This window comes from Peromyscus californicus, unplaced genomic scaffold (genome assembly GCF_007827085.1).
Source record: "Peromyscus californicus insignis strain IS unplaced genomic scaffold, ASM782708v3 Scaffold_6__1_contigs__length_162567912, whole genome shotgun sequence".
Lineage (NCBI taxonomy): Eukaryota > Metazoa > Chordata > Mammalia > Rodentia > Cricetidae > Peromyscus > Peromyscus californicus.
In genome coordinates, this window is record NW_026294584.1 from 84,106,071 (window position 1) to 84,178,159 (window position 72,089).

The 72,089-nt window shown below is 38.9% G+C and overlaps 3 gene segments (V, D, J or C); 2 read left to right on the plus strand and 1 right to left on the minus strand.

Annotated features, from left to right (window-relative positions):
- Positions 1 to 10,788: 10,788 nt before the first annotated feature.
- Positions 10,789 to 11,272, plus strand: LOC128099925 (immunoglobulin kappa variable 1-12-like). The segment is given in 2 exon segments: positions 10,789 to 10,837; positions 10,950 to 11,272. Coding segments are annotated over 2 exon segments (372 nt in total).
- Positions 11,273 to 20,844: 9,572 nt separating this feature from the next.
- Positions 20,845 to 21,342, plus strand: LOC128099939 (immunoglobulin kappa variable 1-12-like). The segment is given in 2 exon segments: positions 20,845 to 20,898; positions 21,020 to 21,342. Coding segments are annotated over 2 exon segments (372 nt in total).
- A 16,239-nt stretch (positions 21,343 to 37,581) lies between these two features.
- On the minus strand, positions 37,582 to 44,425 carry LOC128099609 (immunoglobulin kappa variable 1-5-like). The segment is given in 3 exon segments: positions 37,582 to 37,741; positions 43,979 to 44,255; positions 44,377 to 44,425. Coding segments are annotated over 3 exon segments (486 nt in total).
- Positions 44,426 to 72,089: the final 27,664 nt, after the last annotated feature.

The following is a 72,089-nucleotide window of genomic DNA, read 5'->3' on the forward strand; positions in this document are numbered from 1 at the left end:
TTAATTATTTAGGATATAAAATAGAGCTACAAAAATTTAGACCCCAAAAGGTGCAAATTAGGAGAGATCGACTACAGACTCTTAATGACTTTCAAAGATTATTTGGAGACATTTCTCATCTAAGAACTATTGTTGGGGTAAAAAATGATGAACTGAATAATTTGTTCAAAACCTTAGAAGGTGACAAGGACTTAAATAGTCCAAGGGAATTATCACCTGAAGCTGAGAAAGAATTGGCCTTGGTAGAAAAGAAAGTACATGAAGGACACATGGATCATATTGATCCAAAGCTAGATTGCATTTTGGTTATTTTACCTTCTAGGCATTCTCCTACAGGAATATTAATGCAGAGGGAAGATATTATATTGGAATGGATATTTTTACCAAATAAACAAATAAAATATTAAAAACTTATGTGGAAAAAAATCTCTGACTTGATTTGGAAAGGAAAATTGAGACTTTGTCTATTAGCAGGAATAGACCCAGCAGAAATTGTCATACCTTTAAATAAGAGGACATTGAAAAATTATGGACAGAAAGTGAACCTTGGCAAAGAGCTTGTAGTAATTTTTTGGGAGAAATTAACAGCAAATATCCCAAAAGCGATAGAATTGATCTTATAAAGAGAGCTAATTGGATCTTGCCTCGAATTGGATGGGAAAAACCCATATCTGGAGTTCGTACATTTTGTACAGATGCCAACAAACAAGGAAAGGCAGGTTACAAATCAGAAAATTTAAGTAAAGTGGTTCAAAGTCCTTATAATTCAGTTCAAAAATCAGAATTGTATGCTATTCTGTTGGTATTAATGGATTTTTCAGTACCTCTCAACATAGTGACTGACTCTCATTATGCTGAAAGAGTGGTATTACATATTGAGGTTGCAAATTTTATCCCTGATGCTTCAGAATTAGCTTCACTATTTGTTCAATTACAAGATACAATCAGGAAAAGGAGTCATCCTTTATATATAACTCTCCTCAGATCCCATAATGGTCTGCCAGGCCCTCTAGCACAAAACAATGATGAGATTGATAAATTATTGATAGGAAATGTGCTAGAGGCCTCAGAATTTCATAAAAAAAAACATCATGTCAATGGTAAAGTTTTTAAAAAAAGATTTTTCCATAACCTGGCAACAAGCCAAAGAAATAGTAAAGAAATGTCCTACTTGTTCCTTCTATAATCAAATGGCATTATCAGCAGGATGTAACCCAAAGGGTACTCAGAGAAATGAAATCTGGCAAATGGACGTGTTTCACTTTGCAGAATTTGGAAAATTGAAATATGTACACCATAACATCAATACTTATTCAGGATTTTAATGGGCAACTGCTCTGAGTTCTGAAAAAGCTGATTCTGTAATCACTCATTTGCTGGAAGTTATGGCCATCATGGGTATACCTGCACAAATCAAAACTAACAATGCTCCATCATATGTCTCTGTTTAAATGAAACAGTTTTTTGCTTATTACAATATAAAGCATATTACAGGTATGCCACATAATCCTACAGGTCAAGCAGTTATAGAAAGATCAAACAGAACTCTAAAGGATATGCTAAATAAACAGAAAGGGGTAACAAAACCCCAGAAACAGACTGCATAATGCTCTATTAACTTTGAATTTTCTCAATGCCAATGAGAAAGAAACAACAGCTGCAGGGAGACACTGGATAATAGAAAAAACTACAGAATTAAATCAGCCTATATACTTTAAGGATGTGCTAACCTCAGAATGGAAACCAGGATGTGTGTTATGTTGGGGATGAGGTTTTGTTTTTGTTTCTGCAAGAGAAGATAAGCTGTGGATACCATCAAAATTGATAAAGGTTCAATTTGAACAAGAGAGACCTCTTAATTAGAGGAGGTGATAGTTCATCAACCAGCATAAACATCCAATTTAAACTAACTTATACCATTAACACATGCCTTTTCATTTAATCAGATAATAACTTGCTGAAAGAGAACCTCCCCAAAATTAGTCTTGGGGAAAGGTTTTTGTTTTTGTCTTTTAGGAGAATGAAGGCTAAGGAATCTGGAGAACACTGGACAAATGAGACAACTGAAGAAAAAGGACAAATCATCTGTCCCAGGAAACAGAGTAAAATTGCCTATTGGTATATCATCTACAAAATTTCATAAGTCTTCCTAAATGTTTGTTTCTGCTCTTCTCTAAAGACATTTAACACTATTGGTCTTCTTGTTGTCCCAGTTCAATTAAAATTTAAAGCTGACTTTGGAGTTGGAGAATGGCTCTCTCCTTCTTTAAACTCAAGCATGTTGTAAAAAGGAAAATGCAAACTTCCTGTATCATGCCAGAAGAAAAGAGCCATCTTCTACTATGGGACAGGAGAAAAACCAAATTAATTAGGGGACTATTCTATTACTAATCTCAGCTCTTTGATTCTATTCTGATTCTTTAAACTTTTCTTGAAGTATGAATTTTATAGCAAAATTTACAAGATTAATATGTATAGATATATATACAGTTTAAACTTTGTTAAGATATGAATGGTCATATAGAGTACTATCTAATTCTAGAAAAAATCTTCAATTAGCTGCATAATATGTCTTTGTGTTCGAGTCTCTAATCAGTTTTCTGCAGGAAATCATGGCCAGGCCTAATATCAACTGAAGTTTCCAGAAAGAAGATGGGGCCCCACAACAGCAACAATTTCACGTGGACAATAATAATATCACTAAGCTGACAAACATCATCTACAGATCAGCTTTGAACTACAAAGTACTCAGAGCAATTTTGAGTGGGCTAGCTGAGATGATCCAGTCTCAAAAACCACTTGAATAAGGACTTGAGATAAACCCTAAACTTTGGCATTATACACAGACAGAATAACAAAGGATATAGTTAACTTTCCTAGAATTTGACAATTAACCTAATTTTTTTTTCTTTTCAGGATAAAGATACCTTCTCCCATATCCAGCAGGAAGCAATTTTAAGAATACAACACCTACATTCCCAAAGAGGTGGTGTGGGTTGGGTGGGTTTTTTTTGTCTTTTAATGGGTTTTGGGTCTGCGATAATTTTTATTGTTTGGGGGGGTTGGTTACAAGTTGTTGTCAAGGGTTAGGAAAAGGGCTAAGCAAAGGAGATTAGATTGAAAGTTCTTGTTTTAAAAAAAAAAGAAAAGAAAAAGACAATTACTAATTTTAAATACTTTACAATGGATTGGACTGTTTTATATTATATACAAATTATATATATTGAAATTGTTATTGTTAGAAAATGCTATATGTATATTTCTAATTGTACTTATATTGTTCATTTAACAATGTAATGCAGTTTTCTGATTCTTCAATGCTTTATTACCAACTATTAGGATATAAAGAAATGAAAGTTAGTAGTTAAACATTATAATAGAACTTGTAGTCATATTAGGTATGTTTTCAAGATTGAGCAGATATATTTTAGATAGACAGGTCATCTTCAAACCCTTCAGAGATATACAGAATATGGCATTTAAAATGTTTTAATAACTTAGAAAATTTTTCTTTTTGTTATGACTATGAGCCATGTCGGCTCCTGGCAGTACCAATCTACTTCAGAGAGAATATGGGCATTGAAGAAACTACATATGGAGTTAACTTTCATTGTGGCAAAAGTTAGCCACTGGACAACAAAGTATCCTTGAATCAACTGCTGACAACAGGACAAAATGAACAGACAGGACATGAAACAAAGAACTACTGATTCTTTCCAAAACAAATGTGGTTGTGGCTTTATCAAAAGGCATCTTCTGAGGCCAGGACAATATGGCACCATCCCTGAAGTGGCCTTTGCAATCCTGAAAAGGTACAGTGTCCTTTTCTTTGAAGGCAACTGAACAGGCAGGGGACTGATGGCTGCTGAGGTGCAGTGGAACAGCAGCTGAAGTAGTTATACTTGAAGGGTAACTAAACTCACACCTCTCAATAGTAGACTGGCATTTAATAGAAGGATATGGAGAAGAACAGGATGCTGAGATGAAGCCACACACACACATAGCCAAGAAGAATGGGTAGCTGAATTTAAAAAAAAATCAACAATTTCCAGAATTTAAAATCCTGAATCACACCTGGCGGTTGTGGCACACGCCTTTAATCCCAGCACTCGGGAGGCAGAGGCAGGCGGATCTTTGTGAGTTCGAGGCCAGCCTGGTCTACAGAGCGAAATCCAGGAAAGGCGCAAAGCTACACAGAGAAACCCTGTCTCGAAAAACAAAACAAACAAACAAACAAAAAACAACAATAAAATCCTGAATCACTACATGACACTAGTGGAATTCAGGTGTTTCTGGTACATGGACTGCTCTCACCCAATGTGAGGTTGAACTATTGTCCTTGTGTATATCTTACTTCACAAATGATTCTGTCAGATATCCTACTTCACAAATGAGTCTGTCAAATACGCTAAGCCTATAGGCTGAAGATGATGCCCCAACACTGCGGAGAAACCTCAGTTGACTCTCCAGGCAGCTGGATGTTTCTGTCAACTCACATTTTTTTTGAAGCTGCTTGTATGCACTTCCTGTTTTTATTTTTTATTAGGTAATATTATTTCCTTCTTGGGTCTCTGAGGGAGTTGAAGATTAGTTAGTTAGAGTTGAAGATTAGTTAGGATAGAAAGTGAATTAGGTACATTTTGGACTTTCCAAAATAGGATAGATAATGGAATTATTTTCTCTGAATTTGTCAAATACAAATGGACTAGACATTGTTTAGGTATTTATTACTTGTATATATGGTATATAGTTATTGTACTTTTGTATATAGTTTTTCTTATGTTAGTTATAACTTTTTTCCTTTTCTCTTTTTATTAAAATAGAAAAGGGGAAATATGGTGATATTTTATTTGTACTGAAATGTGATTTTATTTGTATGTTAATAAATAAAGTTGCCTTGGGGTCAGAGCTATAGCAAGCCATAGCAGAAATTGGGTGGTGGTGGTGCACACCTTTAATCCCAGCTCTTGGGAGGCAGAGCTAGGCAGATCTCTGTGTGTTCAAGGATACAGCCAGCATGGAGACACATTCCTTTAATCTCAATACCAACCATAGAAGACCTGGAGGTCTGTACAGACAGGCAGTGATGAGGCGGTCATGTGGTTGGGTTTACAACCAATTGGAAGGCAGAACAGAAAGTCTATATAATGACAAACACACAGGAAGTAGGTCTCTTGGCTGAAGAGGATAGCTGCAGTAGTGAAGGGTAAGGCTCTTAGCTCTGACCTCTTGGGCTTTCATCTCTGCACTGGCTCTGTGTTTCTTATTTAATAAGATGGTTACTTCTACACCAACTCATGGCTTTATAGAATCCTAGAGCATGACAAAAAATACCCAGGAAGATATAATGGAGCGGGAGTAGTCAAACTATCCTGTCTACAACTGACTTTGTGTTGCAAAAACATATTCTTAAAATAACATTTTATGAAAAATGTCATATTACTATCTTGTGCCTGTACATGATCTACCATTCATACAATTATAATTAGATATATCACAAAAAAGGATATGTGCATTGAAATACAGAAAATAATACACATTAGACCTATCGGCAACCACCTTCCCCTATGGATGACAAAGAGAAGCTCCTAGAATTATCTGTTGAGAAATTTCATGCAAGGAATGATACTCTATTACAATGTATCTGTTCTTTAATTCACTTTGGTTATGAATAAAATCCCTTCCTGATTTACTATATGCTTGCTTCTTCAATTCTTTGAATAGGAACCTCAAACCTCAGAAGACAGAAGTACAGACAGGTAGCTGGCAAATGATTGAGTGTGATGTAAAAAATGAACAAAGTTCAGGGCACAAGTTATTTAATGCTGCTTTAAATATGAAACAACTAAACAAACAAAAATTCTCTTCTACCTGAGGAGGATACAAAATGGTGACATTTTATCAAAGAAATTATACAAATAGATTGAGCCAGTGTGGTACACAGAAGAGAAAGAATGGAACTATAAATTTTGCCTTTTCAATCTATATATGTATTTTCACCATGTTTATGAACTGTTGAGATTTTCTTTGGAATAAGTGTGTCTATATGGATACAGTTCTGTATTTACATCATTTCCACCCCTTTATCTCCCCAGTTCAATTACCTCGATATCTTTCTACCATATCGTCTTAAATTACTAGGATTTACACTGGTAATCAGCCTCAAAGTTTTTCCTCTAGGCTCTGCCTTGGCCAATTACCCCTATCTCCAGAAGAGGGCAATATTGACACATGTTTACCTAGATAAGGACACCAGCCTTGGTACTGAAAACCAATGTAATAATACAAATTACAGGAATAAGTTCCTAGCCCTTGACCCATACACAGCCAAAATAAGCCTGGCTATGAGGAAACATGTGAGGAATACTCTGGACAAGGAGCAGGTGATGCTGTAGAGAAGAAAAAAATAAGAGATTTGGGACTTAACTGAATCAAATATTACAAGTAAGTGAAATGACTCGTGTGTTTTTGAGACAAGAACATCCTAGCCTGCATTCAGCTGTTTGCAAATTTCCTGCTTGGAAGCCATGGATAGTTACTACTGGCTTTTAAAAGATGAACTTAGAAAGAAGAAGTTTGTAATCAGAGACAGCCACCAGACAATTAGATGGGTCTGCTTGTACAAACTGTCAACATGCTGCTACTCACTCAGTCCTGCATGAGAAAGAGGGGAGGCTCCAACTCAACCCAGGATTGTTTTCCTCATGGAAGTTTTATTTTAAAAGCAGCATCTTTTGATTCTTCCGTCTTTCTTCCCTTGCTTTCTTCCTTTCCTCCTCTACTTCTATATCATCATCTTTTTATTCTTTGCATAGTATGTGTAGTATGAAAATATAATGGAAACTTGTTTTTTATCGGTTTCTATCTCTTTTCATCTTTTTCTCCAAGTTTAATTGGGGAAATTGTTCTTACTCAGTACCCAGAATCCCTGGCTTCTCAAGAAAAGAGGATCGTTATCACTCACTTATGGGGCCACATCAAGTGGCATAACTGATTACTTCCAAACTGAGAGCAAATCCTAAGCTCCTGATTTATGGTACATCCAAGCTGACTGCTTTAGTCACAGCTCAGTCAGTTTCAAGGAATCTTGGGCTTCCTACTCTTTCATAATAAGCAGCATACAGGCTAAAGATGCTGGAATTCACTACTGCCTACAGAAGAACAGTATTTCATTCATATGGTTCTACAAACTAGAAAAAAAAACCTTTCAGATTCTGAGGACTCTGCTAGTTTATTCTCTAAAGATGCAGTATGGTCAAGATTATGATACGGGACAGAATCTCCCAATATTTCTGCAACAGAATCAAGACTGAGTTTCATTTAAGTACCTTCAGCTAGCCTACCCTGCAAAGAATAAAATGGAAAATACAGATGGAAAGAATTGGATAAGACAATCAGTGGCCCCAACTTGTGGGATCGTGAGCAGAAAAATGTTTGAGAGCTGTGATTTAAATTTCCTTACTTGGGCACTGATCCTGACAAAGAAGTCATTGGGCTTCAGAGAACACACACAATACTTTATGAATTCATATTTTATAAAAGTTTCCAATTGGGGAGGGACAGAGTAGTCCTTTGTCAGAGACTGTCTGTGCCTCCGGGGGTAGAAACTAAACAATGAAATCACAATTCTCTATCAACACTTGTTTGGAGTGGCAAGTTTTGATGATTTTGTCTTACTGCAATTTTGCAAAATGTGCAGCATTGTGGAAATGGGTGGCCTAACAACCACTAATATATGAAAGGTGGGAATCTTTCACATTATGACAAACAGACTTCATTCCACTACATAAAAATGTAGTTTTAGAACGTTGTATAATCTAGTCTTTAAAGTCTAGAATTTGGAGTTACAAACATAGCTATATATACTCACATACAGAAGTCCCCTGCTATATTTTTACATGCAGTGATTCAACTGAATAATTAAAAAATATATTCTAATGGATTTCATGTTCAAAACAATCCTTCTCTCAGATTTTAAATATTTACTTCTTCCTGTGTTGTTGTTGCAGGATTTTGATTATACTGTGTAAAAATGTGTCTATTTTAACTCTCCCAATTAAGACACAATCTGATTGGCTTAATAAAGAATTGAATGGCCAATATCTAGGCAGGAGAGAATTGGAAGGACTTCCCAGTAGAGAGAGGAATTTGGTGAAGAATCTTAGAGGTTGGGGATTTAGGCAGGAAGATGTAGAGGAAGTTCAGATGTACAATATGTCGGAGAGTTGACAAGCTTCATGGCAGAATGTAAAATAATATAAATGGGTTAATGAAATTGTAAGGGCTAGTTCAGAACAAGCCTAAGCTAAGCCTAGGTTTTCATACTTAATAAGAAGTCTCCATGTCATTATTTGGGAGCTGGTGATCCAAAATAATTCCAATTACACATTGTGGCTTGTGGTGCCAGTGTTTTTGCATGACTCTGAGATGCTGCTGCTGCTGCAGCAGAAACAACCAGGTATCCAGGTGACCTCTGAGAAAACACCAATATTCCACAATGAATTATGTTAACTAAGTTACCTCCTGAAATTTGTTGTCCAAGTATAGAATAGCTTCAAATTGATTGGCTTTGCCACAATATTGCCAAATATAACTTCTAGTTATATATATATGCTTAGGGTGTTCCAAAGATTAGGTATATTAGCTGTATTCTTGACTAATACTTTTTCCAATTTGCGTAGTTTTATCTGCTATAACTCAAATGTGTATTGAACATGTGTGTTGGAAGTAATAAATTCTCTACTACATTAATTTATGAAACTATGTTTAATATATTGTCCTCAGGATTTTCTAAGTGTTTTCAAACTTAGATCTTTTTTTCCTGATAAAATTCTGGTCTCATGTAGATCTTACTGGAATTCCTGCTTCCTACTCCCAAGAGCTGGGACCAAAAGAGTGCACCACTGAATGAATACTGGGCTCTACGCCTGGATTCATTTTTCACAGTGGACAACAAGTCTATGATTAAGCAGTTTCCCAGCCCAATATTTTCCTACTTTTGGGTAGCCAGAATTGGATTGCATATGTATGTATTCTGCACATATTTATGTGTGATAGCCTATGTAGAATTCTTCCCAATGCTGATGATGATCATTCACAGAAATAAATAGTCTCAAATCTGGTTCATTAGTTTTGATGAGAAAATTACAACTTGCCATGAATTATTGTCTGCTTTTTCCTGGGCTCCACTTGTACAAAGAACCAACCATGTCCTCATTTTAACAATCATCCAGCAAGGGCAGTCAAAAATACATGTCTATTCAATCAAGATTACCAAACTTTGAATCATCCATATTTGTAACACTAGGGACAAGAGAAGTTTCTAGTTTCTGATAAACTTGGTTTTCAGCATTTTCTTATAGTCCATTCCCACTTCTGTGAATGTGGTTCTGGCAAAGTTCTTACCCACAGTTAGTCATTGGAGAACACAGAATCCTGACCATTCCTTGTGTTACAGATGGAGAAAATCCCGACTGCAGGGTTCTGACCCTAAACACTGATCTTCTTGGATAGGAGGATCCGTGTCACATCTGTATCCTTTTCCATTGTCACTCACTGTAGTCCAGTACAGAGCAGATGCAGTTACTGAACTGAATAACCTCATACCATGAATGGAAAGTGCTGCTTAGCACCTTACAGTATTTCCAAATTTGAGAAAATAAAGGCCATAGGAAAAATTATGTCAGTAAGTTTGAGGAAAATCATTTAAACTAATGCAGTTAATATCAAAATCTCCAGTTTGGATCATTATAGAATGTGAAAATGTGGCAAGGTTTGACATTTCATTGGCATTAGAGAAATCTTTTTTGTCCATTTCTTTGATCTTAAATATTGATAATGGTATGGATCTATGGAAATGAACCTTCTCTTTCTCTCTTTTTCTCTTTCTGTGAGTGTGTGTGTGTGTGTGTGTGTGTGTGTGTGTGTGTGTGTGTGTGTGTGCATGCGTTTCCTGTTTGAGAGAATATTCACAGCCTGTTAGTACTGAGACACTAAGCCATACCAGCCCAATATTTGGTGCTATGAAATAATTGGCTATAAACTAATGTGAGTGTGAACTTCATATCTGCAAAGCCTCTTATCACTGTTGTGTGAAGGATCGGGAAAGAGCATACAACTCGTTGTCCTTTGTGAAATGGTCAGCCCTGAGAACATATATTTAAGTAACATTTTATGCTCTCAATAGATTTTATTAGCAATATATATATATACACACAAATACACATATGCATGAAATAACAAATCATTTAAAAATGGACCATGAATTTAAAAGAGACTGGGGAGAGTTCTATGGCAGGATTTAGAGAGAGAAAAAGAGAGTGAAAAATGTAATGATTAAAATTCAGTTATTAAAAAAAATAGGGAAGAAAAATCCAAGAGCTCCATGGCTTTAATATCCTCTCAAGCTCCCTGGAAAAGACTCTTTAATGATGTATGTACTTTCTAAAATTGTACCATATCAGACATTCCCTGCCATGGAGGGAAAAATAACAAGGAACTTCTACATTGAACATAACAAAACAAAATAAAGTGCAACACATAGACTGGTGCTGTTCTTTCTTGTCCAAAGGGGAGCATATTCCTTACAAATAAATCTGTGCTGCCTCTCTGTTTTGAGACAAGAGAGACCACAAGCCTTTAATGAGTCACTTGGCCAGTCCTATGGCTGTGTTCAGGCTTTGCTGATTTGCATGTGCCCAGAGCACAGCCCACTGACTGCCCTGAGGACTTCTTCATAGTCAGGTGACACCCTGTGCTAGAGTTAGGCTCAGACAAGTCCCAGCAGACATGAGGGTCCCCACTCAGCTCTTCGGGTTGCTGTTGCTCTGGCTTACAGGTAAGAAAGATAGCATTGGAAATTTATTCATCTTACTGTGGTCAGTGCTGCCTGTTTTCTGAGAAATTCCTCTTCTAACAGAATTTATTTGCTTTCAATTTTCCAATCTCAGGTGGCAGATGTGACATCCAGATGACCCAGTCTCCAGTCTCCCTGTCAGTATCTCTGGGGGACAGTGTGACCATGACTTGCCTGGCAAGTCAGAGTGTTGGTGCTTGGTTAGCATGGTATCAGCAGAAGCCTGGGAATCCTCCTAGGCTCCTGATCTATGGTGCAAGCAGCTTGGCAGATGGGGTCCCATCGAGGTTCAGTGGCAGTGGATATGGCACACAGTTTTCTCTCAAGATCAATGGCCTGCAGCCTGAAGATGTGGCAACTTATTACTGTCAGCAGGCTAGCAGTTACCCTCCCACAGTGATTCAAGCCATGACATAAACCACCCAGGGAAGCAGAAGTGAGAGCCTGGACTGCCCTGATTGCTTGTTCTGATGTCTCCAGTTGCTGACAGTCTTTCTCTTTGCCTGGATTTAAAGGCCAATGTGATGTTTTTATATATGAATCAGAGGAACTGTTCTATATCATGAATGTATGTACTCTTCCCGAGCTATAGCATTAAAAACAAGGGAGTACTTTGTATGACTTCCATGAAAAAATTAAATTTTTCCAGTGTAACAATACAGCAAGAACTGAGATTCATACAAGAGGATTGTCAAGGCCCCCATCCCCAATGCACACATATACCAAAGTGGAGTTACCATGGAAAGAAAACTTTTATCTAATTATATATAGGATTAAAGTCCTGAGGAAGCAGCTTGGTGAGATAGCTTAGTGATTAAGAACACTAGCTGGTCTGCTACAGGACCTAGGTTTGATTCCCAGCACACATACCACTGCTAGCAACTCTTTATAACTCCAGGCCCAAGGTATGTTAGACCTTCCCTTCTTCTAGCCTCTGAGACATTGCACATATATGATTTATCACCAAATATGCAGCCAAAACACCATTACACATAAAATAAAATTAAATAAGTATTAAATATTTGAAAAATCCTAAGGGACTAGTAACCAGACAAAATGATACTGGGAAGAGATTATTCTCACATTGTAAGTGAGTCCTCCTGACCACATGGTCCTCAGACAGCATGCCAACTCTCATATCAAATGCATGGAGAGGAGGAACTTTCCTCCATTAACTATTCATTTCTCTCTTTGCTGGAAAGGCAAGTTTCTTAGTTAAGTTTTTCTTTTCTTTCTTTCCTTTTTTTTCTTTGTTGGTTTTTTTGGGGAGGGTAGGGTGGGGAGTCTTTATTTGGCTTACACTTTTACATCAGTCCATCATTAAAAAAAGTCAGACCATGAACTACAGCAGAGCCAGAACCTGGAGGCAGGAGCTGATGTAGTGGTCATGGCAAAATGATGTTCACAGACTTACTCCTTTTGTCTTTTTCAGTTTGTTTTTTTTTTGTACATTTTTATTTTTTTTCTGAATACTGTTCCTTTCCCTCTATTCCTCTTAATCTCACTCAACCTCCTCTAACATCCAGATCTACTCCATTTCAGTCTCACATTGGAAAGGAGCACACATCTAGGAGACAATAACAAAACAATGTATAATAACATAAAATGAATATTGTCATATTGAAGTTAGACAAGACAATCCAAGAGAAACACAAGACAACTCCAAGAGAGGCAACAAGAATCAGAGCCCCACTTCCTTACACATTCAGGATTCACATGAAAGAACTAAACTGAAAACTATAGTACATAGACAGAGGACCTGGTGCAGACACAGGGAGGTCCTGTGTGTGCTGCTTCAGTCACTGTCAGTTCATATCAACTTTGCTCATTGTCTGTAGAGGACCTTGTTCTCTTGATGTCTTCAATCCCTTGTGTCCCCTCCATACCTTTTGCTTCCTTTTTCATGATGTTCCCTGAGCTCTGTCAGGGAGAGATTTGACAGGGACATCCCATGTAGAGCTGTGTGTTCTTCTAAGGTCTCTCTCTCTCTCTCTCTCTCTCTCTCTCTCTCTCTCTCTCTCTCTCTCTCTCTCTGAAAAATATCTCGCTATTGGTCTGTCTTAGTTCTCTGGGCTGTTTAGACTCTAGATCTTGGTTACCAAAGGAGTGTCAAGTATGAGTTCCATCTCATGGATTGGGCCTTAAGTCAATCAGACATCTGATGATTTTCTCTCAAGATTTGTGCCACCATTGTCATAGCATATTTTGCAGGACAGATTATAGATCAAATATTTTTTGTTGCATTGATGTTCACTTGGTAACCTGCAGACAAGCAGTCATAGACACAAGAACATGGGGGTGAAGTTTCCATGTAGGCACCAGCTTGACCTCTCCATGCTCAATGATTTATGTGGGTTTTTATCTTCTTCAATGGGGTCTTACTGTCAGTTTGTGGAGAGCAACCTATTGTTTTGTCAACAACCTGGCCATTCTGGGGATTTTCATGGAAGCCATTTGTCAACAACTCAATTGGATGACACCCAAATCTAGAAATGTGCTTCATTTTGTAAGAAGTGTTAACCAGTAAGAATTCTGTCTCCCTCTTTATTTGGGGAATTCATTAGGGTCATCATTGTGCATTATAGGAAGTTTGCACTGAACAAGGGTCCCATATATCACCTCAAATGCTCCTCAAATACTCTTCAATTCTAGCTGTCTTTCCTCTCATTCCCTCCTTCAATTGCATCTTTCAACCCCTTTCCACATGATCTCCTATTCTTGATGCCCCCCAAATTCCAGTCCAACCACAAAATTGTTTATATTTCCCTTTGCTTAGTACTCCCCCAGTCACTTCCTCTATTCTTGACCTCTCTGGCTATACAGATTGTAGCTTGATTATAATTTATTTAATGGCTTACTTTTCTATTGTGATAAGACACCATTACCAAGGCAATTCTTAAAAGAAAGTGTTTTTTGGGAGCTTGTAGTTCCAAAAGGTTATTTGGGGACCAATATAGTGGTGGGAAGCATGGCAACAGGCAGGCATTCATGGTGCTGGAGCAGTAGCTAAGAGGTTAAATCTTTATCTGCAAATAGTAGGCCAAGAGATGCAGAAAGCTATTTGATATGGATTGAGCTTTTGAAACCTCAAAGCCTATCCTCACTGATATTTCCTCAAACAACTAATCATTCCCAAATAGTTTCAAGAATTTATATCCAAGCATTCAAATGTGTGAACTTATGGGGGACATTTGCATTCAAACCACCATAGCAAGTGAAATTTCTAAGATAGTTCACTGTGGCAAAAACTGAGTCAGAGTTGGGCAGGTAAGGGTAGGCATTGCTTAGCAACCTTGAACTCACTGGGATTCATCTGTGGACAAATTTCTTTCAAATCAAAACACTTTCAACTGTGAACCACAACTTCACAAAGGTTCACAAACACCCCTCTCCAAAGGAAGCATTCAAGTCATTCCAACCCATGGCTTAATAGAATCCTACAGTATGGCAAAAAAAAAAACCACCCAGGAAGACATAATGGAGTAGGAGTAGTCCAACTATCCTGTCTACAACTGACTTTGTGTGGCAAAAGCATATCCTTAAAGTAACATTTTATGAAAAATGTCCTATTTACTATCTTATGCATTTACAGATCTACCATTCATGTGATTATGGGAAGATATATCATGGGAAACGGATGTGTGCATTGAAAAACAGAAAATAATATACATTAGACCTCTCAGTAATCACCTTCTCCTGTGGATGAAAAAGAGAAGCTCTTAGAACAATCTGTTGAGTAAATTTCATGCAAGAAATGATACTCTATTGCAATGTATCTGTCCTTTAATTCACTTTGGTTATGAATAAAACCCTTTCCTGATTTACTATATGTTTGCTTCTTCAATTCTTTGAATAAGAACTTCAAATCTCAGATGATAGAAGTACAGACAGGTAGTTGGCAAAATGATTGAGGGTAATGTAAAAAATGAAAAAAGTTCAGGGCACAAGTTACTTAGTGCTGCTTTAAATATGAAACAAGTGAACAAACAAAAATTCTCTTCTAACTGAGGAGGATGCAAAATGGTGGTATTTTATCAAAGAAATTATACAAATAGATTAAGCCAGTGTGATACACAGAAGAGAAAGAATGGAACTATAAATTTTGCCTTTTCAATCTATATATGTATTTTCACCATGTTTATGAACTGTTGAGATTTTCTTTGGAATAAGTGTGTCTGTATGGATACGGTACTGTATTTACATCATTTTCACCCCTTTATCTCCCCAGTTCAATCACCTCCATATCTTTCTACCATATCGTCTTGAATCACTAGGATTTACACTGATTATCAGCCTCAAAGTTTTCCCTCTAGGCTCTGCCTTGGCTGATTACCCATCTCTCCAGAAGAGGGCAATACTAACACACGTTTACCTAGATAAGGACACCAGCCTTGGTACTGAAAACCACTGTAAAAATACAAATTAGAGGAATAAGTTCCTAGCTCTTGACCCACTTTACAGCCACAAATATCTTCAGGCCTCTGAACACTTCTGTGAGACTTGTCTGAGCACATTTCCTTGACACAGCCACTGCGAGCTGGTGACAGTGTAAAGCTTCTACGAGAAGCTCATGTCTGTTTGTAACAGAAGTCTTGGCTGAAGAGAATCAACGCCCTAGTTCCTCTACAGATCAGCATGGAGCAGAATACTGCATTCATGGTAGATACTACGAAATCATAATTTATGTTTCCTTTAGTTTCTAAAGTGAACGTTAAGCAGCTTGTGGCCTCTGTGTAACACCCCTGAAAATACCTGGCTTCCAGACCACAAATTGGGACCCTTAATGGTTTTCCCAGTACTTTTGAGGCTCAGAGCCATTCAGTTAAACTGGGATGGATGAGCAAAGTGTTAGGTGAGCATCTGACTGATCTGGGGAAGGCAGATCTGGGGCCTTGGGTTTTCCAATGTACATTAGAGTCATCCTTAGCTGACCTATATCACGGAAAAAAATAAATACCATACACTGCAAAGTAGAACCTGTCATTCATGTAAGTCAAACTAAGCCTGGCTATGAGGAAACATGTGGGGAATACTCTGGACTAGGAGTAGGCGATGCTGTCGAGAAAAAAAATAAGTGATTTGGGACTAAACTGAATCAAATATTACAAGTAAGTGAAATGACTGATATGTTTATGAGACAAGAACACCCTAGCCTACACTCAGCTGTTTCCATATTTACTGCTTGGAAGTCCTGGATGGATACTACTGGCTTTTAAAGAATGAACTTAGAAAAGAGAAGTTGGTAGTCAGAGACAGCCACCACACAACACTATGGGTCTGCTTGTGCAAACTGTCAACATGCTGCTACTCACTCAGTCCTGTCTGGAAAAGATGGGAAGTTCCAACTCAAACCCAGGATTGTTTTTGTCATGGAAGTTTTGTTTTAAAAGTAGCACCTTCTTCCTTTCCTCCTTTTCTCCTCCTCTACTTTTTATCGTCATCTTTTTATTCTTTGCATAGTATGTTTGGTATGAAAATATAATGGAATCTTGATTTTCACTGATTTCAATCTCTTTTCATCTTTCCCTCCACAGTATTGATTGGAGAAATTGTTCTTACCCAGTCTCCAGAATCCCTGGCTGCTTCTCAAGAAAAGAGGATCATTATCACTCACTTATGGGTCCACATCAAGTGACATACTTGATTACTTCCACTGGTACCAGCAGAAACTAAAAGCAAATCCTAAGGTCCTGATTTATGGTTCCTCCAAGCTGACTTCTTTAGTCACAGCTCACTCAGTCTCAGTGACTCTTGGACTTGCTACTCTCTCACAATAAGCAGTACAGAGGCTAAAGATGCTGCAACTCAGTACTGTCTATAGAAGAACAGTATTTCATTCATATGATTCTACAAACTAGACGAAAAAATTTCCAGATTCTGAGGACTTTGCTAGTTTATCCTCTGAAGATGCAGTATGGTCAAGAGTATGATATGGGACAGAATCTCTCAACATTTCTGCAACAGAATCAAGATTGAGTTTCATTCAAGTACTTTCAGCCAGTCCACCTGGCAAAGAATAAAATAGAAAATACAGATGGAAAGAATTAGATAAGACTATCAGTGGCCCCAACTTGTGGGATCCTGAGCAGAGAAATGTTTGAGAGCTGTTAGTGAAACTTCCTGACCTGGGCACTGATCCTGACAAGGAAGTCACTGGGCTTCAAAGAATACACACAGGAGTTTAGGAATTCATATTTTATAAAAGGTTCCAATTTATGGGGGAGAGAACAGAGTAGTCCTTTGTCAGAGACTGTCTGTGTCTCCTGGGGGAAGAAACTAAACAATGAAATCACAATTCTCTATCAACAATTGTTGGGGTGGCAACTTTGATAGCTGAGTCTTATTACAGTTTTGCAAAATGTGTAGCACTGTAGAAATGGGTAGCCTAACAACCACTAATATATGAGAGGTGGGAATCTTTCACATTATGACAAACAGACTTCATTCCACTACATAAAAATGTAGTTTTAGAACGTTGTACAATCTAGTCTTTAAAGTCTAGAATTTGGAGTTACAAACATAGCTATATATACTCACATACAGAAGTCCCCTGCTATATTTTTACATGCAGTGATTCAACTGAATAATTAAAATATATATTCTAAGGGATTTCATGTTCAAAACAATCCTTCTCTCAGATTTTAAATATTTACTTCTTCCTGTGATGTTGTTGCAGGATTTTGATCACACTGTTTAAAGATGTGTCTGTTTTACCTCACCTGATTAAGACACATTCTGATTGGCTTAATAAAGAATTGAATGGCCAATAGCTAGGCAGAAGAGTATTGGCAGGATTTCCCAGCAGACAGAGGAATTTGGTGAAGAATCTTAGAGGTCAGGGACTTTGGCAGGGAGATGTAGAGGAAGTTTAGATGTACAATATGTCGGAGAGTTAACAAGCCTCATGGCAGAATGTAAAATAACCTAAATGGGTTAATGAAATTGTAAGGAGTAGTTGAGAACAAGCCTAAGCTAAGGCCAAGTTTTTGTACTTAATAAGAAGTTCCCATGACATTATTTGGGAGCTGGTGATCCAAAAATTCCAATTACACATTGTGGCTTGTGGTGCCAGTGTTTTTGCATGACTCTAAGATGCTGCTGCTGCAGCAGAAACACCCAGGAATCCAGGTGAACTCTGAGGAAACACCAATATCCCACACTGAATCATGTTAACTAAGTTACCTGAAATAACCTAAAATTTGTTGTTGATGTATGGAATAGCTTCAAATAGACTAGTTTTTCCACAGTATTGCCAAATATAACTTATGATTATATATATATATATATATATATATATATATATATATATATATATATATGCTTAAGGTGTTCCAAAGTTTATGTATATTAGCTGTACTCTTGACTAACAGTTTTTCCAATTTGCATAGTTTTATCTGCTATAACTTAAATGTGTACTGAACCCGTGTGTTAGAAGTAATAAGTTCTCTACTACATTAATTTATAAAACTGTTTAATATATTGTCCTCAGTATTTCCTAAGAGTTTTCATACATAGCTCTTATTTCCTAATAAAATTCTCATCTCATGCAGATCTTACTGGAATTCCTGCTTTCTATACCCAAGAGCTGGGACCAAAGGAGTGCACCATTGAATGAATACTGGTCTCTATGCCAGGATTCATTTTTCACAGTAGACAATAATTCTATGATTAAGCAGTTTCCCAGCCCAATATTTTCCTACCTTACAGTAGCCAGAATTGGATTGCATATGTATGTATTCTGCACATATTTATGTGTGATAGCCTATGTAGAATTCTTCCCAATGCTGATGATCATTCACTGGAATAAACAATCTCAAGTCTGGTTCATTAGTTTCCTGAGCAAATTACAACTTGCCATGAATTACTGTCTGTTTGTTCCACTTGAACAAAGAATCAACCCTGTCCTCATTTTAACAATCATCCAGCGGAGGCAGTCAAAAATACATGTCTATACAATCAAGATTACCAACCTTTGAATCATCCATAATTGTAACACTAGGTACAAGAGAAGTTTCTAGTTTCTGATAAACTTGGTTTTCAGCATTTTCTTATAGTTGGGCATATTTCTTACCCACAGTTAGTCAGTGGAGAACAGAGAATCCTGACCATTCTTTGTGTTACAAACGGACAAAAACCTGTCATAGGGCTCTGGCTCTAAACACTGATCTTGGATAGGAGGATCAGTGTTACATCTGTTTCCTCTTCCATCGTCACTCACTGCAGTCCAGTACAGAGCTGATGCCATTACTGAACTGAGTAACCTCATAACATGAATGGAAAGTGCTGCTTAGCATCCTACAGTATTTCCAAAATTGAGAAAATAAAGGCCATATGAAAAATTATGTCAGTAAGTCTGAGGGAAATCATTTTGACTAATGCAGTTGATATCAAAATCTCAGCTTGGATCATTATAGAATGTGAAAAGTGTGGCAAGGTTAGACATTTCATTGGCATTTGAGAAATCTTATTTGTCCATTTCTTTGATCTTGAATATTGATAATGATATGGCTCTATGCAAATGAACACTTTCTCTCTCCTCTCCTATCTCTCTCTGTCTCTCTCTCTGTCTCTCTCTCTGTCTCTCTCTCTCTCTCTCTCTCTCTCTCTCTCTCTCTCTCTCTGTGTGTGTGTGTGTGTGTGTGTGTGTGTGTGTGTGTGTGTGTGTGTTTCCTCTTTGAGAGACTATTCACAGACTATTCACAGCCTCTTAGTATTGAGACACTGGGCCACACTACCCCTATGTTTGGTGCTATGAAATAACTGGTTATGAATTAATGTGAGTGTGAACTTCATATGTTCAAAGCCTCTTCTCACTGTTGTATGAAGGATCAGGGAAGAGCACACAGGGAAGTTGTCCTTTGTGAAATGATCAGCCCTGAGAACATACATGTAAGTAACATCTTATGTTCTCAACAGATTATATTAGGAACACACATATGTATTCAAATACATATATTCATGAGATAACAATTAATGAATAAGTGACCAAAAATTTAAAAGAGTGGGGAGGGTTCTATGTGAGGATTTGGAGAATGGAAAGGAAAGAGAGAAATTTTGTGATTCAAATCAAGTTTCACAAAAACCAGGGAACAAAGAAACAATAATTGCCTCAATATTCTCTCCAGCTCCCTGGAAAGAACCCTTTAATGATGTATGTACTTTCTAAAATTGTACCATATTAGACATTCCCTGCCATGGAGGCAAAAATAACAAGGAAATTCTACATTGAACATGACAAATAAAAAAAAAAGGTGTGTAGTATGAATCTTAAAATGTCTTATTAATAAAAACAAACCTGGAGCTGAGTATTGTGGTGAATGCTGGAAGATCAGAGAAGCTGAACAAGCCACAGCCACCTCACCTTGCCAATTCCTCAGCTGATCCTGTTTCCTCAGACTGGAAGCTTCTGAGTCATCATCCAAATGGATCTCAGCTGAACTGCTGTTCAAAAGCCTAAAAGTTTAACCAATTCTAGCTTCTGGTTTTCACACCTTATATATTTTTCTGCTTTCTGCCATCACTTCCTGGAATAAAGGCGTGAATCACCATGCCTGGCTGATTCAGTGTGGCTTTGAACTCACAGAGATCTGCATGTATCCCTGCCTTCAGAATTGCTAGGATTAAAGGTGTATGTGCCACCATTTTCTGGCCTCTGTATCTAGTGGCTGTTCTGTTCTCTGACCCCAGATAAGTTTATTAGGGTGCACAATATTTTGGGGAACACAATATCACCACAAAGGTGCAACACATTGACTGGTACTGTTCTCTGTTGTCCAAAGAGAAGTACATTCTATAAATAAACCTGTGCTGCCTCTCTGATCTAAGACATAAGAGGACCACAAGACTTTAATGAGTCATTTGGCCAGTCCTATGACTGTGCTAAGCCTTTGCTAATTTGCATGTGCCCAGAGCACAGCCCACTGCCCTCAGGACTCCTACATAGTCAGGTCACATCCTGTGCTGTAGTCACACTCACACAGGTCCCAGCACAGACATGAGGGTCCCCACTCAGTTATTTGGGTTGCTGATGCTCTGGTTTACAGGTAAGGAAGACTGCATTGGAAATGCATTCCTCTTTGTGGTCAGTGCTTTCTGGTCTCTGGGGAAATCCTCTTCAAACAAGATCAATTGTGTACAAATTTGTTTTCAATTTTCAAATTTCAGGTGGCAGATGTGACATCCAGATGACCCAGTCTCCATCCTCACTGTCTGTGTCTCTGGGAGAAAGTGTCACCATGACATGCCAGGCAAGTCAGAACATTGGTACTGTGTTAGCATGGTATCAGCAGAAACCAGGGAAACCTCCTCAGCTCCTCATCTATGGTGCAAACAGCTTGGCAGATGGGGTCCCATCAAGGTTCAGTGGCAGTAGGTCTGGAACACAGTTTTCTCTCAAGATCAGTGGCCTGCAGCCTGAAGATGTGGCAACTTATTACTGTCAGCAGGGTAGCAGTTACCCTCCCACAGTGATTCAAGCCATGACATAAACCACCAGGGAAGCAGAAGTGAGAACCCAGGCTGTCTTGATTGTTTGTTCTTCTGTCTCCAGCTGCTGAAGGTGTTTCTCTTTGCCTGGAGTAAAAGGACATTGTGATGATTTTATGTAGGGACCAGAGAAACTCTTTTCTGTTCTAAATCCCTGTCCTCTTCCCCAGGCCTAGCATTAAAATCAAGGGAATGCTTCTCATGGCTTACATGAAAAAAACTTTTCCAGAGTTACAGAGTTATGTCAACTGCTGAGATTCATACAACAAGGTTGTCAAAACCCCCTTTCCCCCCCGCACAGACACCAAGTTGAAATTACCTTGGAAAGAAAATTTTTATCTAATTATAGCATTAAAATCCTGAGGAAGTAGGTGGTTGGTGAGATAGCTTACTGATTAAGAACATTAGATGCTCTTCTACAAGACCCAAGTTTGATCCCAGCACACATTAGACTGCTAGCAATTCTTTATAACTCCAGTCCCAGGTATCTTAGAACTTCCTTTTTCCAGCCTCTGAGGCATTGCACTCACAGAGTGTACCACCAAATATGCAGCCAAAACACCAGTGCACATAAAATAAAAATAAATAAGTATTAAATGTTTGAAAAATCCTAATGGACTAGTACCTAGACAAACTGATACTGGGAAGAGATTTTTCTCACAATCGAAGTCTTTTTTACCACGTGGTCTTCAGACAGGGTGTCAACTCTTCTATCATATGCGTTGAGAGAAGGAAGTTTCCTTAACTGTTCATTTCTCTCTTTGCTAGAAGGACAAGTGTCATAATTAACTTTCCTTTCTTTAATTTTCTTTCCTTCTTTCTTTCTTTCCTTCCTTCTTTCTTTCTCTCTTCCTTCCTTCCTTCCTTCCTTCCTTCCTTCCTTCCTTCCTTTCTTTGTCAGGGGAGTCTTTATTTGGCTTATACTTCAGACCAGTATCTCAAGCAGAGCTGGAACCTAGATGTAGGAGCTGATGTAGTAGCCATGGAGGGTTGTTAAATAGTTTTATTCATCATGGCTTGCTCAGTTTGCTTTCTTTTTTATTTTTTTTTATCTGAGTACAATTTCCCTTCCCTCTACTTCTCTCAGTTCCACTCCACCTCCTCTCCCAGAATCTCATGAGACTTCCTATCAGTATCTCATGGGAAAAGAACAATTTGCAGGAGAAAATAACAACATAAAATATAATAAAATGTAGTTGGATGAGGTTTCTAGCACAACAATTAGGGTGTTTGGCCATCCCATCACCAGAGTAGGTCAGTTCGGGCTGTCTCTCGACCATTGCCGGCAGTCTGTTGTGTGGGTATCTTTGTGGATTTCTGTGGGCCTCTCTAGCACTTTGCTTCTTCCTGTTCTCATGTGGTCTTCATTTACCATGGTCTCCTATTCCTTGTTCTCCCTCTCTGTTGTTGATCCAGCTGGGATCTCCCGCTCCCCCAAGCTCTCTTTCCCTCGACCCTCGCCTTTCATTACCCCCACTCATGTCCAGGCTGTTCATGTAGATCTCATTCCATTTCTCTGTCATTGGGCGATCCCTGTGTCTTTCTTGGGGTCCTGGTGATGGGATGGCCAAACACCCTAATTGTTGTGCTAGAAACCTCATCCAACTACTGAGGGATCTGGATGCAGAGATCCATGACTAGGCCCTGGGTGGATCTCTGGGAGTCCAATCACGAGAATGAGGAGGGTTTATATGAGCGAGAATTGTTGAGACCAAGGTTGGATAAAGCACAGGGACAAATAGCCAAATGAATGGAAACACATGAACTATGAACCAATGGCTGAGGGGTCCACACTGGATCAGGCCCTCCGAATGGGTGAGACAGTTGATTGGCTTGATCTGTTTGGGAGGCATCCAGGCAGTGGGACCAGATCTTGTGCTCATTGCATGAGTTGGCTGTTTGAAACCTGGGGCCTATGCAGGATTGTTTGGCTTGGCCTGGGAGGAGGGGACTAGACCTACCTGGACTGAGTCTACCAGGTTGACCTCAGTCTGTGGGGAAGGCTTTGCCCTGGAGGAGATGGGAATGGGGGGGGGGCGTTGGGGGGAAGGTGAGGGGGACGGGAGGGGGGAGAACAAGGGAATCCGTGACCAATATGTAGAACTGAATTGTATTGCAAAATAAATTAAAATAAATTAAAAAAAAAAAACATTTGACACACAGATGTCAATCCAATAAGAAGCAAAGTGCTAGAGAGGCCCACAGAAATCCACAAAGATACCCACACAACAGACTGCCGGCAATGGTCGAGAGACAGCCCGAACTGACCTACTCTGGTGATGGGATGGCCAAACACCCTAATTGTTGTGCTAGAAACCTCATCCAACTACTGAGGGATCTGGATGCAGAGATCCATGACTAGGCCCTGGGTGGATCTCTGGGAGTCCAATCAACGAGAATGAGGAGGGTTTATATGAGCGAGAATTGTTGAGACCAAGGTTGGATAAAGCACAGGGACAAATAGCCAAATGAATGGAAACACATGAACTATGAACCAATGGCTGAGGGGTCCACACTGGATCAGGCCCTCCGAATGGGTGAGACAGTTGATTGGCTTGATCTGTTTGGGAGGCATCCAGGCAGTGGGACCAGATCTTGTGCTCATTGCATGAGTTGGCTGTTTGAAACCTGGGGCCTATGCAGGATTGTTTGGCTTGGCCTGGGAGGAGGGGACTAGACCTACCTGGACTGAGTCTACCAGGTTGACCTCAGTCTGTGGGGAAGGCTTTGCCCTGGAGGAGATGGGAATGGGGGGGGGGCGTTGGGGGGAAGGTGAGGGGGACGGGAGGGGGGGAGAACAAGGAAATCCATGACCGATATGTAGAACTGAATTGTATTGCAAAATAAATTAAAATAAATTTAAAAAAAAAAAAAAGAACTCAATAAATAGCATCTCATACTTGAAAAAAAAAATAATAAAATGAAATGAAAACAGTCATGTTGATGTTGGACAAGACAATCCAACAGAAGAATGAAATAGTTCTAAGAAAAGCAACAAGAGTCAGAGCCACACTTGTTTACACCTTCAGGATTCACATAAAAGAACTAAACTGAAAACTATAGTACATATAACAGAGCTCCTGGTGCACATACAGGAAGGCCCTATTCCTCCTGTTTCACTCGCTGTCAGTTCCCATCAACTTTGCTCCTTTATATACAATACTTAGTTGTATATAGTAGCTTCCCTGGCCCCTTCCACAAAACCTCCCAGTGAGCTTCAAAACCTGACTATGGATGAAAAATGTTGTCAGCTTGAGAAAGAGGTATGTATCACTGTGGAAGGTACATAACCTTCTTCTTCCTAATAAATCACAACATCTTCGGCCTCCTGGATGTTGATGGTGAGGGAATAATTTGTATCACCCCTACTGCCACTGAACCTAGACAGAACTCCTTACTACAAAGTGGATACATAATAGAGCTTAGTAATTGCCCCTGATTTCTACTGTTCCCAGTGTAAGTAATTGTAAATGTTCTGATTAACCTTGCAAACAATGGTGATAGTGAATTTGTCGCCTGGAGAGGCAAACAAGAGAGATGAAGATTGGCTCAACTGTTTGATACAACCGACCTCTGAGATTGGGAAATTAGAAACAAGTATACAAATAATTAATAATACTATTACAGAATTTTCCCCAGAGAATAATTAGCTGCTTGATTTAACCACTATGATTTGAGAAAATAACCAAATTTATCCCTTCTTACCTTGAAATCAGAGCATAAGAAATCCCAGGAACTGAGCAAAGACTATCCTGTCCAAGTTGTATCCTGAGTGAGACTAACTTCACAAGATATGACCAGCCTTGTAAGAAGTGCTCCAAGAAGTGGGTCATGATTTTGCCACATGCAAATAGGCAGGGGCTCCTAAAAGGCAGGTACAGCTGCAGAAGTTCATTCCAATTACTCAACAAAGGCTCTTGTCTCACATTCTTACCAGAGAAGTGTAGACTTCCTGAAAGAAAACATTCGTGCTTGTGGGAGTCAAAGGCCATCATCTCAGATCTGTGAGTACCATCTTCTTTCCATTTCTTTTGGGTTCACTATGTGTTCCCTTGCTTCCATTCCACAATCCCAGGAACTGTCATAGTCTGCAAACTCCTTCTATTTGTTACAGATTATGTTACTGAGGTTAGAGATGATTCATCTTTGCAGTAATTACTACACATACTTAGTGTGAAGTTCAAGTGTGAAACAAAGTAATGGGCAGCATGGATTTGAAGGAAGGGAAGGATCTGTCATGCCTAAACTTTCATGTCTAAATGAATAACCTGTATCCTGCTTTTACAATTCTTTGCACCATTAATTCTGTCATGGCTAGCCAGAGTAAAGTTGTAAGTGTGTGAAGCTGTGAACTATATTGCTAGCTCTGCTTATAATTAAAAATATCCATGCAAGATGTTCCCTGGGTGCCTCTGGTTACTGGATTCTCTACCCACTTTTAAACGAAGCCATTTCCTACAGAAGTTGAAGACGCTGATTACCATGCAGTCATTTACACTCTTCAGTTTAGTGTGATCCCTACATCTGCATTTTATGCTATCATCAAATCTTACACAGTGCACAAGGAAACTGAGCTCCCTCCCTCCCCCCCACCGGTTTTAGAGAAATTTATAAAATTAACAGTAAATACATAATGTGTTCTAACCACAATGATAATTTCAATATTTATTGAGGTAATGGCATTTTTTAGCAAAATAATTCCCTGCTTGCCATATTTCTGATATTGAAGACTATAGGAGTTTGCAACTGCACTTTAAAACAGGGATATCTCTGATTATGGAAAGAAAGTGTTCACAGGAATTCACACACTTTCCACACTTTTGTATCTGTGTTTCCTTACTTTCTTGTTAATATGTTCTTACTTCTTGAGAGCGAGAAACAGAATTTGTGTGTGTGGCATATGTGTAATTGCATCTGCACAGATCTTGTAACATTGTAACAGTACAATGTTACTCAGTGAGTAATTCCTGTTTGGGAATTCTCATAACCATGTGTGTGTGTGTGTGTGTGTGTTTGGGTGTGTTGCTCACTATATATGTAGCTTTTCTTGTGGGCACAATCTTCAACAGTTACATATCCTTGTCTTTATTTTGACCATCTATCCAGAAGGGGGACCTACTAACACAAGTCTATCCAGTCAAAATGACCAGACATGAAACAGCAATCATTTCAAATTTACAATCATTGTTTTTCTCTGCTGAGTAGTACTCCATTGTGTATATGTACCACATTTTATTTAGCCATTCTTCAGTTGAAGGGCATCTAGGTTGTTTCCAGGTACTGGCTATTACAAACAATGCTGATATGAACATAGCTGAGCAAGTGCCCTTGTGGTATGATTGAGCATTCCTTGGGTACATGCCCAAGAGTGGTATAGCTGGGTCTTGGGGGAGATTGATTCCCAATTTTCTAAGAAAGCACCATATTGACTTCCAAAGTGGTTGTACAAGCTTGCATTCCCACCAGCAGTGGAGGAGAGTTCCCCTTGCTCCTCATCCTCTCCAGCATAAGCTGTCTTCAGTGTTGTTTATCTTAGCTGAGAAAAACAATGACATCATGAGGTTTGCAGGCAAATGGATGGATCTAGAAAAAAATCATCCTGAGTGAGGTAACCCATACTCAGAAAGACAAACATGGTATGTACTCACTCATAGGAGGATACTAGATGTTAAACAAAGATGACTAGAGTGCTACTCACAACTCCAGGGAGGCTACCTAGAAAACAGGACCCTAAGAAAGACACAGGGATTGCCCAATGACAGATAAATGGATGAGATCTACATGAACAACCTGGACTTGAGTGGGGGTAATGAAGGGCAAGATTCAAGGAAAAGAGAGCTTAGGCGAGCGGGAGATCCCAGCTGGATCAAGAACAGAGAGGGAGAACAAGGAATAAGAGACCATGATAAATGAAGACCACATGAGAATAGGAAGAAGCAAAGTGCTAGAGAGGTCCCCAGAAATCCACAGATACCTCCACAACAGGCTACTGGCAATGGTCAAGAGAGAGCCCAAAATGACCCACTCTGGTGATAGGATGGCCAAACACCCTAACTGTCGTGCTAGAAATCTTATCCAATGACTGAGGGAACTGGATGCAATGATCCATGGCCAGGCTCCAGGTGGAGCTCCAGGAGTCCAATTGGCGAGAAAGAGGAGGGTTTGTACGAGAGTCTCATTGAGACCAAGGTTGGATAAATCACAGGGACAGATAGCCAAACTAATGGAAACACATGAATTATGAACCAATAGCTGAGGAGCCCCCAGTTGGATCAAGCCCTCTGGATAAGTGAGACAGTTAATTTGCTTGAACTGTTTGGGAGGCACCCAGGCAGTGGGACCAGGACCTGTCCTTAATGCATGAGCTGGCTCTCTGGAACCTGGGGCTTATGCAGGGACACTTGGCTCAGCCTGGAAGGAGAGGACTGGACCTGCCTGGACTGAATCTACCAGGTTGAACTCAATCCCCAGGGGAGTCTTTGCCCTGGAGGAGATGGGAATGGGGGGGTTGTGGGAAGGCAGGGGGGGTGCAGGACGGGGGAGGACAGGGGAATCCGTGGCTGATATGTAAAATTAAATTAAATTATAAAATAAAAAAAATAAAAATTACAATCAATGAATAGTGGTTCCTAGGCTCTTGATTCACTTAATAACCAGCATCATCCCCTAGTCTCTGACCACTTATGTAAGAGTGGCCTGGGCACACTTCCACCCACATTCAGCCAGGGGAAGCTGGTAATCCTGAACATCTACTGTATTTAGCAGACCTAGAAAAGCCTCTTCAAGGACTCTGGCTCTTAGTTACAAGAGTTCAACTTCTAGGGAACATTTCTCTCAATTTCTGCTTTATTAAACCATAGACTTCTATAATAAATCAAAATTATTGGACTTTCATGTCATTCTTGGTCACTTAAATTGATTAGGGACTGATACTTTAGGAAAGATTATCATATGGTTCATGGCTTTCATGAAGCATCAGGAGAATTATGATCACAATTAGAGCACAGTATATAGGTATACAACCTTTCAAAAATGTAAGACGTTAATGAACTGTGCTGTTAATACCCAGAAAGGGAGGTTGAATTCTGGGTACTGTCATAACCCTACTTACTGGCACTGACTTTGGAAATCAAATTGTAACAGGAATATAGAAACCCACACCCAAGAAATCTGTTCTCCAATATTGAATCTAATCAATAGTATAATGCAAATGGCAGGGTGGTGAGGCAGAAATATCTAATTATTTATTCAACCAGCTCTGCAGGCTACATTTCTCTAATCCGCTGCCAGTGGTGCTGATGGGTTTCCATGTGGCAGCACATGCTTGAGTCTCAGTTACTAAACACTTTTCTTGAGTCTTTAGATTGTGAAAAAATCCATCCCCTTGTTCTCTATGAATTATTGAATAATCTTACAGCCATCAAATGTGCAGTACATAGTCATTTATTATTTTGTTTCAAATACTTGAGCAGATATTGCCCTATTCTATTTAGATGGGGAAGATAGAACCCTGTGGTTTAAACACAGAACTAAAATTAGGCGTAATAGCAATATATGCTGCAAATAACACTGCTCTTCTATTCAAGGAGCTGGAATATGAAATTGTCTTGTAGATCCTGAGTTTGGTACAACTATCCTGTGGTCTTGGAATACATTTATAGAGAGCATGGAAGGGTCCAGCATCAGCCTTCCACTGTGAAGGGAACACAGTGTCATGACAGCTGGCTCTGTGATCAGAAAATTGGGACCTATGAATTAGAATTTGATCTACAGAAATGTGATACTTGGCCTTACTTCTCTTTGTACTCTTCCAATGTAAGCAGTGTTGAAATATTGTATACTTTTAGAACTAATGAAATTTTACTTTTTAGAATGCCACTGAAACAAAGTGCATCAAGACCTTGAAAATATTTAAGTACATATTTATCATTCACTATTCTGGTCCAACAAAAAAGCCAATTTCACAGAAGTGATTTTTTTATTCTATGAAGGCCATTGAGTGCTTTTTAAATCATGATTATATGAATTAAACTCCACCATAGATGGTTCTAGTTGATTTGCTATATACCTTTTACCTTCACAGATAGATTTTAAGTTAAGATTTTTCTAGGAAATTCACCCAATATATTTTGCTCATAGATTCTATACAACTTAGATTTCATTAGCCTTATTGTTAAATAAATAAACTAAAAGGAAAATTAAGACTGATTTTTCCCAGTATATTAAGACCCATAGAAAGAATCCCTCAATTCATAATTAGTGTCACTCCATACATATTTCACTAGTTCCAGTAGACAATAACAGCTGTAAATTCAGCTTTATATCACAGTGTTTTCCCAATATGATAGAGGCCTGGCCCTATCCCTGTCATGACAACAAAAATCAAGGTTTTTAAAAAGAAATTAGCATATTTTTTAATCAACTTGAAAGTCAAGACTGCAAAATGCTTTCATTTTTATGTGTGTATAGTGACTTTTCTAGCTTACCCCTTTTGTAATTTTATGTAATTCATAGTGGAGAACTTCACTAGGTTATGTATGATGCTCAGCAGCTACCAAAACTATGAAGAGTAGAATCTTCCAAATCTGTAACTGTCTGCAAAGAGTTGTACAACTTTGGCATACCTGAACTTTAGAACTGCATTTGCAGTGGAGAGCTCTTGTTCAATTTGCTCTAAACTTGTGAGGTATTACCCAATTACAGAAACCTTAGTGTTGAAGAGTCAGTGTGTTAATTGTTTGTGAGATGTTTCTTGAATAAGTTTTTTGGGTGTCAACTGTCCCATTTCCACACAGTGGATCTTGAATGTTCTGCATTTGAATAACTTCTCTTTGCTTTTACTGAAATGAATGGAGGCCAAAATGATCTTATTTGTTTTGGGACCAAAGGCAACTTTTTCCTCAGAATTTCTTTTTGTCTAGAAATAAATATATTTGTATACATAAGTGAATATATATATATATATATATACACACACACACACACACATATATATATATGTACATATATGTGTATGTATGTAATCATCAAAATAATATGTATTCAATCTGAGCAGGGAACCCATTCAAAAGATGGAAACACTTTTGTTAGTAACTTCTTTCTGTAGAGAATCTCCTTGTAATATTTTCACCTGGATGAAAAAGATAGGATATGTCAAAAATTATCTCTAATTACAACATCGTTTGGAAATTACCTCCAGGAAGAAAATGGGGTCCTTCTTTAGGACCATTGTTTTGAGGATCACAGTCTCATCACCCATTCTGAAAGCCTGAAAAGTTTCTTTTGTACTACTCAGTTTTTTAGTTCTAAGTGAATTAGGTAATAGATGACCATTTTCATTTATGTATAGCAAGAAAAAATGACTAATTATTAATATGTATAATATTATTTTTATCAGACTAGAGATCAAATCTCCAATCTTAAAATAAGAAGAAAAGGCACAAGAGATTCCTTGCATATATATATATATATATATATATATATATATATATATATATATATATATAGTTACTTCCTTACTTACTTTGAAAATTGCTAGCATCTACAACATTATGTTTCCAAAATCAGTGAAAATGTCTCAGAGAGAAAACAATCAGGCAGAAAGCATCAAGTTAATAGTGTTGAGACAGGCAGGTTGTTCTAGAGAAATATCGTGAGCAGAATGTAAACATAAGACTAGATTTTAGAGAGGAGAGCATCAGAGTCAGGGAAAGTGGTGACAATAAAACAATGCTCCAATGAGCACAGGAAGGTGGACAGACTTGAGAAGGCAGAAAACTTCCAAGAGTTTGTTTGGCTTGGGAATGCAACAAAGAACGCATCTTGTTGTTGATGTCAGAAGCCCCATTTTAGAATTCTGGGACACAGGAATTTTTTTTTTTGGTTACTTGGGTTTTGTTAATGTTGTAAATATGAAGAATATGGGACACATTACCAGAATTATAGGATATGAATATACAAGTAAGCATATAATTTTGCCAACAATAGGATAACTATCCATATCCAAATAACTTCCCAATCAAAATAACTATCATGAACAATGTTTCCCTCTTCATATTAATACAATTAGATTCTATAAACTATGAGCCCCAGTTCAATCACTGGGCTCTTCCTCCCTTTCGATTTATACATATAAACCTGATTTAAGTGAATGGCATATTTGTGGCCATCACTTAAGGTTCAATGAATTGCTGTAATAATTTAATTTTTATGGTAACAGAGGGCTCTGCTGTTTGAATAATATCACACTTAAATTAGTCTCTTTACTGGAAAATATATAAACAAGCAAACAGTAAGTTGCCTGATTGTGAAGAAATTAGAATAATGCTTACAATTAACTACCCAACAATATCAAGAAAAGGAAAAACCCAAGGGCTTTCTTCAAACCAGCAAATGAAAGCAGCTGTATTTTTAGAGTTGAGGTCTTAGGAAATCATCCTTCATAATTAAGTTGAAGTCACCAGGACTTAGGACATCAAACTATCCAAAAATAGGTTTATATTCACAAACTCCCCAAATGATGTTGTTCCTAATATTTGTAAACTAACAACGAAAACTGTGCAAGTATTTCACAGAGGCAGATACTCTAAAAGAGGCAATAGAGAAAATCCCTTGCTTTCATCATGATGTGATATATATATAATATATATAATATATTAATAATATATAATATCCATAAATATTGAAAACATATTGGAATACCATCTAAATTTTATATACTACTAACTAAACCTTTCAAAGTCCTTTAAAATGTTTGATAAGACTCTGAAATGATATTTCAGGCACAGTAAAGGTCATCATTTGAAAATTAAAACATAATTTGAAAAGTCATCTCTAGCATTCTAAGATAATAACATAACTTAGAAGCCAATACTTTAGTGACACAACACTTTTCATATTGTTAATGGTAGTTCTTTAAGGTGAGTAGCATTCATTGAACCTCATCACTCAGGGTTCTCTTCAGACTAGCGTGGGATAAAACAGAGGATAAATGATAATAGCCACAAGAGTAGTAGTAACATCTCACCATTTAAGAGAAGAGGCTGATATTTTTTCCTTTCATCTTGGCTTGAAATCAGTATTTGGCCTGAACATACATGGAATCCTTGTCCTAAATTTGGATACTGGTTTCCCCAGTGATTTGAGGGTTAAAAAAAAAAGGATTGGACTGAAATTAATGAGTAAGGTGTTAAGTGAAAAGGTAGAGATAAGCTTAAGGTTTTCTTGGGTGCTATCTTATTTACTGTTCTATTGCTGTGAAAAAATGCCATGACCAAGGCAAATTATAGAAAAAACATGTAATTAAGGGCTTGTTATAGTTTTTGAGGCTTAGTCTATGATCATCACGACTGGAAGCTTCTTACTTTAATAATAATTACAAAAATACCCCCCAATACACAGATATATCCACAGGCCTATGTAAATGGAGGCAGCTCCTCAGCTGAGGTTCCCTACTCTGGGGTATATTAGGGTGACAATGAATATTAACCATCACACAATGCTGCACATAAGTAAATGGACTACACAGGCTTGTAATCCAAGAATCCCTTAAGCTTCAGTCTTGTATTTGCATGTTTCACCTAAGAAACCACAAATGGCTCAAACACCCTTTAAAGAGACTTAATTAAGTGATATGAACTATGCAGCCTGAGACAGAGATTAGAGAACAAGATGGATTTTCAGGAACAGATGTTTAGCTTCCTGTTATTCAGTATCACAGGTAAGAGAGGAGACCAGATGCTCAAAACCCAGCCTCCATTTCCTCATCAAGGTTTGACTCTAAGAGTGCCAATGTTTTTCTTGGTTTCTTTTGCATATTATACATCATGAAACTATCTTCCATCTCTATTTCCAATATTTCCAATATTTTCTATGTGTTTCTTATGCTGTGTATCCAATGGGGAAATTGTGCTCACCCAGTCTTCAGCATCCCTGTCTGCTTCTCAAGAGGAGAAGGTCACCATCACATGCAGGCTCAGCTCAAGTGTAAGCACAAGTTATTTACACTAGCATCAGCAGAAGCCAGGAGCTCCTTATAAACTCCTCATTTATGGAACATTGAACTTGGCTTCTGGAGTCCCAGCTTGCTTCAGTAGCACAGATCTGTGACATCTTACTCTCTCACAATCATCAGTATGGAGAAAGAAGATACTATGATTTACTGCTGTCAAAGAGTAATGCTTAACCACCCACAGTGATACAAACATGAACAAAAACATTCTCATCATCTCTGGGCCCCACTGATTGCCCCAATAAGAATGCACTATCTTCAAGGGTCTGAATAATAGATGACATAATCTCCCAGCATTCTTATTTGATATAGTCTGTATTTCATTCAAGTGGACTCAGTTCCTGTACAAGAGGAAGGAGAAAGGTGCAGATGGAAAGGATGGAAACAGGTAGCCAGAGTTCTGCAGTTTTATAACATCCTACATTCAGAATATTTTCCCTATTAGCTATGAACTATTATGAAAAACAAGAGCCTTGTTCCATGACCCAGTCAGTTACCAGAGACTGGCCATAACTCTGGGTGAATGACAACAGAGCAAGAATAATTATTCCCATACCCTTTCCTTTACAAAAGACTGAAAATATCATAACATATATTTTTCATAGTGTACATGTGCTGAAAGTTTTTATATCAACTTGACACAAATTAGAGCTATTTGGGAAGAGGGAGGTTCAGTTTAGAAAATGTCGTCACAAGACTAGCCTATTGTATATTTTCTTGAATGATAGTTGATGTGGGAGGATCCAGCTCACTAAGGGTGGTCTCATTCCTGGAATTATGATGGTCCTGGAAGGTATAAGAAAGCATGAACAGAAAGCCAGTAAGCAGTGTTCCTCAATTCTTCAATTCTTGGAATTATAGGATTATACCTTGCTTAAGTTCCTCTCCCAACTTCTTTTTGCGATGGACTGTGTTGTGGAGGTGAAAGCAAATAAACCCTTTCCTCCTAGAGTTGCTTATGTGCATGGTTTTTCATCACAGCAATAAAACCCTTATGAAATTGTGTCATTTTTAAAGTAGACATGTGAAATAAACAAGCAACTATGAGGCAGTTATGAAAAACCCAAATTAAGAAAAAGTATAATCTTTCCACTTTATATTTTCTAAATCTTCTTTGAAATGCTGACACATTAGATAAATAAGTAAGGAACACATCATCAAACCATGTTAGATCAGAGAAATGTCAAACAAAGATTTAAATTTTCTAATGTCTGCATTTAATGACGATTCCAGAATATGTTTTCTCATAGGCAGGTTAACTGCCTTGCTGATGACTTAAAAAACTGGTTGATTGTAACATGAGCAAGAGAAAGAGTTCCTCAATACAGTCCAAGTCCTTCATAGAGAGTGATGGTCATGTTTTTGGCTTAGGACCCAGACAGCCTGTCTAAACTTTGTGAGATAAGAAAAAGGAGAAACTAGAGGGAATAAAAAATATTCTCATCAAATTTTGAAGTATATCATGTTTTTAAAATGGGAGCCATTGAAACTTTATTCAAATTATTTCATCTTTTAATATTTTAAATAATTGCTTTGTGATTTTTGTTCTATTCTAAAATTATAAATTTTAATGTACTATATCTTACATATTTCATCTGTATTGCAGTGTATTGTGACATTGGCATTTGATCTAAAATATTATCATCTACACAAGATCATCTAGATTTTCTTCGTTTTACACCAGAATTTTCAGAGTATTTTGCTGTGTATTTAGGCTTATGACACATGTTGGGTTACTTTTTGTAATGTATAAGGTTTGCACTTGGTTTTACTGGTAAGTGGATGTTCAGGGAGACACAAAGGAGCTATGGTGGGAAGCAGCAGTAGCTCCTGAACTGTGTCCTGCACACGGACCTGCATTATATGTTCACCTTTCTATTTGTAAAGCACAATGGCCCAAGTCTTCCCTGCGAGTTTCTATAGGTTCTGAGATCTGTCTGGGAATCCTCTTTGATGTCAAGATAAAGAGACTTTTGATTTGGACACCTTCCTACAGATGCTGTCATCTTCTCTTCAGGGTAAGAGCCTGAAATCTAAAAACCTCCTTTGGGGCTCAATTCGGGTTCCTCTTCTTGTGTAGGTCCTCCTGTGTCTCATATGTGTCAGCAGAAAGCACAAGATAAAGATGTGTGTGTGTGTGTGTGTGTGTGTGTGGTGTGTATAAATATATACATTCCCCCTCAAAATACAATATTAGGTAGAAAGTTTTAATTCTTTGTTATAAAATAAACTGTGAAACCTGATTGGAATGAAGTCTGAGTTTATTTTCTTTCTACATAAAACTCAACTAATGAAACCCAGTTAAATAAATATAGGAAATGTTCAAATGTTAACTAGATGACCTGATCTATAAGTGATAAGTCAGATTAAAATTCAAAGAAATTGCAATATCACAAAAATCAAAAAAAAAAAAAAAATCCAGATTTTTGTCTGTTGTGCTACTATTTTTATCACAATCAGAATGATGTCTAGCAGGCAGGTGCCCAAGCACTAGGCATCCACCTACATAAAGTTTAAGAGATGAAATAAATTAATCACAGGATTCCTTTCTACTTATTTGAAAACCTGCACTTCTTTGGAAGACATTATCCTTTTACATGTAGTCTTGAGTCTCTAATCACTAATACTGATATCAGTAATTGAGTAGACATATTCAAAAAAGAAAAAATGGGACTGGACCATGACAGATGAATATGACTGATTAACATAACCAGCCTTGTGTGACTGAGTTTTATCTGTGTTATTTTTCCCAAATTATGGAAATCAAGATACTCTTTTTTGAATCCATATATGGAATCAAGAAACACAACAACTTAGACTTTCTTTGATATCCTATAGGATAATTGAGTTCATCATAAATGATCCAACACACTCCAAGAGAGCTGCACAGCTAGAGTTCTTCTCTTCATATAGGTCTTTCTAATGTGACAGAAACTTTGGTAGTGGATTTCTGACTGAAGCACACACCCAGCCGTCTGTGATCAAATTACAATGTTGAGTCTAGGGTTTCAAAATGCCATTAAAGAGCCTTCATTTATTTCTGAATATTATGCATGAGAAACCCCATCTCCAATATGGAGCACACGTCATGTGTTGTGAAAACCAAGAAAGAAGGATTAAGTTTGAACAAAAATAGTTTTAGAAACAAACCTCATTTGAATACTTACCTCAAAGAGAAAGGCATATTGGAAGTCATGTTTTAGGGGGTGGAACACTGATAAAGTATTTCACTATGTATTTCAGACTGGCCTGGAATTTACAATATCATCTAAGAAAGTCTCAGACTCATAAAATTCCTCCTGCTTCAGCTCTTAGAATGCCAGGATTGCAAAGATAATTATAACTGGCTTTGAATACATTAGGATGTATAACTTATTTGGGACAACAGCAGTTTTTAAAGGAACTTTGTATGCCTTGCATTGTACAACTCTTCCAAGCCTTCAGTATACAACTCACAGAACTTAAATAGTGGCTGCATTTGTGTTCAAGTCAGACTGTGATACACAAAATTACACTTGTTCTCTCCTTCATTTATTCAAAAGAAGAATAGATGCATAGGGTTTCTGTTTATATTTTCTGTTTCTTAGACCTCCTTATGCATGTTTATTATTACTCTGAACTGTGGCTCTAAATATTTTCCTCTAAGATTAGGCTGAATTCCATTGACCCATTTTATTTTGAATGGCTAGAGCGAGTAAGAATGCAATAATCCAGCCGGGCGGTGGTGGCGCACGCCTTTAATCCCAGCACTCGGGAGGCAGAGCCAGGCGGATCTCTGTGAGTTCGAGGCCAGCCTGGGCTACCAAGTGAGTTCCAGGAAAGGCGCAAAGCTACACAGAGAAACCCTGTCTCGAAAAACCAAAAAAAAAAAAAAAAAAAAAGAATGCAATAATCCTACTAGCCTTTCTGGTTTAGTTCCTGGTCCATTAATAACTATGTTGCCTTGTGTTCTATGGAAAGTGAATTTCACCATCTCTAATAATGTTGCTGATGAAAAAGAATGGAAATCCAACTTTTCTTCTGAAAAACCCTATATTTCCAACTCTAACTGAATCTGATTTATGTAGTGCCCTCCAGGGATTCTACACATCTCACAGTTACTACTGTTGGCTCCCCAGAGGGCCAACAGATTGCCTGGAGGGGAGTAGACCTTTCCAAACATCAGGGTTAGTAGGAATTACTCACTCTCATTTTAGAAATCAGCAGCACAATCTGCATCACAAATAGATTGTTAGAGAAGCAAATTACAGCCTTGCCTTCTAGAAAACTGTGAAACAATAAGAGAGTAGCAAAGAACAATTATGAAGGAAAGGATGAGTGAAAGAGTATTTTCAGATGCTGTGTTTCTGTACATAAGAGAACCTAAAGTGTCAACCCCAAAACTGTTAAATCTAACAAAAACTTTCAGGAAAGTGGCAGAATGCAAAGTTAACAAAAGCTGCAACCTACCTTTATACTTACAACAAATATTTTATAAAAAAGCCAAAGAAACAAATCCACCCACAGTATCCTCAAAACTTACCTTCAGGGGCTGAAGAGCTGGCACAGCAGTTAGGAGAACTTGTTGCTTTTGAAAAGACTCAGGTTTATTTCCTAGCCACCTACAGGTTGGTTCACAGTTATCCATAAGTCCAGTACCGAAGAATCCAACAAACATATTTAACATCTTTTGGCACAAGGCACACACATGGTTTACAAACTTACACACATGTAGGCAAAAGACTTAGAAACATAAAATAAATTTAAAAATCTTAAATAATCAGAGTAAAATAATTTTAAGTGGTTTTGGAATAAACATAGCCAAATAGTGAAGGAGTTGTTTATATGACTTTTAAATTCATCACAGTGAAGGAGGGGTTTAAAGCACCTCAGTTATGTATGTCATGGTGAACTTGGAAGCAGAGGACAAAACCAACAATGCCCATAGATAATTTGAAGCCAAGTGCCTACCCTCTGTGAATTGCTTTTTCCAGTTTGGACTCACCTCCAAAGTTTCATGACTCTTCCAAAACAGTGTCAGAAGCAGGGGACCACATACACAAAATATGAGCTTCAGGGATATTTAGCTTTCAAATCAGGGTACTTATTAGCCAGATATCATTTTTCTATAGCAAATCAATACTGCTTAGAATATATAAAGTGTTTTCTACTGTTATATGAATCTCAAAGATGCCAAGATACAGTTTACTCAAATATGAATAGTAATGTTTTTCAGGAAGTTCCTAGAATTCCCATGCCTATGTGAAGAGAAACGGTTTGGTGGTAGAGAACGCTTTCTGGGTTTTTCACCTGAATCCTCCTAGTGACCTTAGAAACACAGTTATGTTTTTTTGTGTGTCTTTTGATTTTATTTATCGCTTTTATTTTATTTATTTTATTTTTATTTCTTTTCTCTTGTGGCTTTCAGTTTTTATTTGCTTATCAGTTTTATTTTAAGTTACTATACAAAGTATCCAGTATCATTATAGAATTTTCTAACAACAAGTAGTTTAGTGGTTTTCCTTCTACCCCATCTGTTCACCCTCTGCTTACACTGATACTCCTCGTAGCCTCCACCTAGTCTGTCTCTTTTCCTCCCTCTTGATCCACTGGCCTTTTACTCACCCTCATACTTCCACATCACCTATTATTATACTTTCTTAGTCAAGTATTTACATGTGGTTTACCTGTAAGTATTTACATGTGAGGGCTGTAATATTTTTGCTATTTATGTTACTCTTCAAAGTTGCTCTTCTAAAGATACTCTTACCTGTGCTACAAATAAGCAGCCTCTGGAACTTAGACATCTAAAACATCCTGCTCATTGACAAACAAGCAAATGCCATTTAGGTAAACAAACCAACAAAAAGCCTGGCTTTATCTGTTACATTAACAGAGGCACCTGGAGGAGCAACTGGGCACCTTGGCCTGTCATATCCATTTCCAAGGGATGCTTATGTATGACATATATACCTGTTCTAGGAATATTCTTTCTTGTTTAAAAACAATACCTTTTATACAATATATTATTATCATGATTTCCTCTCCCTCATCTCCTCTCAGATAGTCTCCACTCCAACTTCACACCTACTTTCTTTTTCTCATTAGAAAACAGATAAATTTTTTCAGCTGCCTATGAATCAAAATATATGGCTCTCAACCCCTTCTCCAGCACCATGTCTGCTTGCATGCTGCCGTACCTCTCAAAATGACTAAAATGGACTAAACCTCTGATACTGCCAGCCAAACCCAACTAAATGTTTTCCTTTATAAGAATGTCTGTGGTCATGGTTTCTCTTCACAGCAAGAAAGCCATAATGAAGACACTTGAAAACAAACAAACAAAAAATAAAAAAACCCAAACTACCAAAAATGCCCAAACAAAGCATAATGTAACAAAATATCCTCAAAATACCATTGAGTTTATCCTGTGTTGCCCATCTACTGCTTGAGATGAGGCCTACCCTTAATTGTGATTTATATACACAGTAATGCTACCTCAGAGAAACTGAATTTTCTTTGTGAGCAATTGTCAATTGGAGATAGCTTTTGTTTTAGGGATGGGGGTTCATGTCTAGTTTCCCTCTGTGAAAGAGATATTCCGATGCAATGTCCTCAGACTTCTGTCTGTTGATGAATGGAGTATAGTATTTCCCAGATGTACTGCTACTGAACTTGTCTATGACACCAGGTTACAAATTTTATTCCTTAAAGATAAGAAGCTTAGAAGCTCTTAGTTTCTGTTGATAACAGACTAGGTATGGAAAGTGATGGAGACTCTGTCTCCAGAGTTGCTGATAGGGATCATGGAAAGCTGGTCATCTGGATGTCACATTTCATACCTGATAAAGAAAACATATAACAAACACATATGGTTAAATCCTGAAAACCCAAACAACACTTACAATATGGAGATATCAAATTTTCCAGTGTCATCCCTTCTTGCCTGAAAATCACAGCAGTAGGAGTCCTATGGTTGAGCAAGGTCAATTTTGTCACTGTTGTGTTCTGCCTAGGACTAAGTCCTACACACAATTTGACCAAGCCATTAAAACATCTTCAGAGCCCTAGGCTGTGCCCTGAACACTTGCAAATTAGCAGAGGCTGAGGAGGGCTGGCCAGAACTATGCGCATCTCAGTGATTCAGCACAGCTCCTGGAGTCCTACAGAGCCCAAGAAAAACAAGAGGAGCACATGTTAGTCTGCTGAAAACAAGTTCTTTTCTGTGGCCTAAAGAACATCAGTGTAGCTGGACAGTGGTGGCCTATGCCTTTAATCCCAGCCCTTGGGAGGCAGAGGCAGGCAGATCTCTGAGTTCCAGGCCAGCCTGGTCTACAGAGTGAGTTCCAAGAAAGCCAGGACTATGTAGAGAAACCAGGCCTCAAAAACCAAAACAAGAAAAAAAGATTAAAAAAAGAATGTCAGTGTAGAATCCTCTGAGAAGAGTAGTGTGGAATTTTTAACATGTGTTTTGTTCCTCTTCATGTGTTTTGGTTATATTTCCATTACTGACCTCGACTATCCTTTTGATACACTCCCCCAAATCTGGTGAGGTCTCATTTACTTCTTTCATTGGATTGATTTATTCCACACAGTATTCCTTGCTGTTACGTTTGATTCAGTGCTAACATTGAGAGGAAAATGAACAGAAGAGAAGAAAGAAAGAAAGGAAGAAAGAGAGAAAGAGAAGAAAGAAAAGAAAACACATGAGAAATTATCAATAATAAGGAAGGCACAGATCTCTTATCTAGCTCAGCCTGACTCTGCATTTATCAAAGATCTGCTCAATTAGTTTGATCAAAGCCATCCAAGGTCAGAAACTTTCCCACATCTCACCAAAATGGAATGGGCTTGCAGTTACACATACCTGACCCTGGTGTTTGTTTGATGCCTCGGATTACTGTTCCTGCCCTCTGTCCCTTGTCAATATAGCCTTTGTCTTCAGAAATGGAGAACCTCTCCCACAGGTGTCCATTTAACTATTGGATTTCCTATATTCCTTGCCATATTCCTACCATCAGAGACTCAGTTCCAGCTTCTAAGGGAACACAGTTGTCAATGGCAGGGACTCTGGTAATGTTTTCATCCTGGGAGAACAGGATCAAAACTGGATTTGTTTTCATAGTTGAAAAGTATGTGTCCATGCAGAAGATATTAAGTAGCAGCTACCAGGCTCTGAGCTCCTCTCTAGGTTTATGTTGGAATGAAAAGCTGAGAGTGTTCCATGAGATGCCTAAAGTGGCACACTGGTGGTCTCAGAGTGGAAGAGTCATGGAATGAGGAGGCATATCTTGAGATATCAATGACTCTGGTTTCAACACCTTGGTGTCTAGGTACTCTATGGAAGAGCTCAGACTCTCTTCTATTCCTCCCATGGAAAAAGCTGGCTTTCAATGTTTAAGCACATATAACCATGTCATCCATGCCACAAATTCAAGAAAGGTGGCTCCTGAGATGCTGTACATTGGGTCTTCCTAGGTAAAACTCTGTCTTTCAGAGTGGTTCTCTTGGGCCCAGGAGTAACTAATTCTCCCTGGGGTGTCAGTCCCTCTCCTGATGTGACTAGACCATGTTTTCCTGAGAAGACCAGAATGGTGTCATTCATCATGATGTTAAGTTTTCAAAGTTTTGCCAGCAGAGACTGATAGATGAGAAAACAAAATTTTGTATACTCGCCTCTAATTCTTTGAACTAAGCAAATCTTTTCTTATAGTACACATAGCCGTGAGAGTTATAATACAGTAACAGAAAGGGAAATTTATACACAGCTATAGGCAGAGGGAATATATTGAGATGCATTGAGTTCATTCTGTGCTTCCTATTATTGGAATCACAGAAGAGTTACAGTATCATCTTCTTAAGGTGATACCAAATGTTGTATCCACACACCAGTACAACCCCCTATTTAAAGATTCACCCAACTCTTAATACAACCACAGTAGAGAGCTTGTGTACAGCACATAATCACTTACTGTCAAGCCACTGTAGGTCATAAAAATGAAGGTTTTGGTCACTTTAAAATGTTAAGAATATCTTTAAATGTGTTTTTGAAACTGATTGGTCATTATCTTTTTGAAAGTTTTTTTTTTCAAATATAGCATTCTGCTTTAATGCAAAGATGGGAAATAACACAAGCAATTATCTGACAAATGGCAGATGTTTAAACTGCTGGATACTAAAGTAGTTAGTATCTTAGCAGGGATGTGATTATCCATAGGCCATTAAATGTTTGTTTCTTCATTATTTCATTTTTATTATCTTAGGTTTGAGAAAGGGAAAGATAAACTCTCCAGTTGAAGAGTTTATTACTTCTTTTAATTGTATTTTTTAAATTTTATAATTTAATTTAATTTTACATCTCAGCCACGTATTCCCCTGTCCTCCCTCCTCCCGGCCCCTCTCTCCCCAGCCCACCCCCCATTCCCATCTCTTCCAGGGCAAGGACTCCCCTGGGGATTCAGCTCAACCTGGTAGATTCGGTAGAGGCAGGTCCATAAATTTTTATAAGTTAAATAACACAAACTTGCTATATCAAATGGAATCATCTGAGAATAAAGTGAGGATCTGGTAGCCACATCCTTCACTATATTTCCCACCAATGACCTTTTCTCACATTGCTCCAAACAATCATTCAAATAGGATTTGGGTATAGTTTTCCACTAGTCTTCACATCCATTCTGAATTGGGTCAACTGACCCGACCCCATAATGGCTTTTTAAAGAAAAATAATATAGACTCCCCAATGCTATCTTTAACAGATTCCCCAATCTCTTTCCAGCCAGAACTTTAAAATCTCAACATTTTGAAGTTTTCCTACCTGTTAGTTGACAGAATACCCTCCTTTGTAATTGTTCTGTTTTCGTGACCGACTCCTGTATTGTATGTTACCAAGTGTCTAGGAGAGCAGGCACTGCAGCCTCTTCCTTGGGGAAGATGTACTCTGAAGAAGCAACAGAAAATCCCCTATTTCTAGTATCAACTTCTTTGAAATAATAAACCTCTTTCATTAATTATTTCTGTACAGCTGTGACAAATATCTGAGAGATGAACAATGAGAAATGACATTTATTTTGACTCATGTTTTCTGGAATTATAGCTCATAATGTGAAGAAAGGCATATTGGGGGTACTCAGTGAGCATAGTATGATGAAAGAATACAACAGTAGTATAAATGGATGAAGAAATGTTCTTACAAGGGTCTGTCTGCCATGAACTGATTTTTCCACCCAGTATAAACACAAAGGTTTTCTAAACCGCCAAAAATATTGTGAAAATTACTTAACATTTGAGGCATCTGACAAGTCATCCAGAGCCTATAATTCTGATTACAATTCTGTATGTGAAAACAGCTGTTAGGAATCTCTATAGAGCTTTCTACTTTGCCATATGACTCCCAACATATTGATCTTAAACACATTATGAGAATTACATTCAAAATATGCTACTGGGACTAAAGAGGAAGAGAGAGACTATGGGGCAAAGGAAACTCTATGGGCAGCTGTACCCTATTATCACTTGACTTTCTCAGTCTGTCTTTGCAAAAATAGATTAGCAGATGGAAGCAATAAGAGGGCCAGCTGGTGCCTCTGCTACATCCTTCAGTAGTTTATGTCATGGCTTGTATCACTGTGGGAGGGGTGCTCCAATACTGTTGACAGTAATAAGTAGCAACATCTTCAGGCTGCAGGCTGCTAATGGTGAGAGTAAAATCTGTCCCAGATCCAGTGCCACTGAACTTTGAAGGAATCCCAGATTGCAAATTGGTTGCATCATATATGAGGAGTTTAGGAGAGTTATCTGGTTTCTGTTGATACCAGGCTAACCAATTACTAATGCTTTCACTTGCCCTGCAAGTAATGGTGACTCTGTCTCCTAGAGATGCAGACAAGGATGGAGATTGGGTCATCTGGATGTCACATATCATGCCTGTGATTGGAAACATACAACCAATATACTTGGTTAGTAATTAGAGAAATGACTTCTCTGAAGTTTCAGTTAGCACTGATTACAAAAGGACAAACAAATTCCCATAGTTGTCCTTCCTTACCTGGGATCCAGAACAGCAGGAACACCAAAAGCTGAGAGGGAGCCTTCATGTCTGTGCTGTGCTGTGATATTGACTGAATCTTGGACAGGGTGTGACCAGACTATCAAGAAGATATGAGTGAACACATGCAAATCATGAGGGTATGACCAGACTATTAAGAAGATATGAGTGAACACATGGGCAAATCTGGGCACAGATGCAGGGCAGGTTTAACTTAGGAACTCAGCTGGGCCATGTGCAGGTGTCCCAAACTAGACCATAATATTTCAGACTTTACTGAAGACTATTTCTGAAAATGTTAGAGATTCTTACAAAAGGTATTTTGATACATTTTCAGCACTGCAATGGATAAAAACACAAGTGTAAATTCCCTTTATTTCTTTATTTGTGTCTTATCTGTATGAATTGTTCCATTTGAAATAATTATTAGAACACACACATCAGAAACACAAATAGATTCAAAATCATTTCATGATGACCTCCCAGCACTGTTATTATTTTATAGTATACTGAACATTTTTATGTCTATATAAAAGAATAACACTGTTTCTTTTAAAACTATTTTATTACAGGGGCCAGGAGACATGACACTTCTTAAGAGCACTTGCTACTTTTGCATAGGATCGAGGTTGAATTCCCATCACCCACATGTTGACTCAAAACTAAACGTAATTCCAGTTCAGGGGTATCCATCACATTCTTCTGTGTTGGTGGCCATGTCATGGGAGCTACAGTCAGCAATGAGCTTACAAAATATGTCCCACAAAATAGCAAAGACCCAAGGAAATTGTTTCCAGAATGTTCCTTGATTCTGCTGTGCTTCCTCTTGCTTGCGGCTGCCAAGTTTCTACTGTATTTGTCATGGTATGGTTATTATGTTAATGGATTCCACTATATCTAGTATAGTGTGATTATTTCATGTGAAAACTCCATGTGCAATTTACTTGCAGATTATAAGGAAGATTATTTTTATTAGTGCAATGATGCTGTGGTGGTATTGTATTCCCCAAAATATTGTGCACCCTAATAAACTTATCTGGGGTCAGAGACCAGAACAGCCATAATATTAAACATAGATGTTAGGCAGTGGTAGCACACACCTTCAATCCTAGCATTCCAAAGGCAGAGATCTGTCTGGATCTCTGTGAGTTCAAAGCCACACTGGAAACAGCCAGGCATAGTGACACACGCCTTTAATCCCAGGAAGAAATGGCAGAAAACAGAAAGGTATTTATGGCATGAGGACCAGGAACTAGAGCTGATTAAGCTTTTAGGCTTTTGAGCAACAGTTCAGCTGAGATCTATTTGGAAGAGGACACAGAAGCTTCCAGTCTGAGGAAACAGGATCAGCTGAGGAATTGGCGAGGTGAGGAAGCTGTGGCTTGTTCTGCTTCTCTGATTTTCCAGCATTCACCCCAATAACTGGCATCACGTTTGTTTTTATTAATAAGACTAATTATTAATTTTTATTATTTTTTATTTTTATTAATAAGACTATTCTCAGATTCGTGCTACATGATGCTTTTTTTTTAATCTATGCTTTGATTAAACTTTCTGAGTCAGCCTAAAAGATACAAGTGATTGGGACAGTTAGGGAATATGATTAAGGAAATAGTTTAGGCTATTCTACCAATTGCTCCAATAATAAATACAAAAACAGCAAAAGTAGGCTAGAAGTCACCTTCCTTTTTGTTATATATGAGATTTGCAGGGAATGGAGAATAAGAAGAAGGAAGATTCATGCATTATAGACCCATGAATTCTGCCTGTGGAAAAACAGGCTTATGTTCAAGGAAAACAATTAAGTCCCTACACCTAAGGTCAGGCTTGAGTTACTTGGTCATATAGCTTATAGAATTAAATACAGGCCCAGTCTGAACCTTGAAAAAAATGTGAAAAGAAATCAAGTGACCCTTTGTGTATAAATAAATAAATAAATACATAATAAATGGTTAGCTGTAGTCAGAAGTTTTCTCAGGTCCAGCACAGCCCCACAGTCTGTGTTCCTCCAGTGGTCCCTTGCCCCATGGTCCCTCAGCTACTTATAAGTAATCACTCAGAGGCTTAATATTATTTACAAACCTATGGACATGGCCTATGGATCAAGCTTCTTGCTAGCTATCTCTTATAACTAAATTCAGCCCATTTCTATTAATCTATATGTTGCCACATGTTCCCTGGCTTTACCTGTGTGTCATTGCATGCTGCTCCCTGGATGGAGGGATGGCATCTCCTCCACCTCTGCCTTTCTTATTCCTGTCTTTCTCCTGGATTTCCTGCCTGCCTCTAAGCTGACTTGCCATAGGCCAAACATATTTTTTAGTAACCAATCAGAGCAACACTTATTCACAGCATACAGAAAGGTATCCCACAGCAGTTAGGTACACCATTTGAGTAAAATGTTGTAGGAATCTGCTACACTGAAACCACAAATACCTGCATGCCAGTGCAAAAGGAACTGGCTGAAATATACTTGGCTCAATTAAAATTTCATTACTCAATTAAAAAAGAATCATTGCTTTGGGGTGAAGATGTGAAGGTGGGAAAATTAATACAAAGAAAAATGTTTAACTATTTGTACGTTTCTAAGAAAAACATATATTAAGATTTTAATTTGGTTTTGAAAAATATATAACTTGTGATTATGAGGTAATCTTTTTATTGCATAAAATTTTTTATCTTAGGAGGCATTAAAGGGAAAAGACAAAAATAAACAAATAGAAGAAGGAGAATAACAGGAAAGAAGAAGGAAAACAACTGGGTAGAAGAACAAAACAGAGAAAGAGCAGAGTAGGAGAAGCAGAAAGAGAAAGATAAAATGAGAATTAGCTTTATTCCTCAGATAAAGTCCCGTGTGTCTATCTATCTAGTAGTTCACTGTTTCCTCATCTCCTCTCTAGTTTTCTGACCTCCTGTGAGCTGTTTCTCTTGGTAGTTCTGGCCTCCATAGACACCAGTCACACACATGGTTCATAAATACACATGCATGCAAAACACTCATAAACATAAGCAAAACACTCTTTTAACAAGCTTTTGTTGTGTGTGTAGGGGGAGGGGAGGTGTGTAGGTCAGAAGTCAACTTGAGGGAGCCAGGTCTCTCATTCTACCATGTGAATCACAGGATTTGAACCTAGGTCTTCAAGCTTGGTAGCACCAGTCCTTATCAACAGAAGTATTTTAATCACCCCATAGTGTTTCTAAGTGTGTGTCACTGGGAGATTCATACATGACAAAACCTACAGATTTCAGTCTTATGCAACCATTCAATAAGCCTCACTCCATTACTGGTTTAGAGTTATTATTTCTAATCAAGCCATCATATCAAACCTTCTCTTCTGACATTAACTAATATTTCCCCTTATCTTCCATATGTATGCTGTTTAGTGATGCTGGTGACTTCAACAAAAATCTCTCCATACAATGCTGGAAAGTTAGTCAGCAGTTAAGAGCACTGGCCATTCTTCTACAGGTCCTGAGTCCAGCTACCAACACCCACATGGCAGCTCACAAGCATCTGTCACTGTGGTTCCAATATCCCAAATCTTCTTTTTTTTTCATTTTTCTTTATTAAGAAATTTTCTACTCACTCCACATGCTATCCACAGATACCCCCCTCCTCCCTCCTCCCATTCCCCAGCCCTCTTTCCCAAGCCACCCCGCATCCCCACATCCCCCAAAGTGAGGTCTCCCAAGGGAAGTCAGCAAAGCCCATCACACTGAGCCTAGGCAGGTCCAAGCCCCTTCCCACTGCACCAAGGCTGTGCAAGGTGTCACATCACAGGCACTGGATTCCAGAAGCCTACCCATAGACCAGGAACAGATCCCAATCCCCCTGCCTGGGTGCCCCCTAAACAGTTCGAGCCAAACAACCATCTTCCGTATCCAGAGGGCCTAGTCAGTCCCAAGGGGGCTCCATAGCCACCAGTCCACAGTTCATGGACTTCCACTAGTGTGGCCAGTCATCTCTGCACGCCCTCCCATCATGATCTCAACGTCCCTCACCTGCAGTATCTCTCCTCTCTCTCTTCTATTGGAATCCCGGAGCTCAGCCTGGTGCCTGGCTGTGGATCTCTGTATCTGCCTCCATCTGTCACTGGACAAAGGCTCTATGATGACAGTTATCTTATTTGCTAGGCTGGGCACTAGAGTAGACCAGTCCAGGCACCCTCTGCCAACAGACCAAGGTAGGGTCAACTTTGTGGATTCCTGAGAGCCTCCCCAGCACCCTGCCTCTTCCTATTCCCATGATGTCCTCATATATCATGGTATCTTACTCCCTGCCCTCCCACTCTGTCCCTGTTCCAGTTTGACCCTCCCATTTCCCTATGTTCTCATTCCCCACTCCTCGCCCTCTGCCATTCCTCCCCCCTACCCAGCTCACTCATGTAGATCTCATCCACTTCTCCTTCACAGGGTCACCCATGTGTCCCTCCTAGGGTCTTTTCCTGTTAGCTAGCCTCTCTGGAGTTGTGGGTTGCCGTCTGGCCATCCCTTCCCTCCCATTTAGTATCCAATTATGAATGAGTTCATGCTGTGTTTGCCCTTCTGAGTCTGGGTTACTTCATTCAAGATGATATTTTCTAGATCCATCCATCCATTTGCCTGCAAATTTCATGATATCATTGTTTTTTACTGCTGAGTAATACTCCATTGTGTATATGTGCCGAATTTTCTTTATCCATTCTTCAGTTGAGGGACATCTAGGTTATTTCCAGGTTCTTGCTATTATGAATAATGCTGATATGAACATAGTTGAGCATGTATTCTTATGGTAAGATTGAGCATTCCTTGGGTATATGCCCAAGAGTGGTATAACTGGGTCTTGAGGAAGACTTATTCCCAATTTTCTGAGAAACTGCCATTCCAGAGTGGCTGTACAAGTTTGTATTACTACCAACAGTGGAGGAGTGTTCCCCTTTCTCCACATCCTCTCCAATATAAGCTGTCTTCAGTGTTTTTGATCTTAGCCATTCTGACATGTGTAAGATGGTATCTCAGGTTTGTTTTGATTTGCATTTCCTTGATGAATAAGGATGTTGAACAATTCCTTAAATGCCTTTCAGCCATTTGAGATTCTTCTATTGAGAATTCTCTGTTAATCTCTGTATCCCTTTTTTAAATTGGATTATTCAGTATTTTGATGTCCAGCTTTTTGAGTTCTTTATATATTTTGGAGATCAGCCCTCTGTCAGATGTGGGGTTGGTGAAGATCTTTTCCCATTCTGTAGGCTGTGATTTGGTCTTATTGACCATATCCTTTGCTCTACAAAAACTTCTCAGTTTCAGGAGGTCCCATTTATTAATTGTCACTCTCAGTGTCTGTGCTACTGGTTTTATATTTAGGAAGCAGTCTCCTGTGCCAGTTTGTTCCAGACTACTTCCTACTTTCTCTTCTATCAAGTCCAGTGTAACTGGATTTATGTTGAGGTCTTTGATCCACTTGGACTTGAGTTTGTGCATGGTGACAGATATGGATCTATTTGCAATCTTCTGCATGTTGACATCCAGTTATACCAGCATCATTTGTTGAAGATGCTTTCTTTTTTCCATGGTACAGTCTTTGCTTCTTTGTCGAAAATCATATGTTCATAGGTGTGTGGATTAATGTCAGGATCTTCAGTTAGATTCCATTGGTCCACATATTGGTTTTTATTCCAGTACCAAGCTGTTTTTATTACTATAGCTCTATAGTAGAGCTTGAAGTCAGGGATCATGATGCCCCCAGAGGTTGCTTTATTATACAGGATTCTTTTAGCTATTCTAGGTTCTTTGTTTTTTCATATAAAGTTAAGTATTGTTCTTTCCAAGTCTGTGAATAATTGTGATCCAACATCTTCTTATGGCTTGCTTAGGCACTGCATGAATTTGGTACATAGACATACATACAAGGAAAATACTCAAAGACATAAAATAAAATAATAAAAATAAAATATCTGCTTCTTCCTTCAAATCTAGAATATGAATTAATATAATATGAACCTTTGAGTCACTCCAGGATTCTCAGTATCAATTCTCTCAAACAAGAAATAAGATAATATTCTCTCCTCCATGTTTTTCCTCAGTTTACCTCTATGCTGTATCATATTTATAACAGTTTAAGTGTAGTTTTTCTTGACCTTGATGGTGTGGCCTACAGACATGTAAGGAACCTTATACAGTGGAGAGTTTAGCAAATTCTTTCTTCTTGGGTGGGTGGGGTTCTTCTAAGTATAAGGTTCTGCTCAGCATTCAACGTTATGTGATTATTGGTGAAAAAAGCACACACCATGATGATCAGTCACCAGGCTCTTTCTATATATCTATGAAAAGTTTTATTTACTGCCAAAATGTCTTGTACCTCTATTAAAAGGGATTGTGTGCATTCTGGTTCTCTAAAAGAGCAGAACTGACAGAATGAATATTTATGAATTGCAGATTTAGGGCTGTTGCGATACCCCAGTAGATAAAATGCTTAGTGCTCATAAACCTTATGATTGCATGTCCAGATTGCAGTGAGGACGGAAAAGAGCCTTCCAAATTTAACCATGTGTTTACTTTGAAATGGGCCCTCAACATTCACAAATAACACAGAAGTAGAAGAAACAGAATATGGAAGCAGAATATGGCTAAATACTAATTCAAAGTACCCACAGAGAGTTCCACTAGTTCTATGAATACTGTGGCCAAAAGGCTGCACCCTTAAAGGTAGTGAAAGTCAGCAAGAGCTTGGTCTTGATCTCACCTAGTCTTTGAGCTAAAAAACAGACAAATGACTAGATCTTTGGATTTGCACAGGCAGGAAATTGAATGAAAATAAACCAACAGAGGCTCTTAGATCCAGACAATTTGGTTTCTGGAAGGACCATTTCTGGGTGGGTGAATGGAGATTCATCTTCCATGTAGTATACAATGTGGGCTCATAGTCCATAAATGGCTGCCTGTCTTTACAGTGGAGAGCCACAGAACACAATAAATGATCAGTCATTGGTGCTGGATGCCTTAGCATTCTCCATCTGACACTGAAGACTTCAAGGGTTCCTTGCCTGGGGCCAGAACTAGCAGATCCTGGGAGGATGTAAGGTATCAGCAAGGGAAGAAGTGAGTCAGACATGGTGGTAGGGAGAATCTTGCAGCCTGCCTGACTAGCAGCCACAGTGTTTCTTTATTAATACAAAATTCAGTAATCATGGAGAGATTCACGTTGTTCCAAAACATCAATTTTATCAGTTTTGTTTTTGAACCAAAACACCAATCCTATCAATTTTGTTTTTGGACATGTGTTTGACTTTCTCTTGCATTATCTTTTAGTCATAATTGATAAACTATGACAGAACAGAGTTATCCTTTACAATCATTTTCCTTCAAGTTTAATCATCATCAATAAAGTTATCTTTTATAACCATTTTTACTCATCAACCCCATAACCCACTTTTTAAGAATCTAAAGGCATATAACAGCCTGCTCTCAGACTAGGAGGAAAGGAAGCTAGATCAAAATATAATCTCCATGCCAGCCTGGGCAGATCCTCATGTCCCAAGCAGCAAATTATTAACTCCTAATGATCAGGATGCCCAAAAAATATCATCAGGCCAAAGTTGCTGCAGGAATTATTCAAAGTCTCAAAAATGCAATGTTTTCATTTTATTTCTGTATAGAATTTATTTATGTGTCTTATCCTGGCATTATTTTGGTCCTTGGTCATAAGGCACCACAGTGACTTCCCATGAACTAGCTGTGCTATGAAAGGGAGATCCTGATACCTCACTATTTTATCATCTTTCTACATCATTCTTTGCTCATCAACATAAGTCTCTGTGTAGGGCAAAACTAACTTCAACCAATCTAACTGTATTCCCATATATGCCACTTAATTGCCTGAGTATATAGTGGGAAGTGGCTTATAATCTGATCCATAGCCAAATCCTCTAGCCTAAGAAATCTTGTTGACATTTTTAAGTTTACTTTGTGTTCATTATCTTGTTCCTCAGTAAGTCCATGGATAGATGTTTCAAGAAGGGCAAGGAGTGGGGGATGAGAGCATAGGGAAATGGGAGGGTCAAGCTGGAACACAGACAGAGTGGGAGGGCATGGAGGGAGATACCATGACAGATGAGGACATCATGGGAATAGGAAGAGGCAGGGTGCTGGGTAGGCTCTCAGGAATCCACAAGGATGACCCCACCTTGGACTGCTGGCAGTGGACCAGAGGGTGCCTGGACTGGTCTACTCTGGTAACCAGGCTAGCAAATAACCTAATTGTCATCATAGAGCCTTTGTCCAGTAACTGATGGAGGCAGATGCATAAATCCATGGCCAGGCACCAGGCTGAGCTCCAGGAATCCAATTGATGAGAGAGAGGAGGGCTTTTGCAGATGGGGGATGTTGATATCATGATGGGAAGACATGCAGAGATGACCGGCCACACTAGTGGAAACCCATGAACTGTAGACTAGTGGCTGTAGAGCCCCCATGGGACCGGACTAGGCACTCTGGATATGGAAGAAGGTTGTTTGGCTCAAACTGTTTGGGAGGCACCCAGGCAGGGGGGATCAGGATCCATCCCTGATGCATGGGCAGGCTTTTGGGAATCCAGTGCCTGTGGTGTGATGCCTTGCACAGCCTTGGTGCAGTGGGAAGGGGCTTGGACCTGTCTAGGCTCAGAGTGCTGGGCTCTGCTGACTTCCCATGGCAGACCTTGATTTAGGAGATGTAGGGATATGGAGTGGCTTGGGAGAGAGGGCTGGGGGTGGTAGGAGTGAGGAGATGTGATTTGTTGGTGGTATATAAAGTGAGTAGAAAATTTCTTAATAAAGAAAAATGAAAAAATAAGAATATCTCATAGCCTCAGAAAGAGGCTGGATTTTTTTTAATATATGTGACAACCTACAAGGTATAAGGAAGACTTTCAAGTAGATAAGGATATCTCCCTAAAAAATGAAAGGGCATACATGATTTATTAGACAGTTTCCTTCTCAGGATCTTCCTCGTTACCCAACTCCTCTGGAGCTGTGGGTTGTAGTCTAGTTATTCTTTGATATACATCTAGTATTCACTTATGAGTGAATACATATCATGTTGGTCTTTCTGAGTCTGAGTTAGAATACCCTGTCATCATAGAGCCTTCACCCAGTAACTGAAGAAAACAGATGTAGAGATCCATAGCCAAGCACAAGACCTAGCTCCAGAAGTTCAGTTGAAGAGAAGGAATTCTATGAGCAAGGGGCATCAAGATCATGATGGGGAAATTTACAGATGCAAATGAACCAAGCTAGTGGAAAGTCATAAACTTTAGACCAACAGCTATAGAGCCTGCATGGGACTGGGCTAGGCCCTCTGCAAAAGTGAGACAGTTGTGTAGCTTGTTCTGTTTAAGGGGCCCCATGGCAGTGGGAATAGGATTGATCTCTGGTGCATGAACTGGCTTTTTAGAGCCTATCACCTATTGTGGGACATCTTCCACAGCCTTTATGAAGGAGGAGGGGCTTGGACCCATCTCAACTGAATGTACCAGGCTTTGCTGACTCTCCATGGGAGGCCTTAACTTTGGGGGAAGGCTCTAGGGAGCATGAAGAGGGATGAGAGGGGGATCTGTGGTTGGTATGTAAAATAAATACAAAATTTCTTAATTAAAAATAAATAAATAAATAAATACATGAAATTTCCATCAATTGAATTTTCCCAAATTGAAAAAATATTAAAAGTCCCCCAAGTATGCAACAGGCAGAGGTCAAAACCAAAAGTGGCATGGCGGCCATCAGGCAGCTCAGATTTGCTGGAACTTGGTTAAGCAGCTGTGCTGGCCTTATGACATTTGTCACTCCCATCAGATGTGGCTGTGCCAGTTTGAAGAGAACAACTAGTCTTTTGCCTACTTTGGAAACCCAAAGAACCTGGATTGTCATGTCAGTAAAGGATAGCTACAGCAGTAACAATAGCAGGGACAGAAGCAAAGTAGATGAAGTCAGCATCAAGACAAGAACAGGGTAGATGATGAACTCAAGAGTAAGATGAGGACAGGGTATTTGATGAACTCAACAGAAGGATGACAACAGAATAGATGATGAACTCAACAGATGGATGAGTACAGGGTAGGTGATTGACTCAAGGGCAAGAATAGGACACGTAGGTGATGAACTGAGGAGAAAGATTCAAGGGCATGTAGAACAACAAGCAAAAGCTTTCACTCAGACTGTTTTTAAATCTGGAGCACCAGCAGAGGATGCCTCCAAGATGTGGTGTGAGTCTTCCACTTCTGTGAGCCTATTCAAGAGAATCCCTCTCAAGTATGCCTAGAAATTCACCATATCTGTAAATATCTCAGGTATATACAGAGGCTTATCTAATTGAGTTACTGTAGATTCTGTCAAGCTGAAAATCACCAGTAACCATCACAGGAATGAATCATTGAATTTTAGGAGTCTTATAGAGACATGACTCTAAGTAGCTAGGCCACCATAATGCAAACAGTGCACAAATGCCTTGCTGTTTGTCTGGGCTGTACACATCAGAGCAGAATTTCTCTCACTGACTTTCTAAAGCTAGAAAGTAGTGAATTTGGAATCTCTGTGCCTACCCGAAGAACATGAAGAGGCTCCATGACATGTTAGTGAGAATTCTGACCATCAAAACTGTGTTGTTTGAAGGGAAAGAAACAATGCTAATTGATGAAGCAGCAATAAGAACCTGATGCATAGGCCCTAGGTTCCAAATAGCCAGCTCATGCACCAAGGACAGGTCCCGGTCTCACTGCCTGGGGGCCTCCTAAACAGTTCAAGCTAATCAACTGTCTCAGTTATCCAGAGGGCCTGGTCAAGTTCCATGGGGGCTCCTCAGCTGTTGGTTCACAGTTCATGTGTTTCCTTTAGTTTGGCTATTTGTCCCCATGCTTTTTCCAATCATGGTCTTGATATCTCTTGCTCATATAATCCCTCCTCTCTCTCACCGATTGGACTCCTTGAGCTCCACCTGGGGCTTAGCCATGGATCTCTGCATTTGCTTCCATCAGTCACTGGATGAGAGTCCTATCATGACAGTTAGGGTGTTTGGCCATTCAATCACCAGAGCATGTCAGCTCGGGCTTATCTCTCAACCATTGTCAGTAGTCTATTGTAGAGATACTTTCTGAGAGTCAGCCTGGGTCTGTCTAAGGTTCTTAGCAACAGCAGCTGAAACATGATCTGGAGATGACTTGGACCAATGAGAGGCAGCCATGTCACACCAGCTGATGCATATTCATCAGACTTCCCTCCAGGGTGGGATGGAGGGTATATAAAGCTTGCCTCCTTCTGAATAAAGTGAGCTTGTTGTTTCAACATTCTCCCGGAGTCTGTGTGGTTTGACTCTGTGCCTACTCGGCCCCCACCCCCAAAGGGAACAACAGCAAGGACCCTGCTACAAGAGACCATCCAAATTAACAAAATCAGAAATGAAAAGGGAGGCATAACAACTAACACCGAGGAAATCCAGAAAATCATCAGGGCATACTTCAAAAACCTCTACTTCACAAAACTTGAAAATCTAAAAGAAATGGATAATTTTCTGGATAGGGACCACATACCTAAGTTAAATCAAGACCAGATAAACTATTTAAATAGTCCAATAACCCCTAAGGAAATAGAAATAGTCATTAAAAGTCTCCCAATCAAAAAAAGCCCAGGACCAGATGGTTTCAATGCAGAATTCTACCAGATCTTCAAAGAAGAGTTAATACCAATACTCTTTAAATTGTTCCGCACAATAGAAACAGAAGGAATGTTATCAAACTCCTTCTATGAGGCTACATTTTCCCTGATTCCTAAGCCAAACAAAGATGCAACAAAGAAAGAGAACTACACACCAATCTCCCTCATGAACATTGATGCAAAAATACTCAATAGAATACTGGCAAACAGACTCAAAGAACACACATCAAAAACAATTATCCATCATTATCAAGTAGGCCTCATCCCAGGGATGCAAGTGTGGTTCAACATACGAAAGTCTGTCAATGTAATACAACATATAAACAAACTGAAAGAAAAAAAATCCACATGATCAAGAAGAGAGAGGGAGAACAAGAAAAGAGAGACCATGATAAATGAAGACCACATGGGAATAGGAAGAAGCAAAGTGCTAGAGAGGTCCCCAGAAATCCACAAAGATACCTCCACAATAGACTACTGGCAATCTTCGAGAGAAAGCCCAAAATGACTTACTCTGGTGATTGGATGGCCAAACACCCTAACTGTCGTGGTAGAAATCTCATCCAATGACTGATGCAAGTAGATGCAGAGATCCACGGCCAGGTCCCAGGTGGAGCTCAGGGAGGCCAATTAGCAAGAAAGAGGAGTGATTGTATGAGCGAGAGATGTTGATACCATGATTGGAAAAAGCACAGGCACAAATAGCCAAACCAATGGAAACACATGAACTATGAACCAATAGCTGAGGAGCCCCCAACTGGATCAGGCCCTCTGGATAAATGAGACAGTCGATTAGCTTGAACTGTTTGGCAGACCCCCAGGCAGTGGGACCAGGACCTGTCCTTAGTACATGAGCTGGCTTTTTGGAGCCGGGGGCCTATGCATGGACACTGCTCAGCCTGGGTGAAGGGAGGAGGGAACTGGACCTGCCTGGACTGAATCTACCAGGCTGAGCTGAATCCCCAGGGGAGTCCTTGCCCTGGAGGAGATGGGAATGGGGGGTGAGTTGGGGGGAGGGTGAGGGAGGCAGGAGCAGGGAGGACAGGGGAATCTGTGACTGATATGTAAAATTAAATTAAATTAAAAAACTTTAAAAAAATAAAGAAAATAAACGTAACTGTGTTATATTTTTTTCTCTTATGAACATCATTGTTATCATGATGGCTACCACATACCAGTCTTAAAAATAGTTAAGAAATTAATACAGCGAGTATTCACTGAAATGGAAACACTGAAGAAGTCTCATCCTGTGATCCTCTTACTGTTATGGTTGAAGACCACAGGGAGTGCACACAGTGAACAGAGACCAATATGGGACCCTAGAGATGAGCAAGTGTCATTACTATAATATCTAATACCATAGAGAAATGTTGTTATTTTATTAAAAATGTCTTTTCTAAATGATGTGTAAGGTGAGACAGGGATATAGAGGAAAAAATAAAATAAATTTTATTTTATTGTTTATTCCTCCTTTTCTTCCTCTTATCCATGTTCCCTTCCTTGTTAGTCTCACCCATGATGCATTATGCCTGGGTTATTGTGTTTCACAAGACAAAAGACATTTTAACATTATTCAATTCATCAATATTATTCATCATTCTAACAAGAAAAACTATATAATCATCTATACTATGTCTTAAAAAAAATTTCTAAAAGAGTCAATAGGTATTCATGATAAATCTCTAAGGAAGCAAAGTAGAGTAATTTTATATGCTCTGGCAAATATAATACCCAGTGATAAAATGTTGAACATTTTATGCCTCATGTTACAGAAAAATATCAAAATGTGTACTCTCACCACTTGTATCTAAAGCAATAGCATGGATACAACAAATGTAGAAAGCAATGCTCAATGAAGTGCATAGATTAAAATATTTGATAGCAAAATTAATGCAATAAAATCACTACAAGGAAGAAATCAAAGTATTATTATTTTCAGATGATATAATAGTATATTTAAATGATCCCAAAAATTCTACCAGTGGACATGTACAACTGATAAAAAAAAACCTTCAGCAAAGTGACTAGATATAAGATTAACTAAGGAAATCAGTAGCCTTCTTATAGACACACATCAAATGGACTGAAAAAGAAATAAGTGAAACAACACCCTTCACAATAGCCATAAACAATCTGGATACAAAACCTTCCACCTACAACCAATCCCGGCAGCAAAATGTGCTGAAGCAATGGTAGTACAGAGCTTGTGACAACTGCCAACCAATGAATGAAAATTTGAAACCCACACCACAAGAGGGCACCCAGGTCTGACACTGCCTGGATGGCCAGGAACTGGAAGCCAGGTAGGACAGAGACCTAAGGTAGAACCAAACAGGACTGTCAAAAACAATTTCAATGATATGATTCCTAATGCTATTCTGCTATACTCATAAATCAGTGCCTAGCTCAATTGTTATCAGAGAAGTTTCCTCCAGCAGCTGATGGGAGCAGATTCAGAGACCCACAGCCAAACACTAGGTGAAGTTTGGGGACCCCCTCTGAAGAAGGAAAGAGAGGAAGGATTATAGGAGTCAGAGAACTCAAGGATACCCAGAGAACACAGTCCACAGAATCAACTCAGCAGGGCTCATAGAGACTGAGGCAGCAATCATGGAGCCTGTATGAGTTTGTGATAGGTCCCCTACAAATACGTTGTGGTTGTTTACCTTTCTTGTTGTACTCCTAACAATGGGAGTGGGCTGTCTCTGACTCTTTTCCCTGACCTTAGGACCTTCTAGTCCTAGGTCTAATCTAGGCCACCTCCTACTAGGTGGTCTCTTCTAGTCATGATTTAAAGGTTTGTGCCTAGTCTTATTTCATCTTGTTACTTACCGTTTGGTTGATATCTCTGTGAGTTCTGCTCTTTTCTGAAGGAAAATAGAGGAGAAATGCATCTGGGGTAGAAGGGAGTTGGGAAATTCTGGGAGGAGTACAGGAAAAGAAGGATGTGGTTGGGATGTATTATATGAGAGAAGAATAAAGAAAAAGAAAAATTCCACATACACTGAGGATAACAGAATAGACCTTGTACATTAAAGAACACACAAATGAACAGAGACTATATCTGTGTTCGTAATGTGAACCACTTTCACAATACTTTTAAATACATGAGTGTTTTGCCTGCATGTGTGTAAATATACAGTGTGCATTCCTGGTGACCTTAGAGGCTAGAAGAAGGTGCTGGATGCCCTGGAACTGAAGTTGAAGATAACTGTGGATCGCCATGTGGGTACTGAGAATCAAAGCAAAGTTCTTTTCAAGTGCAACAATTCCTCTTAAACAAGGGACAGTCTTTCCATCACAATGAAACACTTAAATGTATATTTTCTGAAATTGGTAGATGAATTTAATGTAATGCAACTAATAACAGTGGAGTTTCAAAAGTTGATAAACTCAGTCTAGAATTGATGTACAAATTCAATGGATGAGATAACTAAGAATATCATAGAAATGTGGTATCATATTTTTGAACATTTTTGTTCTTTTTATATAAATCTACAGTAATTAAGTCTGTGTGAACTGGAGGTACACAGGTAAATAAATGGGACATCATGAAGAGACTGAAAATATGCTTATTCACACATGATAGATGATATTTCTGAGAGAGTGAGACAGAGACAGAGAGAGACAGAGACAGAGAGACAGAGAGAGATAGGAAGATAAATAACTTTTGTTCTTTTGTTTTGTTCTTAAAAGTATGCTCTGGTGCAGAAGACCATGGGAGTGTATAGCAGGTGACAGTATTTGACAGATCAACCCATCAGACTGACCAGATGAGAAGCCCCACCTGTCAAGGCTATTGGGTCACTGGCTGTGGAAATCATTGTTTTCTGTATGTAACTTTCTCATGTGACAACACTTATCTCTCTAAAATGAAGAGCTTTGGGTGTTTTCACACAGCTTGTGTGTCCATCTAGAGATAATGTTCCATCTTTTGACACACTTATAGATGTGGATGATCAGGAAGATGATTTCTGTTTAGGCTGTATAATTCTGATGTGTAGAAATAATGCCCAAATATTTTTCTTAACTGAAACAGAAAAGTAACAGCATTCTCAGTCTCATAGATAGCTAATATTAGACTTCAGAACAAATTCAAAACAGACTGGCTGCCCCTGCAAATAATATACACAATGACAAGATCCTGGGTGTTGTTTGTTGATGGATCAAGTTCAGAACTGAAGCAACTTTGGTAGACATAATTCCTTGCAATAGTACTGTTACCGTTAAGTTCTGAATTTCAATGTCATTCTCTGTCTGGAAAAAGTTGCATGCAAGACCAAGCATTTACTCACTGGCTGGTCATTGTGACCTAACTAGCCTGAGAAAAGCTGTGTGACTTCATGTGTTATGAGTTTGGGTCAGGCCCTGAAAATGTAACATGTAATTGTCCAGAGTTTGGCTAAGGGGGAAGCAGCAGCAATGTAGGGGGAAAGCTATGCAGAATGTAAGTGAAGTGTATGTATGTTGAGTGAGAGATGAAGAAGCCTTGAAAGGTGAGAGATATGTGAAAGACTGATTGAATGAGAGAGTGAGTGAGCAAAGAGTGAGTGAATGATGTAGAAGAAATATATGCATGTGAGTGAGTGTGTAAGAGTGAAAATTGTGTGAAAGAGCTGCCGTTACATATAGGAACTGTGTAAAGTACTGAATTACAGTGTGAAGAAACAGTGTAAAGTGTTATATGGTGAGAGAGCTATGAGTATATGAGATGTGTAACTATGACTGTGTGGAGAATTATAACTGTGTGGAGGCAAGGAAGAAAAAGCTACATAAAAGGATTTAGAAGAGTAATGTGTGTAAAATAAAGATGTGTAGAGATGTGAAAATAGATGTGTGTACAGAGATGTATGGCCATATATATGCACAGCAAGATGTGTAGCTAAATGTATAGAATGTAGCGATGTGAATGTTTGTAACTGTACGGAGACAGAAAGAGTCAGCGACCATTTTTAAGAAGAAATAAAAGAGAAAGTTACTACCAGAAAGAGTGTATTTTTTTTATTTTTCCATCAGATAGAAAAATTCTATTTCTCACCACCTTCATGGATTGTTTTCACATACCCTGGTGGTAACTGGAGGCTGTACCTCCTAGTTACCGATACTCTGGAATATCAATTCTTCATCAATACCACTTCTGGAAACATATTTAAGACAATCCTTAACTTTCCATGATTTCATAGAGAAAAATCTTGTTCCACTTCATACAGTGAGAATAAAAGTCATATGAGGGTGGTTCGATATTGTTCGGTTCTTATAAGCAGAGTGATGGACATAAGAGCCACTAGAATCCTATTTGAAGTGCTACAGACATGTGAGAGCATCAACACCCACTGCTGGAATTTCAAGACACAGCAGAGGATTATGGCTAAGCAGCCTTCCCCTTCTCTGACACTTGTGTTGTAGCTTTTGCTAGAAATCCAGGAACGCTTTCTGCTGTCAGCTTCTCTCAATAATAATCTCCTGCCTTTTCAATACTGGAATTTAGAGTTAATTTTCTGTACATTAAGAAAATGTGTTGGAATATCCACAGAAGCTTTCACTCTTCTGTGTGAGTCCCAACTGGAGACACAATTCAGACTCCTCATAGGTAATGACTCTGTATTCTGTTAAGACAGAAAAGAGATCTGTACTCTGTATAGCTGTAGATGAAGTGGAAGAATGATAGACTACAGAGAGGACTGGTTAACTCTCTTTTACCAAAAAAAAAAAAATCATCATGAGCCATGATGAACTATGTTAAAAATGCTGTAACATCTGAGAAACAGTTTCAGTGGCTGCCTCACCAGGAGGAACATCTGGGGCAGCCAGGCCACATACTTCTGCTTCCTTGGGGGTTTGTGTTATGACTTGTATCACTGTGGGAGGAAAATCATAAAATTGTTGACAGTAATAAGTTGCCACATCTTCAGACTTCAGGCTGCTGATCTTGAGAGAATACTGTGTGCCAGATCCACTGCCACTGAACCTCGATGGGACCCCATCTTCCAAGCTGTTTGCATCATAGATCAGGAGCTTAGGTGGTCCCCCTGGTTTCTGCTGATACCATGCTAAAGCATTGCCAATGTTCTGACTTGCCTTGCATGTCATGGTGACACTTTCTCCCAGGGACACAGACAGGGAGGCTGGAGACTGGGTCATCTGGATGTCACATCTGGCACCTGAAATTGGAAACTTTAGCTACAGATATATGTCATAGATTTTGAAGTGAGGGATATGTCAAAGAATCTACAATAGAGATAAAAATCTGTGCACTCTGCCTCAATCCTGTGCATTAATATGAACATGTTTCATGTAGTGAAACTATAGGTGTATGATTTGTTTAAGCAATAAAGTCATGCTCACAAACATATAGAATCCATCAAAATGGTAATTTATTTCACACCTGGCAGCAACTGCCTTGAAGAAATACAGTTGATTTGACAATGTTATTTATTTGGACACTCATCTGAGCATTACTGAAAATTGTAATTAAAGTTTTAAAGATTTGGTTTTTTTAAACATATATGACCATGTTGCTGCATGTGCAACACCAGTATATCTGGTTCCCACAGAGGTCAGAAGAGAGTAACATATCCCCTGAAAGTGGAATTGCTCCAAACCACCGTGTGGGTACTGGGAATTAAGCCTCATTCCTCTGCAAGAACAAAAAGTGCTCATAGAGCCATCTAGCTAACCAGATCCCGAAAATTGTAATTTTAAGTGGCTTGTGGCCCTTTTGCAAACATACAATCTCATTTATTATTTTCCCCTTCTCATTATCTGTTCATAAAACTCACTGCAACCACATGCTGACGTTCACCTTCTTTGCTGAATCTCACATAACCTTAGACTAGAACACTCATTCACACAGTGATTATAGGGAGTTTATTTATTCTCCACATACAAGCAGAAATGAAATAATTGTTATACACATCCCATGTCAAGAGGCAGGTGGAAATCAGTCTTTGTGTGTGCTGAACCTACCCCACACCTGAGACAAATCAATAGAGAAGCCAATCTTTTGTCTTATTCTCTGAGAATTAAGACTCGCAACACATCTGCTTCATGGTTGGATTGACATAATATGTGAGTGCTATCAGCTGGCTGCTTCTACCTTCACTTCCTTCATGAAGTTTCATTCTCAGAATATCCCACAGTTGTAGATGAATTTCTAAATGTTCTTATTAAATAAAAAACATGGAGCCACATATAGGGGTAAAAGCCTGAGAGAGATCAGGGAAATAGGAAAAGCCACCAGCCAACCTTACCTCAGCAACTCTGCAGTTTCTAAATGCGAGATCCTTCCTGTCTACCCACGCCTATATGCCTTGCTGTTCTGCCATCTGATTTGCTCTCTCTGTCAAGCTACATCACTCCCTCTTCCTGCCCAGCTCTGTCACTTCTTGTCTATCTGTACAGACATCCAGACCTCCATGGTTAACTAGTGTTGGAATATAAGATGTGTGTCACCATACCTGGCTCTGTTTCCAGTGTGGCCTTGAACTCACATAGATCCAGACAGATGCCTGCCTGCCAAGTGATAGGATTAAGGGCATGTGCTATTATTGCCTGACTTCTTTGTTTACTTATAATGGCTTGTTTTTTTTTCCCCCTCTGACCTCTAGGCAACCTTTATTTATTAAAGCACAAATAAAATATCAACACACACAGTTATCATTTGTCACAAGATACAATAAAAAGTAACTGGGTCAGTCCCTGTCCATGCCAAACCTGTAATACACTCCTCCAGAAGCTTATTTTCCAGCATATGCCATTGTGTACAGAAAATAAAAATACAGTCAAACTACAATGTGGACTATTGTTTTAACCTCCATGGCCTTCATACTGTATTATCCATAAAAGTATGTAAAAAGATGAGATTCCTCAGTGGAAAAACAAGTTTTCTCTAATAGAGCATGCCTAATTCTCTTATCATATGTTAGGTTCCTAGAGTACTGTATGTATATTGACTAGAGAAGGACACAAGGAAATGACACATGAAGGTGCTGCTTATTTAGTATGGAGAAAGTACAGGTCCTCAGATCCTTCTCACAACAATGACAAGGGGCTTTGGAGATCATGAAGCTCACAATCACATTGGTTTACAGCTAATTACTTCATGTCCCCAAATGAAGAAATACTGTTTTCCTGTCTCAATTCTAAGAAGCTGTGTACAGTCTGCCAAAGAGGAAAAAGCTCATAAGGAAAAAAAGAGTTCATTTTCAAATATTTATACCATTAACAATATTTAAGGTTGGGAAAATGCACAAAAGAGACTTTTCAACAACCAATGAAATGTCATGCCTTTCAGATATCTGACTTTCTATAATGATCCTTTGAGATTGTTGGAGAATTGGATGTCAACTGTACTAGGTAAAATGTTTTCTTTCTGATTTACTGACATGATTTATTACTATGACCTTTATGTTCTCAATTTTGGGGACTCTTTAGGATGCTATCCAGGACCCTCCATTCAAGTTATAAGAATCCACAATCCAGCTGCTGCATCAGCTCTGCACTGCACTACAATGGGTGAAGGGAAAAAGAAGCAGACATCACGCTGACACCCGCCCAATCCATGAAGATCAATCATTGTTCAGGGACAGAGCCTTAGGACAGTCTTTTCTCCATCTGTGTCATAAGGAACTGTCAACATCTCCAGTCTCCACTGACTAACAGTGGGTAAGTAAAGTGCTAGAACCACTCTCATATAAGTGGGCAGGTCTAGGAGAAAATGCTGTAAGCCAAGTTAATCAGAAACTAGAAACCTCTCTTGTTTTTAGTGGTACAGTGATGTTGGGCAAAAGCTGGTGATTCTGACTGGATTGACATTTATTATTGCCTCCTTTGTTGGAGAGAATTTTCAAATATGGACAGGATTGAGTTTTGTCCAAATGGGGGCCCAAAAGAGTGGACAGTAATTTATGGCAAATTGTAATGCACTCAGCAAAAACTAATGAACAAATACTTGGCATGTTTCTTCCTATGAATGATCAGCAGTTTTAGTAAGAATTCTGCATGGGCCATCACACATAAATATGTGCAGAAACATAAATATGCAGTTCAATTCTTGCCATCAAGAAATAACAAAATGTTATGCTGGGATGTAGCTTAATCATGGACTTCCTGCCTACTCTGAAAAAAGAACACTTTGTTACAGTCCCAGCATTACATGAACTGGGCATAGTGTTTTATTCTTTTAGTTCCTAATCTTGGAAAATAGATGCAGGGATTCCCAAATTTCAAGGCCATTATTCACTACTTTAGGAGGCCAATCAGAGCTATACAAGGCCCAGACTTTTCAGGAAATAAATCTAAGTTTGGAAGCCAGTTAGAAAATATTATTGACAATGTACTAAACATAGCTACAAAAGTTAATGGAGTACAAAATTTATTATTTCCCACACAGTCAATACACATTTGAGTTGCATCAGATAAAACCATGTAAATTAGGACAAATATTAACTAATAATACAGTTTATACTTAACTGTGGATAATTCTAAACATGTATACAATTAGAACTTGTATTTGGCCATGTTTTGTCAAGGCCATCCATTTTGAAGGCATTCCATAGTTCTATAACAAATTTTAGGCTATTTCATGTCACTTAGTTAATATTGTTCATTGTTGGGGTTTCATGTTTCCACTGTTCTCATGTAGGTGGTGTAGGAACAAACTAGTGGTTGCTGCTGCACAGCAGCAGTACCTCATGGACAAGAAAAATCCAAAACCCATAAACTCCAATGCAGGGAAGAGGTAAACATTTTAAATCTGAAAGAAGGATTGTATTGGATATGTAATGGCTTAGAATCTGTTTATTAATTAGTCAGGTGAATCATTGTATGTAGGAACATAGTTGTAACCTATGTATGTGAGTATATGTAAATGGTGTGTACCTCTAGATTCTATATGTAAGTACTATATTATACAATGTTTTCAACACACACTTCAGATTATAGAATGGAGGTCCTTTGTTATAATGTGAAAGTTTTACAATAGTGGTTGTTTGTTAGGTATATACATAGGAAATATATCACATACACACAATGATACATTCTACAAAAATGCAGTAAGGTATGATATATTACTCACCCCAAGAAGAGTTGGTAAAGAACTCTGCTTTCATTGTTTAGGTCTTTCCTCTGAGGACAGAGTCCCTATGAAGGACTGTTCTAAAGCAGAGCTATCACTTCTCCTGAAATTGGAAAGTGATATGAAAATATGAATCATAAAGCCTTGCATATATTCTCAAAGCCCAAAGATGTCCTCCTCAGGAAGAGTGCCCAGTTCAGGACATTTGAATCATAGCTCTCAAATATTTCTCTGCACAAGGTATAAAAAAGATGGGGCCTATGGTTTTTTTATCCCATTGTCACCATCTACACATTTTCTATTTTTTTTTGAACAGAAGAACTTCTTAGGGCTTTGGTGAAGCTATGATTTCATTGAAGAAATATTGAGAGAATCTGTCCTATATCCATCATATACTTTTTAAAATAAATATTTTTATTTTATAATTAATTTAATTTTACATATCAGCCACGGATACCCCTGTCCTCCCTCTTCCCACCCCCCAGCCTTACCCCCCAATCCATCCCCATTCCCACCTCCTCCAAGGCAAGGTCTCCCCTGGGGATTCAGCCCAGCCTGGTAGATTCAGTTGAGGCAGGTCCAGTCCCCTCCTCACTGCACCAAGACTGAGCAAAGTGTCTCAGCATAGGCCCTAGGTTCCAAAAGGCCAGCTCATGCACTAAGGACAGGTCCTGGTCCCACTGCCTGGGGGCCTCCTAAATAGTTCAAGCTAATCAACTGTCTCACTTATCCAGAGGGCCTGATCCAGTCCCATGGGGGCTCCTCAGCTATTGGTTCACAGTTCATGTGTTTCCACTAGTTTGGCCATTTGTCCCTGTGCTTTTTCCAATCATGGTCTCAATATCTCTTGCTCATATAATCCCTTCTCTCTCTCTCTCATTGATTGGACTCCTGGAGCTCCACCTGGGGCCTTGAGGTGGATCTCTGCATCCACTTCCATCAGTCACTGGATGAGAGTTCTATCATGACAGTTAGGGTATTTGGCCATTTGATCACCAGAGTACGTCATCTCAGGCACTTTCTCAACCATTGCCAGTAGTCTATAGTGGAGGTATCTTTGTGGATTTCTGGGGACCTCTCTAACACTCTGCTTCTTCCTATTCCCATGATGTCTTCATTTATCATGGTATCTTTTACCTTGTTCTCCCACTCTGTTCCTGATCCAGTTGGGACCTCCTGCTCCCCTAAGCTCTCTTTCCCCCAACCCTTGCCCTTCATTACCCCCACTCACATCCAGTTTGCTCATGTAGCTCTCATCCATTTCTCTGTCATTGGGCTATCCCTGTGTCTTTCTTAGGGTCCTCCTTACTAGGTAGCCTCCCTGGAGTTGTGAGTAGCAGTCTAGTCATCTTTGTTTTACATCTAGTATCCACTTATGAGTGAGTACATACCATGTTTGTCTTTCTGGGTTACCTCACTCAGGATGATATTTTCTAGTTCCATTTATTTACCTGCAAACCTCATGATGTCATTGTTTTTCTCTGCTGAGTAGTACTCCATTGTGTATATATATCACGTTTTATTTATCCATTCTTCAGTTGAAGGGCATCTAGGTTGTTTCCAGGTTCTGGCTATTACAAATAATGCTGCTATGAACATAGTTGTGCATGTATCTTTGTGGTATGATTCAGCGTTCCTTGGGTATATGCCCAAGAGTGGTATAGCTGGGTCTTGAGGGAGGTTGATTCCCAATTTTCTAAGAAAGCACCATATTGATTTCCAAAGTTGCTGTGCAAGTTTGCATTCCCACCAACAGTGTACGAATGTTTCCCTTGCTCCACATCCTCTCCAACATAAGCTCTCTTCAGTGTGTTTGATCTTAGCCATTCTGAGTGGTGTAAGATTTTGATATGCATTTCCCTGATGATTAAAGCTGTTGAGCAATTCCTTAAATGTCCTTCAGCCATTTGAGCTTCTTCTGTTGAGAATTCTCTGTTTAGTTCTATAGCCCATTTTTAATTGGACTGTTGGGTATTTTGATGCCCTATTTCTTGAGTTCTTTATATATTCTGAGTATCAGCCCTCTGTCAGATATGGAGTTGGTGAAGATCTTTTCTCATTCTGTAGGCTGTAATTTTGTCTTATTGACCATGTTCTTTGCCCTACAAAAGCTTCTCAGTTTCAAGAGGTCCCATTGATTGATTGTTTCTCTCAGTGTCTGTGCTACTGCTGTTATATTTAGGAAGTGATCTCCAGTGTCAATGCATTCAAGACTACTTCCTACTTTCTCTTCTGTCAGGTTCAGAGTAACTGGATTTATGTTGAGGTCTTTGATCCACTTGGACTTAAGTTTTTTGCAAGGTGACAGACATGGATCTATTTGCAGTCTTCTATATATAGACATCCAGTTATGCCAGCACCATTTGTTGAAGATGCTTTCTTTTTTTCATTGTACACTTTTGACTTCTGTGCCGAAAATCATATGTTCATAGGTGTGCAGATTAATATCAGGGTCTTCAGTTCAATTCCATTGGTCCACATGTTGGTTTTTATTGAAATACTTTGCTCAGCCTTGGTGCAGGGAGGAGGGGACTGGACCTGCCTCAACTGAATCTACCAGGCTGGGCTGACTCCCAGGGGAGACCTTGCCTTGGAGGAGGTGGGAATGCGGGTGGAGTCGGGGGAAAGCTGGGAGGTGGGAGAAGGGAGGAAAGGGGAATCCGTGGCTGATATGTAAAAATAAATTAATTATACAATAAAAATATTAGGTTGGGGATTTAGCTCAGTGGTAAAGCACTTGCCTAGCAAGCGCAAGGCCCTGGGTTTGGTCCTCAGCCCTGGGAAAAAAATATTTAAAAATCTTCGTGCATAGATCTAACTTAGGCATACATTCTCAGTATCTCTAAGTTATATACTGAGATTTATGTATCATTTATAACATCCAGATGTTTACATGTTATATTTATCTATCCCAATAACTGGCAGTTCATATATCATAAGTTATTTTTTAAACTTTCTAAATATTCTCTATATCTAAACCTTTATATCCTTATAAAAACTTTTACATCCAAAAGCATCTGTCTCTTTAATTTGTCAGGAGACATAGGGGATTGAATATTGAGAACAGCCAATGTAAAGTGAATTTCTTTTAATAAAAGGAACAGTAAAACATCAAAATAAAGGTACCTGATGCAACAGAATAAAGGGTGTTCTACACTTAATGATCTGTAATTGGATCTCTCAATTACCTTGTACCAATTTAGGCATGAGACATGGAAAATTTTATAAGGGTTGCTATAAGCCGAGATCGCAGAGACTTTAGAAATTTGCTGGGTAAAGCTTATCATTTTGGTAGTGAGTTTGTCTGGTCAGCTCACACAGAAGCTGGATGGAGGAAAAGCAGTTGCTTCTTAACATCCATTGCAGGAAGACATATAGAATTTATAGTATAGCAAGGACAGTGAAGGAGGAAGCCATATTAATGGGAAGGAATGTACAAAAGTGGTAGTGTTAGCAGCAATGGATATTTTCCTCTGACTTTCATCTCAAATAAAGTAATTTGGAGCTTGTGGAGGTTGGACTGATATAAAATAAGGTAAGTCTGGGGTGGGGCAGAGGCAGAGGGAATGTATGAATTTTAAACTATCATCCTGGTTTTTCCTATTTTAGGTCATGGGTCATCTGTGTGATGGAAGGTACATATTTAAAACAGACAGAACTGCATTCAACTCTAAGCCCCAGAATGATCCATTGGCTTACCACCTACATGCTCTGATGACCAATCCCTCCTTCATGAAGAGCAGAACTCAAAATATCAAAGGATATCTTCTGTATTCAGCCAGATGATGTACCATGATGTGTATTTTTAATAAATATACTCCTTCTTTTAACTATTGATGCCAGTTATTTCAAATGTTTGCTTTATTATACCCAAAACTACCCCATACATGTCTTTGACAGTATTCTCTTGTTTCTTTGTTGTTGTTGTTGTTGTTATTGTTTGTCATTTTATCTTATGTGATTGGGTGTATCCTGTGCTTGTATGTCTGTTGCACCCTAACCCTAAACATTAACTTATAATACCCCTGGAGGTCAGAAGAGGGCATCAGATCCCCTCTCACTGGAATTGCAGAGGATTATGAAACACCATATGAATGCTTTGATGTGAAAATGTGTCCTCTAGAAAATTATCCTGGCACTCAATGATGTCTCCAGTCCATCCTTTCACATGTTTAAAGGGCTTTTGCATTCTGAAAGCTCGGGTGAACATTCTAGTGAAGGGGAGGAGGTGCATTGAGAAAGAGAGCCATCTCATAAGGAAGTCTTTTCTCGCCCAGTCCCTAGAATATCCTCTAGTCAGACTGTCTGAATACTGGATTTATGTTTGTTTCCTAGAGGGTCTGAGCTCAGCTCAGCCCAGGGCAACTACATCCTGGACCATCTTCATGATGTCCAGGGTACAAGAAGTAGAAGCAAAGTTGAACTCCAGAGAGAAAAAGTCTAAGGACGGCACATGGAAGTAAGGAGTGATATCAGGGGATGACTTTGGAAAGTATGTTGGATTTGCAGAAGCATTGCCCAGAAGATACTTGCCATCTACAGTCAGATGCAGGATGAGAGACACATCTTTGGGGTGGGCACAAAACTGGCTGAGACAAACAAATATCTGAAAGAGAAGAAGTCCCTGTGGAGTGCTGGGGCACCCATTGAGGAAGAAATCTCTAGACTATTTTTGCCATTGTAAACTTGGATAGTAATAAAAAGTCACAACAACAAAAGCCAATCCAAAAGTTAAAGACCAGAATTTCACTTTCCTACCTATCCTCATGCTTAGGTCCTATATGTCTCCCTAGAGGACCTCTGAACTAAAATCTATTTAAATCACCAAAGCAGATTAGCAACACTGAAAAACAAGAGCAGCAACCCAAGAAGCTGAGTAATTGAGTGAAGTGAAAAGGAATCCAGGCATAGTACCTGAGAACACAGTTGTATAGTCAGTGGCTTGGCAAACACCAGCAGAGAGTATTTGTGGAAAGTCTAGGTACAGTGACAGCACACTGACTTGTAGGGTATAGAACATTATCAGGAATCACAAATATTTGGTAGTAGGTCCAAGCAATGTAACCAAAAAGTTTAGGGGCAGCAGAACTTGGGCCAAGTCTCAGAACAGAATATCCATTCCAGGCAAGGAAGAGCAGGAGCAGATAGATGAAGCAAGCAAGTGATAAAGATGATCCTTTCTTAGAGAATTAAGAATATGCTTTTGATTTCTGACTAAGTAATCTCTATGTGCAAGCACTAGCCACAGGGGAGTATGATAAAACCAGGGCTTTTGACAGACACACTGTTTCCCTACCTCTGTCTAACACCCTGTGCCGCATGGCCACATGGCCCCCTGTTCCCCAATTCTTATTTGCACTTCTTCAGCAGCTCAAGTAGAAACAAATGAGTAAAAGCTCCAACAGTGAGGGACTGTTGTTTATGTAAATGCTTTAGCCCCAAGGCAGTGCCATTAGAGGTAGCCAAGATCAACAAGAAAATGGTCCTGCCCTCAGTTAGTCTCAGTAGTCTTTCCCTATACAGTTACATGATGTCTGGACATCAGATTCAAATCGACAGGCTTCAGCAGCAAGCAGGTTTACCTGTTGAGACTTTGCACAGGTTTCAGATGTCATTTTCAATGGAAGATCATTGGGATTTACTCAGAATGACCTTTTATCTCACAATACACAGTGTGCTTTCTTCTTACTTTAATTCTACTGTATATAGAAAAAGCAAGCAAGTGGCTGGATCCCCCAAAGTGCATAGGTAGGAGTTTGCATAAAGACCAGCCACCAGAGGAACCTAGTTCTAGATGCTGTTGACTCCTGAAAGGGCTGATTCTGTCTAAATAAATGAAGATTCTTCTCCCATGTTGTACCAGCTAAGATCTCCAAACTCATTACAACTGGGACAGGAAGGTTAAATTTCCTGTCTCTTTTGTAGGAATTATAGAAATGGCAAAGGAACTGAACAAATATTTTAATTAAATATTTAGG